Source organism: Neopsephotus bourkii, unplaced genomic scaffold (assembly GCF_033783945.1).
Source record: "Neopsephotus bourkii isolate Nb327-2 ecotype Australia unplaced genomic scaffold, CSIRO-AGI_Nbou_v1 NB_1183, whole genome shotgun sequence".
Classification (NCBI taxonomy): Eukaryota; Metazoa; Chordata; class Aves; order Psittaciformes; family Psittacidae; genus Neopsephotus; species Neopsephotus bourkii.
The window spans coordinates 103,039-174,833 of NW_026901668.1; the positions used below are offsets into that span (position 1 = coordinate 103,039).

General features: G+C 38.2%; 3 protein-coding genes across 4 annotated transcripts in view; 2 read left to right on the forward strand and 1 right to left on the reverse strand.

The window, feature by feature from the left end:
- Window positions 1–12,541: 12,541 nt before the first annotated feature.
- IAPP (islet amyloid polypeptide) lies at window positions 12,542–16,585 on the reverse strand. The gene is made up of 4 exons (XM_061363851.1): window positions 16,300–16,585; window positions 15,811–15,907; window positions 15,530–15,664; window positions 12,542–13,011 (listed from the first exon to the last, which is right to left on the reverse strand). Exons 2-4 carry the CDS (start codon window positions 15,888–15,890, stop codon window positions 12,819–12,821), a joined length of 408 nt encoding a protein of 135 aa, XP_061219835.1. The 5' UTR covers window positions 15,891–15,907; window positions 16,300–16,585; the 3' UTR covers window positions 12,542–12,818.
- An 18,632-nt stretch (window positions 16,586–35,217) lies between these two features.
- LOC133217959 (solute carrier organic anion transporter family member 1A2-like) lies at window positions 35,218–51,213 on the forward strand. The gene is made up of 14 exons (XM_061363852.1): window positions 35,218–35,304; window positions 36,361–36,502; window positions 38,421–38,553; window positions 39,331–39,437; window positions 40,986–41,132; window positions 41,436–41,534; window positions 41,988–42,221; window positions 43,632–43,796; window positions 46,172–46,367; window positions 47,098–47,263; window positions 48,317–48,501; window positions 49,064–49,128; window positions 49,664–49,781; window positions 50,478–51,213. Exons 1-14 carry the CDS (start codon window positions 35,245–35,247, stop codon window positions 50,635–50,637), a joined length of 1,977 nt encoding a protein of 658 aa, XP_061219836.1. The 5' UTR covers window positions 35,218–35,244; the 3' UTR covers window positions 50,638–51,213.
- Window positions 51,214–63,005: 11,792 nt separating this feature from the next.
- LOC133217960 (solute carrier organic anion transporter family member 1C1-like) overlaps window positions 63,006–71,795 on the forward strand; it is a 20,506-nt gene continuing 11,716 nt past the window's right edge. The window contains exons 1-8 of one of the 2 annotated variants that reach the window (XR_009727019.1): window positions 63,006–63,181; window positions 65,427–65,572; window positions 66,187–66,328; window positions 66,455–66,587; window positions 68,008–68,138; window positions 68,354–68,500; window positions 70,889–70,987; window positions 71,792–71,795. The exon at window positions 71,792–71,795 is cut by the window's right edge and continues 233 nt beyond it. Coding sequence is in view for 1 of the 2 variants with exons in the window: in XM_061363853.1 (XP_061219837.1) it covers window positions 65,462–65,572; window positions 66,187–66,328; window positions 66,455–66,587; window positions 68,008–68,138; window positions 68,354–68,500; window positions 70,889–70,987; window positions 71,792–71,795 (767 nt within the window). In the remaining variant the exon portion in view is untranslated. The remainder of the gene's footprint in view (window positions 63,182–65,426; window positions 65,573–66,186; window positions 66,329–66,454; window positions 66,588–68,007; window positions 68,139–68,353; window positions 68,501–70,888; window positions 70,988–71,791) is intronic. The other variant, XM_061363853.1, reaches the window with a different exon arrangement.

Here is a 71,795-nt window from a genome sequence, read left to right on the forward strand (position 1 = left end):
AATATTTAACTAATTTTTCCCTCAAATGACCTGAGTTATCAAATATAACTCTGCTGGCATTCTTGTAATGTAAATCCCTTTTTGTAGAGGTATATACCTCAACATGTGGGATGTGAACATTTTAGATTTAAGGAATAGGTATTGGTTGCCTTGAACACTTTTGTGGAGGAGCTTTTTGCCTTTACGTATGCTCTTGGATGGTTTCTTTTGTTATTTTCACCAGTACAAGAGCCATCATATTCAGAACTCTATTCTTGATAGCATAGAACTCTTTAGCCCCCATCATTATTATTTTTGTTTGCAGAGGAATATGTAGTCTGTGGCATGGTAGAAATTATTTCATAACACTGTCTCTAGAGTTCTACTTGTCTGTTGGTTTTTTGTTTGTTTGTTTCCAGAGCTTAGCATGGTTCTGAATGAGTGCATTTCTTTGCCTTCGTTAACTGCTTATGAGCTTTATGATTAACACTTTCTACATCCTCTGAATGTTTCTTCCAGTCCAGATTTTCTTACCTTTCTCTTAGGTATTCAGGCTATAAACAGCCTATGGTGTATCTTTCTGATCTCCAGACTGTGCTGAAGAATTATATTACAATTCTCAATTTTAGTCTATTTTACTTTTAGTTTTCCCCCACTGCATTAATTTCTCTTTTGTCTAGCTCTTCTACTTTTCATATTATTTTTTTTATTAAGAACTATATATAACATCTATTAACATTTAATTGTCTGGTGCTTTTTTTTTTCTTCTTTGCTTCCCCCCCCCCCTTAATCTAATGTAAGCTATGAATGTAAGCAATATTAACAGTTATTTTCATTCTTCACATCTCCCCAGAATGATGTACACCACAGTATTGAGTTACAGGACTCTTCAGCTGTTTCAACTTGTAATTCACATAGACTTTTGGTTTTGTTTTGGTAGTGTTTTTCTACTTTTAATGTATTTTACAGAACAAAAGTGTGTCAGTGTAGTGATTGGATTACTTGATGGCTAAGGGCATTTTTATTATCATTTCCTACCCACTTTTCCACAGCTCAGCCTTTCCACTACTTGTACTGGTTCTCGTTCTTCTGAAACCTATAGCCATCAGATATGAACATCTGTAGAGTTATTGTTTGCCATGTATTTAATAAGCTTGACTGTTATTAATCAGTTATGTTGATGCTTGTTGCTGATATTTCATCTCGGGAGCAAATTTATTAATCTGTAGCAAATCTGTTATTAACTATATTCTTAATTCGCGTTATGTTATTGAGAGGGAACCTGTACTCATCAATAAAGTGTTTACTCCTTGTCAATATGTATGCCCTTTTGTTAGGGTTTCCTGTATTTATGTTGAAAAAGAGCAAAAATTTTACCTCAGGATTGTGAAAGTGGTATCTTGCTGCCCAACTTGTGGAGTTTTCAACTAATGTCTAGAGAAGGTACTAGGGTGAATATATTTCCTTAGTTGTCTACTCATTTTGTCTTTCACTGTGTGTGACCACCTCCTTTCAAGGGCAGACAAACTTTGCTGCCTTCCTGGCTCACAGATGTTTTTCTCTCTCTGCTAAGTTTTCTTTGGAAGAGAGAAGAGCAGCTTGAACACTGAACTTGGATGTTGCTACTCTGCCAGAAAGAATGGACTTGAGTATGTGAGGAGTGAAGTACTCTTTGGGCAGTGCTGGGGCTGTCAGAAATCAGTTTGGGGACGCAGCTATTAGCTGATTGGCACTAGCTCATCTATCAGGTGCAGCCTGGAGCAAGGGTGAGTATGGATGGTTGGGATGGTAATGAATGCCCCATAGCTTGCCAATGAGGAGCTGGCTGTGTGCTGATGATGTGCAGGTAGAAGGGAGGAGGGGATCCATTCTGGTAGTGGGAGTATGATGTGGGCACCAGGTCTATTCTGCTTTGCCATCACATTGTGCCTTTCACATTCTTCTTGTAGCATAGTCTCAGAGCAATCCTTCCTTGTCCAATTTATGACTAAGTTTCATTTGTGGAAATTAATGCAGTTCTGTGCTTCACTAGAAAAATGTTTTTGTGGGGCTTTTTCCCCCCCCCTTTGGGGCATAGCAGTTTTATTTGTATACGTCTTCAGCTGTGCAATTGTATTCAAGTGTCCAGCCAGTCTGGGCACTACTGTTTTCTTTTGATTCCTTGAACAGTAGCAACTGATCGCAGCAGAATCCTATTCCAGGTCACACTGGTTTATATTTTTCAAGTACCATATTTATGCTGAAATACAACATAGCAGGATAGCTGCCATCAGCCTCTAAAACAGCATTTGGGCCGAAAGGCTGGAGGGACAGGAAAGTGAGGCCATACCAGTACTGGGGAACCTAAGATTTGGAAGGATTGGGTACTGTGTAAATCTGGGCAAGCTGGGCAATGGGTGTGATAAGAGGCGGGAGGTGAGAGGGGCTAAGGATGTGGTGAAAGGGTCTTCTTAATAGGAATCCTGTATGCAAAGAAACAGTCCTGTGACCAGGCTGGATTTCATTTGCCACTGCCTTTTCCTCTCCCCCATGGAACTTCTCTTCTGGGTTGTGAATCATCACACTAACACTGGCTGGTGTCCTCTTGATAGGAAGCCTCCACTGCATTATGATTTGTGCTGCCCTTTTTGGTTCCTGCCCCTTTTATTGCCTTACAACTTACAGCTATGTCCTTTTTTTTGGTTACACTCAGATCTGGAGATAATATGTGCAGTGAAGCTCAGCTGGCACTACAATTGATTTAAGAACTACCTTCCCATGCTCTGTAACACTCAGGGGAAAAAAGGGGAGCTCAGAGGGAGTAGAGCTGGTGCTGTGACATACCTAGGTACCCAAGTACTCATCCTAAGTGTGCCAGTGTCCTGCAAGGGGTACTCCTGTTTATAACTTTCTTCTGCATGTTTCTGTTCAGAATGACACTGCTTAAAAAAAAAAAAAAAGGAGGGAGTGGAGGGAGGGAGAACTTGATGTTATTCCTTCTATCCTCATAGAATTCCTTCTCCTTTATTAATTTTAGTACCACAGGTTAAGGATGTGTCAGGTTATATAGTATAAGATGTTCTGTCTGTGTGCAGGGATGCTGCTGCGAGTAGCCTCTTCCTAGGCTGTTTTTTCTATTAAGAGAAAGGAGTGAGAGCACTCGTTAAAAGCAGTTGAGCAGAGGAGGACAGATTGCAGCAAACTTGAGAGATCAAATTTTCTGGAAGGCAATGTTTAGAGAAAGAGTTGTGTGCAGGTGGGCAAGAGAAGGCTGTCTTAATACTGTATTTTTGCATACTGGAGAAAGATAAGTGCAGTAGGAGTGTTCTGTGGCTGCAACAATACCCTTTAATGCATTGAAAAGTAAAAGTATTACATAAGAAAAGTAAAAAAATGACACAGAAGGTGGGGGAAAGGTACACAGGCTTTAAGAGTGTATATATAAAGTGACATAAGTAGATGCAATAAAAGGTTAAACAGAAAATGATACTGGGTGGTAATGAGTTACTTATCCTTAGGAAAAAATATTTGTGCTTTATCTTATGCTTGTGAACTTGGGCTTTATTAGGACCTGCTTAATATTTAAGCTTCACTTGGTATGTGATATATGTGATTTTGTTAATCAGTTTTGGTTTGAGTTGATCTGGCCAAATGGCATCTTTAAAGTCTTTCATGGATCTGAGTATCAAGTTTACCTATTTTCGAAGGAGAATCCCACAGTACCCTGACCATTGAAGCTTCTAGTGATACCAAAACATGTTGCCCAAAGTAAATGGCTTTATCAACAGATTAGCAGATCACCATTGTAATTTGTGTGTCTGCATCCTTCTCTGCTTGCAGCTGCAGTGAAATAGTTAACAGTGTTCATTTATGAGCAGTGTTTATTAGGCTTTAGAGTGAAACACAGTGGAAAACAACTAGGCAGGAATGCAATTTCTTTAGGTCTGGTCTCAGCTTATCTTTGTTTGTTTGAAACAGGCATTTTTCAGAGAGAGATTCTGAGGCACAGAGTGGCACCCAGCATGCAAAATAATAAGTTCACAGTCTGTGCCAGCTTATTTTATGGATATTTTGATCTCAGTTATAAGATATTATACAAACTTTAACAGGGAAATTAAGATTCTATAGCATATGGAAAACACAAGTAAAGCTTTTGTCACAGTGGTCTGTGCTAGTTCTGTAGTTCCTTAATTCTCTAGTAATACAACTTAACAAACTCAAGAACCTTTTATTTTTTTGTCAGTGTATGCACTGGATACAGATGTCTGGATTAAAAAAAAAAAGTTCAGATCAGTTTTGATTAGAACTGTGCTTCATATTATTAGAATGTGATGGATGTCTTTGAATGAGGAGGAAGTTCGCTGTTATGTTTAGATTTCTTCTCTGAGCAATTTATAACCTTAGCATTAGTCACATACCCAATCTCCAGTCCCTTTCAGAATATATAAATAAATATAGTGTAATATGTGATCAGTACAATTTATGACCATTGGTTGATCTCATTGGAGTCTCTTGCTTGTGTTTCTGAAGAGAGGGTGCAGAAAAGAATTTCTCAAAACATGCATCATCTTGATTCTTTCCACAGACATGTTATAGCAATAGGTTAAATCCTGCAGTCTTTACTCAGGCAAAACCAATACTTAATATGATAAGTGAAGAAACAGATTTTCACTTCTAGGATGAAGCTAGCTTTTGTGTAGCAGACCTATCTAAAGGTTATGATCTTTGAATCCTGAGAGTTAGGCAAAAGTTCTTGTGCTGGTGTGAATCCCTGAGGTGCATGTTGGTCTCAAAAGATGAAAAATTTAGGTCTGCCGCCCATAGTGTCCCCTTTACCTTAGCTATTCTCTATCTTTACTTATGTTTCTGATTTTTTTTTTCCAGGCTGCTGATTAGGTGCCTCCTGAGTTTCATCATGCTATCCTTATTTTTTCCTACTTAATCTACAAGGCCACAAACTTACTAATAAATTAAGCTTCTTAACTCATTCTTCCCCATTTCCCAGGCTATGTAATAATACACTGTGTTAATTTCAGACTCTTTTGATGTTCTTATCTTTTTGGAATTCACAAAAAAAAAAAAAAAGACAAAGAGTTTGTCATAAAAAAGAAAATAATTTTTGATACTACTGCTGGCAATACTATTATAAATAATAAACAGATTAATCAGTTGAAGCTCAGTAGAAACTGGGAGCTTCAGTGTGTTATCCCATGAATGAAGACCAAAGAGGAAGTTCCTATTTACCTAAAGTTGCAGAATTTTTCCTTGTGCTGTGTTTGCACATGTGCATGCATGCACACACATACAGAGTGTCAGTGAAATGGTCTGTATGCTGAGGCTTGTTGCTGCTGCCTTGCTGCAGAAATGTCAGTTTAGCTCTTTTTAGTAATGTACACGATCTGAAACCCCACTGTTCTGGGGTTTTGAAGTCAACTCAGGAGTTATTTCCTAGTTTACTACTGTTTCTTAATCTAGCCACATTTTGTGCTGTCTGACTTGATAATGATATTAAAATAGATGTTACTCAGCTAAAAAAAATCACATCAGAGATGTGCCTTCTCATTTGCTACATGTATTATCAAATAGTTACCTGAATATGTAGTGAAATGTTTTGAAGGAGAGTACACATTTGTTAAGGTTAAAGACTTTGATATAGGTCTCTGGAGGTTTCTGTGACTTTGAGCCAAGATTTTTTTTAAGCAAAAAAAACGTATCCACCATTTCATTTCAAGTTGTTTTTTGTTGTTGTTTTTTTTTTAACCTTAGTGTTGTAAAATTCTTCTCTCGTCCCTTGCTACCTTGTGTGTTCATTAGACAGATCTATGTTATTTCTGTATAGTTTGTAAATTCAAATCATCCTCTCCTTGTGACTGAGAGTCACAAGTTGTTTGTTGGAAGCTGTGTCTGTCTGCAGCCTTGAAAAACATTCAGTTATCTTTTCCTCTGGTTATGGTGATTGTGCTGTGGTGTTTTCAAAGCAATGTTTAGTTATTTCCTACAAAAGCCAGGCTGGAAAGTAACAGTGTCTAACAAAGCAAGAGGATTGCCTGTGATAAAACTGCCAGTCCAAGCAGCAATTCCTAGAGTCTGTGACCTCCAACAGGATGAAGACATTTGCAGTCCAGGTTCTCCTATCTTGTGCTCTGTAGTGAGAAAAATATCCCTTCTCTGGTGGGGATGGTTTTTGCCTTACTGGAAAAACTTGGGAAGTTCTGTAGTACAAATCCTGGTTATGATGATCTGTAAGGCAGTGTCTTTGCTGAGGGTTCTGGGGTGCAAAAAAATGGTGAAATTAAAAAAGTGCAAGATGACAGCTGGGACCCAGCATTTAGTTGTGCACTCATAAGGGACAGGAACAATATAGTAAAATTATTGTGTGTGCCGGACTAAGAGCTGAACACATGTATGCTCTTCTAGAGAGAGTGATTTCTCCCTTTTTTTTTTTTTTTTTAATGAAATCAGTTTTTCAACATACTGTTCTGGAAAAAAACATTCTTAACTATCCTCCAGATTATTCTTGAACTGGGCAATGGTTAGTTGTGTGCATAGCCCCCTTTCAGAAATAAAGGCTTATCCAGCTGATAGCAATGCTGAGGGCATCATAGTGTAGAGTCATTCATCTCCAATGCCAATTGTTTAATGTCAAAATATAAAAGGAGTCGGGGTTTTAATTACTTTTGCTCATAGCTGTGAGTGGTGATGTACAGAAGTTATATTACTAAGGTGTGTAATAAAGAGGAGGAGTATTAGGATGAAGCAGACTTCTGCAGTCATTCAGTTCCAGATATCATGGTCTAGTAGTTTTGTGCTACATTAGGCTCACTCAGTGTGTTCATGCTTACAGAACTTGTATTGATGTTGTCAGTGCTGTGCTTCATTTGTCTGTGTTTGAGCTGGGAAAACACAGAATGAGTAAGGAGAAAATCACAACCTTTTTCTCTTCCAGAAATAAATTGTAGCACCATGCTAGGTTTCTTTACTGTTTCTGTTCTTTGGGTTCATCTAAGAACACTTTCATTAGGTCTTTTCCAAACATACTGATATCTAACTTTATCCTCAGTGCGTAAGCTGCATATTAGCAGTGGAGTGCATGCAAAGGGTCCTGGTAATGTCCTACTGTAATGCCAGGAAAAAACTTGTAAGAAAAAGCAATGAAATTTGTTTTTTGATTTGGGAAAACTTTCCTGAAAAAAAAAAAAACAACCTGAACAACCCAAATTAGTTAACAGAAAGTAACTAAGAACTCAAGAATGGTGTTTTTAGAAAGTCCTTGTTTAGTAAGTCTTGCTCAAGAAGGTAAAGATGTGCAGGGGTGGCCTCAGAAAACCAAGGGAGAAACTAGGAAAAGCACAGACGACTCATGCTCTGACCAGAGGCTCTAGCCTATGCAGCTGTGAGCAGCATGGATGCCTCCTCTGGAAGTTTTCACGATGTCAGTTTAACGAAAAGACAGGGGAAGTACTTCATTCAGATAGATGCCTGAAGCACCAGTAACTGAGGAGCCAGCCTGAGTTTTGAGGTTGGTTAAGGATTCAGCAGCTCCCAAGAAGTACAGGAGAGTAATAGTCTGAGGGAACTGGGGTTGTTTAGTCTGGAGGAGGCTAGGTTAGTGTTTGGACTTTATGGTCTTAAAGGTCTTTTCCAGTGTGAACGATTCTGTGATTCTATGGGTTACCCTGAATTCTGAAGTGGTGCTTGGAGCAGTGAGGCAGTGTTTGCTCCTAAGATCCACCCCGTTTTCTCAGCGTGCTTCTTATCTATATTTTCTCTGGAAGAAGTAATGTATTGTCCCATGATCTTAGTTTTTGCTCTCTCCTTCCTGTATTGTAACACAGCAAATAATTTAGGAATAAATAAAATAGCTACCATTTGCTTACTGATCCTGGAAAAAGTATTGAAATAATTTGCAAACTTGACATTATTTCTCTCTTCTGCCAGTTTTTATGACCCCCTTCTCCATCTCCCTGTTAAGAAAAAAAAGCTAAACCCCCAAAACCCAGCTTCTTCAGTGCTTGACTGACAGTCACAGGCTGATTAGATTTTTACAATCCCCTTAGTGGAGGTAAGTCCCACTTTGATCCCTTCCAAAGGAACTCCTTAATGAGAAAGGGCTGATTCTGTTTGAATAAAGCTATCTGACTCTGTTGACAGGGTAAATAATAAGCAGGTTCTGATTTTAGTCAGATTTTAATCATATTGAGTAGTATTTCATACCTAAATGATTCTATTTCACTTTACACATGTAATGAGATATTTAATACAACTCTAATTATTTTAATACATCCCAGTATTTTAATTCCTTTTTAAAAGCAAAACACCCCTCTACTGCCCCCCCCCCCCCCCCCAAACCCCACCATAAGTGAAGAAATTCAGTTCAATAAGTTTCTATCATCCCTGGTGTCAGTAGTTGTTCCACAGCGATCTCAGGTTACCTTTGCAGTAATAATTTATATTAAGAATATTGTCAAGTAGCCTATAAGAAACAGTTTCTCTGTCTCCAATGCGGAATCAAAAAGAATCTTTAAGGTGAAGGAAAAATGTTATTAAAGCAGGGCAGGGCTAAGAGTCTCAATTTGAATAATTAAACTTATTTTGTATTTATAAAAGCATTTCTAGGGAATAGTGACTTTATAGCATGATTGCTACTCAAATCAGCCCTATTGTTAGGTTTAAAATGCATATGGATGTGTTCTTTTTGTTCAGATAGTTTAGCATTCAAGGAGAAAATTTGTTGCATAATGAAAGCAGTTTTAACTATTGTCTTATCACCATCGTCTCATTCTTTAGTGAACTTCTGGTGTCATGACTTTCAACATTTGATGGCATATATGATTCCTCTCTTGAAAATTTTTTTAACGCTTTATATGAAGATAGGTTTTAGTTAGAGGAACACTTCTCAACTGTATCTAGGTAAGGATATGTAGTTTTCATGGCAGTCAAATCTGGAAACAAATTTGTCTAATGTTTTCAGAGAAAAACTAATGAGTAGAGAATCCAGATTTTGGGGGGCCTTGTTCCTAAATTGTATCTTAGTTTAAATGGTGGGTTTCATGTCTGAATCCAGGTTATTGAAACTTACACAGCTCCACAAAAATACTTTATTTTTCAGTGTAGGTTTCTTCCTGAGTGTGGAAAGAAAGAAGTAACAGTAAGATGATTCAAGCAGAAGTTGGCACATCCCGTAGAATGGTTCTGTTTCATGTTACTTCAACCATCATTTTTATATTCTGTATAGAGCAAAGAGATGTGTCATACCTAACCACAGCTTTTTGCTAGTTCCATTGCAAAACCAGTGTAGAGCAGTCTGTTTCCTATATGATAATGAAGCTAGACAACAAAATTACTTAACCTTATAACTGAACAAAAAGAGTCTAGCATACTTGTCAAACTGTATTTGTAAGCTAATTGTCTCAAACCGAGTGTAATTCTAGAAAGTGAAGATGGCAGGTACTGAAGATATTCAACAGTGCATTACAGGAAATGGATTTTATTCACAGTATCAATGTATTAGCTTTCAAATAGTTTTAGAAAGCCATCTAGTAAAATCCAGACTTGCTAATAACACTATCCTGTTGAAAGTGAATGGAAGCTTTGCCAACCTAGTATTTAAAGCTCTGACCATGAATCTTTTTTATTTGAAAAATATTTATATTTTTCTTAATAGAAATTGAAAGTCTTAGTTAAAAATATACTATTCAATAAAAGTACACTTTATGTTCCACAAATATTGTGTGCTTTCTTAGTTTTAGCCCAAGCTTTCACAAGTGAAATCAATTTCTTACCTCGACTCTATTCATCATGAAAAAAACATAAATTCTGTCTTTTATGAAGCTGTCATAGTTTCTGAGACATATTAGACCCTAGGGCCCAGTACTCCATTTAAAATATTCTTCATGTCATCTTTTTTTTTTTATTAATATTCCTTTTGCTTGTTTGATGACTTTTATTCTTCTCACTCTCATTTAGTGAAATTCAATATTGTGTCCCTATTCTATTCCTTTTAAAGACAACATAATAGAAGATACTAAAAAGCAGAGATTTAGTATTTTTATTTTTAAAGGGAATATAGCCATGTTTATCACATTGTCTACATTCTCCTCTGCACTTTACTCTTTTGTATTTTTTTTTCTTGCATAATCTCTGAAAGATGTAGGGCATCCAGATGAAGAAGAACAAAAGCTATGACAGACTTGATTCTTAAAAAATATTTATGTCCGTAAAGCTGCAAATAAGTAAATATTGGGAATATTAAAAATGCATAGAGGCACTTGATTTTTGTTATTTAACTAGGTTTCAACTGGCAGTCTTCATACTGTGAAGCATCTGGAATTATGCTGCTTGGGGTCTGACGAAGTAATGATGTTTAATTTGTCTCTTTATTTTTTTTTCCTTCTTGTTTTTAAGTAAGTTCGCTTTTCCGGGCTCATACTCTCAACACTGTGCTTGTATCCAGGCCTACCATGGGTAGACCCTTCTCTAAGAGGTTTAAGTGCAGCTAGTGGCAACTACACAGCAGGAGGAAGGGTAGCAGAGTTGTGTTCTTGAGGGTATATATGGGAAAACAGTGTAGGCGATTTCTAAAGATTCTCTGACTAATGGATTAACTACTGTAGTTCAGAATATGAGAGATGATTTGGAGTCTGAGGTGTGGTTTTCTTTTTGTTTTGGTTTTATTTTGGGCTTTTTCTTTTTGAAACTTTTTTTGTTTAGGTTGCACAGTTCATACTGACTGCAGGTGGGATTGGTGCCACCTAACTAGTTATTTTAAGTGCCCATTTTCAGCTAATTGTCTAGACACTGTTTATTGTCAATGAAAAAATAGAGGTACTTCAAGAGTGTGATTCATCCCATTCTAAAATAGACTTCTAAGCTGGGATGAGTTGGAAGTAGTTGTCTTTCTCCACCGAAGAGCAGGAAGGCACTGACAACTGGTTAGACAAAAAGCAGCTGAAGATACGTGAGATGATCACCCTCTGAGCTATCGATATATCTTTTAACCCTCTTTGTTTCACTGATTTGGGAGATGAATAACATTTTTTAGTATTTGCTAAATAGGACAACCATGCATCCATCTGGTTCAGGAGTACACAAGGCAGAAAATGATGTAGACAGTTCCACTGAACCCGTGGATAGACAGACCACGCTTCATTTTGATTTGTCAGATGGTAACTTAATGAACAAAAGCTGATGCATAAAGCACTGTATGTATTTCAGGTTGGGATCAGCCTAGAATCGTCATCCACCCACAGTGAAGACTCCACTTGGTTACTGTTCTGTACAAACGTCACAGTGACACTCCAGAGCTATCCTGTCACATTCTCATTTATCTTCTGAAAAGTAAATATTCTAGCTGAAAAACAAATTAAGCACAAAATGGGTGTATAATATATCTCAAAAATAGCTTCAATGGAAACCGCTTCAAGCTGGCAGAAATATTAGCAAGTTTAATACCATATGAATGGCTTTCTCAATGAAATTCAGAATAAATATCCATTAAAGCATTAATGACATTTGAAACTTTTTTGCAATAATCATTAACATTTTTACAGCAGAAATACTGTGCAGTAGTTTTTATTCGCATGTATTATTTGTGAAATGAAGATGCCATTTAACATTAAACTTTACAAAAATGTTTGTGTTTTGAGGAATACTTTATAATAGAAACAAATCAATTAAAGGCTGTTATTAAGATTTCATTTTCTTCTCCAGAACTAAGTTTCTGCTGAATTTTTTTCATAATTGGAAAATAATATTTTTCAGATGATAGTGAACTCTTCACTGAGAAAATGATGAACAGAACAGCCGTTGCTGTGATCTAGGATGTCATCTCTATGAGTTTGCTTGGCAATTTAAAGGAACAAACATGTTTATTAAATCTGCACTGATACTGGGCTGAGGTAGGAGAAAATAACACTGTTGAATTTCCTAAGATCCACCCATCTCTAAAATAGTTTCCTCGGATTTTGGTAGCAATGTAAGTACACCAGTGGGCAAATTTACCCTGTTTCTATCATGTTTTGGTGCTTGAACTGTTCGTTGTTGTTTTTTTTTCCTCTTCCCTTTGTAACTCTGATTCAAGGAAAGGAATACCAAGGGCAGGTGTTTCTGCCAGCTTGTTAACTGAGTTTTCTTTTGTTCACATTTGAAAACACCCCCATTCTGCTTACATTTTACTGGATATCATCTTAAAAGTAATAAGTGTAAATTCTTTAAATCTCATGCTCAGAATGTATGGAGATCTGTGCTGATTCTAAGCACTTCTACTTGCTTAATGCATGTTAAGGTGGAAAGAGACCAGTCAGTTAACTGGTGTGATCATATGCACAATGCAGCTTTCTTGTCTCATGTAGTTGTTCCTTCCATGGTGCAAAAGAAGATGCTGTACATGTTTCAAACCTAGAAGATTCTTCTGTTTCATTTTCATTAGGCCATAACTTCTGTCAGCATTCTGACTTTTTTTGGTCTTAATTAAGATAATTTCTTCCTCTTACCAAACTGACCATAAAGACATAGACATCATGGTTATCTTTTTCATCCTTTTAATAATAATAATAATTAATAATAATAATAATAAAAAGCCCTGTTGCAATTCCTTGTCTATTTATTATTGTGATATACATTTATCTTTTTATTATTTTTTTTTACAAAGGAATTTGACAAGCAGATTTCTGGAGTTCTTAATGGAGTTGAAACAATAGCCTATGCATGTCATTGTACATGCATAGTGAAAGGATGAACGTAAATCACACACACACAGGCATACACAGAAAACAAGGCACTGTTAAGACTGTACAAGTAATAACTGAGGGGTTATTGATACATTAAAAATCGAAAACTATATCAGTAGTAGATTTAACACACTAAAGCTGTGCATTGTTTTGGGATTCTCTGCTTGAAAGCCCAACTGTGTCCCTCTTTCCGTATGTGTTTGATCCCACATTTGTAGGTGAATAAATTGCTCCAATGTTGTTGCCAGAACGAACTAAAAAGTCAGCCAAACGTTGTGTCACACATGTGGCAGTGTTGCATTTCCGTTTCTCCAGATGGTGACTACTAAGGTGAAAAAAAAAAGAGCCAAAATTAAGTCAAATGGTGAGCAATCGAGTGTGCCACTTCTAATAGGCATTTGATCAGTGCTAATGTGGGAGTTTTTTTTAATATGTGCACAAATACAGGAACATTACAATCTTCCTACCACCTACTTTGTTCCTGAAAAAATCTTGCGCTGCATGCTATTACCAGTTTTAATGATGGGGTTTATTTAAATGCAAAAGCCTTAACAGTCATATGTCTTTTGTATTGATATTCCACATAGCAGTTTATGACATGTAGAAAACCTGTAATGATAGTATAGTTAAGACAGTAAGTGAAAACAATGACTAAATGTTTAGCTTTAAGCTGAACTTCTATTTTAGAGCTCTTGCTGATATCATGAGGATTAGTAACATAATGACAATCACTAATATTTATTTAGTTCTCACAGAATCATATCCTGCTCTTACTGAAGTCAACAGTAATATTCCAGCCCACATCAAGTGGACTGAGTCCAAAGATACTTTCTCTCAACTCTGCCATACATCGTGAGAGGTGGCAGGCATTGCCACCTTCTTCCAACCTCTGTACCACTTAATATTTAGCTCTGGGTAAAGAGAGATTTATTCACTATTGAAAAACTGCCATTTCTTTCTTGAAACACCAACAACTTCAAAATGCTGTTGTCGTAGGAGATAATACTTTGCTGGATGAGACTCTAAAGAGTGTCCACAGAAGAAGCCATATCTAAAATCACTTTATGGTCTGAACCAACAGACCATTTTCAGAACTCCATTTGGAACTTATGTAGCATGAGATTTACTTCTTTTTTTTCTCTCTCTTTTTTTTTTTTTAATTACTATAAAACTGTTAGCTTTAGAGAGCTTGGGTTTTCAGTTTTGTTTCTTTGACCACTATGTTTTCCCTTCAGATAGAAATGTTTGCTTGCTGAAACTGCTTACTGACTTAACTGTTAATTTTCTTGGGCTTCTTCATGTTGATGTGGCATCAGGTAGACAACAGTTTGCAGCAAAAATTTACTGTGAGGAATAACAATTTCCCAGTTTCAAACTCTGGGCAATCACCAATGAGTTCCTTTTCCTACTGAGTGGTTAAATCTGGTACCTGAAATGTCATCTATTCTTTAGGAGTTATTTGTATTGATCTAAGTATCCAAATGGAATAGCAACTGTGAGAGGAATATTTGTATTATACTGGTTTATACTGGCAAACAGGAGCAATTTCTAAGCAATTACTATTTTAAATATGTAATTGTTTTTAAAGGAAATGGTTGGATAAGGCTTGATACAGATTCCTTTAGATTTTCATGGGTATTTCTGTTGATTTAAAAAGAATTTACTCGAGGCTTTAACATATGAGGTTCAAACAGTGAGTGGTTCTCAAGGAAATCCTCATTTGTTTGTGGAAGCAAAATTCTTTTTCATCCAAGGTACAAAATCAGGCCCTGAAACTCCAAGTTTAAAAGCCCAGTCCTGACAGGAAACTGCTGGATTTCTAGCTGATATCTAGCCTGACTGAGCCCAGTACACCTGTTAGCTTTCTAATCTGTAGCCTTTAGTTGAACATGTGCTTGAACGAGACAGTTCACCCAGTAAGGTATACCAGGGCCCCAGAAAAGCAAATAGGGCATGCAACACTCATAAAGGTGATGCTTTGTGTTTGAGTACTACAATTATTGTTTTTTTTTAGTAATACCATAAAAATGTGGGAACCTAGTCTCCATTATCAAAATATTTTGGAAGATAACCAAATTGTCATACAATAATGATATTTTTTTTAATGTACTCAAAGAGAAAGCAGCAGGCAACTATATAGACACTTGTATTTACTGAATCTGCTCATAACAGAATTGTCATTCAAAGAAACTCACTCAAAAGCCTGATGAACATAGGATAGTTCAGTGCTGTTTATCTTCTAGTACAAACTGCAGATACTTTTTGAAATGTTATTTTATTCATTAATAAGTTACCTGAACTTTGATTTATGCATTTATAAACATGAATGCATTTCAGACTAGTTAAATTCTATCAGAGCCGATTTCTTCTTTCCTTTTTTCCCATGATTAAATTGATATTTAACTCTGTAATGAAATATTACGTAAATCCAGGAAACAATTATGCTATAAAATAATTCCATTCTGGCAGAGCATTAGTGTTATTAAGAAAGGTGTATTTTCTTTTTTTTCCCTTCAGGCTTGGAAATGCGACAAATTTAATAAAGAAGGACCTTTCAAAATACGCCTTTCTTCTCTAGGTAGTGTAGTATTTGTAACCTTTTTAATTTATGAAAGCATTATAATTGTAAAGTGATTTAATCATCTGCAACTTTTGTCTCTGGATTTCACTTTCTACCACGAATGCTTTTATTATTATGCTTACAGAATGGCTCTATTTGTAAGAAGGATATTTTAAGCTTTTTTTTAAGAATGAACAACAGACAGATTGTCTCAAGTAACAGAATATCACTGTATAATTTAATCCTAGCTGATATAACTAGAAGAAACAAGGAAAATCAATACCTTTTTGTCTTTGCTGCTGGTTGTTCTGGCATTTCCTCACTAAGTCCTGAGGGTGTATTCTGTGACATTACCGGCAATACCCATCCTTGTCTCTTGGAAGTACCATCAGATAGATCATCAGCCACAGATAATAATCTTTAAACAACAATAAAATATCCTATGAAATTGAATACCTCTATTTCTTTCTCATGTTATTTGATATATGAAAGCAAAAGCAATTAATGCAATAAAGTGAACAAGTTTTCTTCTAAAAGAAATGAATATGATTACTTATTACTCACTTCTCGATAGGTGTAGCTTCCAAACAGCTCAGAGTGACAGAAAGTGCAATGAAGAAAACTGACAGCTTCAGGTTGCACATCTTTGCTTCCAAACTTTCTGAAAAGAATAATGATTCAAACCTGAAAGCTAACTCAAATACTCTTCAGCGTATTATATTACTGATACCCATTGTGTCCTAAATCAACAACAGCTAGTCTTTTTCACAGGCTAGAGTAAGTTTAGTGGCACAACACAGTTTCAGACAGGTAGGACTCAACAATAAATTTTCATTTTCCACCTAGAAATTCCAGTCCTTTCCCTTATCTATGATTTGTAGTTTTTAACAAGTCCCAGTCTCAAATTCTGGTCCCAGGTGCAATTTACCTTGAAGCTATCATAGCCTTTTCCTGAAAAAATGCTGTTGATTAATAGTGAGAAACATTGTGCTTTCCTGAAAGCACATCTGTTGCACTGCATCTCAAGTAAGAAAAAAAAGGGAAATTGTTTACCTTGTGATGGTCAGGGAGCTAACTGAAGACCCACGCCTGTGTTAGCAAGTAGGGTGCATACAACAGTTCCACGCTTGCATCTAGCTCTGGAGTATCCCTTTTCGCCTTTCCTTGCTGACAAGTAATACGGCTCTTATATACCCTTCACACCTTTCTCAGCTCTGACATCAGGCAGCACAGAGAGACTGTCATTAATTCCCATCCCTATAGACAGAAAGTACCCCAGAGAGGAGCAGAGGAAGATAGGTCATTACTACATTAGCACATCAGTAGATATTAACCTGGTACATGCAGGATGCCCTTGTGAAGATACTGTAATAGCATATTGCACATCAGAACTGTAGGTTCAATTTTACGGTTCTGATAAGATGCTGAGGTAATATTCCCTGTGGGTGTTTTCAAGGGCTAAATAAGGTAACAAAAGTTATACAGAAAGACAGAGTAAATGAAACACTAGATCACCAGTTACTGAAATATAAGAAAACAGGTATTTTAGAAAAGATAGATTAGTTAAAGTTGTGGAGGTTTGTTGTAGAAGGATATAGTAACCAAAACAGAAATAATGTTTGAAGGAATGAAGGTATGAAGAGTAAGAAAAGTGAAAATTATTTAAACTGACAGATAGGGTGATCATTCAGGGTAACAAGGTAGAGCTCATATACATTTGTCAGTGAATTAGAAATACAAACGAAAATTTTGTCATTATGAATGCAAAATCTGATGTTTTACTAACACTGGCAGATTCTTTGTCATGCATGAAAACTGTGTGAATTAATATCCTTAGGAAGGCAAACCCTAAGAATAAAAAGCTAGAAAATATCAGAATAAAGACTGCTTGTGCAAATTTATTTCTCTAGTGTGCACAGAATATGGTTCAGGGAAAAATATACAGCTTTTAATAGGCAAAAGCCAATGTTAATAAATTACCTGACTGCAGATTTCCAAGGATAAGGATGAGAACCATTTTTTCCCAATTTTGGTGGGAATTTTTTTCTTTTCCTGTTCATTAGTTGCCTTTAGGTTCCCAAATGGAAAGCAGGTCTTTCAATTATTTATGGAGGTTAAGACGCTGCCATAAAAGCTCAGGCAAAATTTTCTGTGGTAAGAAGTTATCATATGCATCTTCCATATTCTGGACATGAGTTAATTCCATAACTGCTTCAATGAGCACCATTGCCATAACTAGAAGTCCATTTCTTTGTTGGCCTACTCTGTAATACCAGATTTTCCCTTAAATGGCCGAAGTTCCAGTGCTGGCTGTCTTCAGGAGTCTATGCTGAATTGACTAGAGAAGGAAAAGCTGGCATGGTAGCCTCTTAACCTGCTAAAACAGCTATTCTGCAAATAAGATTCTAGCAAGTGACAATTTTTTTCTCTTTTTTCTTAAGAATTGCTGCTTCTAGATGTTTTTATTTCTGTTTTTAACATGACCATATATATTTTTTTCCCCACAGGTTCCTGTCATCCTCCTATGGATGGATGGTCCCAGTGTAATAAAAGTAAGTAAAGAGTTTTATCTTCACCATGGCAACGTGTTCTGTGTGACATCTGAAACAAGTTTATCTCTCCAAAGAGTCTTCTGTTGTTATTTTCACTGTAGTGCTTGACTACAACAAAATAGCATTTTGGTGGTGTTATTTTCACTGTAGCAATTTTATTCCTCTGAAATGAAGGCACGATTAAACCCATTGTACAGAGGTAGAATTACACTAAAAAAAATTATGCAAATAATCTGGTAGATGGTTTACACTAGCCAATATTCAATTCTTGAATATTGAACTCGAAGATGCTGTGGTGCACTTCTCTGGGGATGGGAAGAGACCTGGGTCCCACTGACACACAGTAACAGTATGTATGCTCAGCTCTTGTGATAAGGCAAGCTCATGTTGTTTTAACTCCTGAAAAGCAAGATGCAGTTTGCATCTGAGATCTTAAAATATTGGACTGAATATTCAGAATCTGTTATTTTTCAAGGCATCTAAGTGATTTTAGCTTGTTGTGTCAAGCTTGAATCAAACTATGGGTTTATGTAAGAGAAGTGAAACAGGCTTCGCATAGAAATATCGGTCCTAATTTCAGCTGTCCTGCAGCTGGCCCTGGGAAGCCTCTAAAGATTTGAGGGAAGAATCAAAAGGCTGATATTGAGTGCATTGTAGAAATTAAACTAGGCTCGTGATATCCCAGGACCATTGCCTGCCTCCTGGGCAACATAGCAGAATGAGAAGCATATCCAGCAGTAAGTCAGATGTAATGTTAGCAAAATTAAGGTATTACGGCTCCTGTTGCAAGCTCTCTTAAGCAGTAGTGTTTTCCCACACAAACAAGACTTGAATATGAAATTGTGGAATTTCTTTGACAGCAGAACTATTCATAACTCAAATTTCAAGAAGCTGGCACTAAGTACTGTGCACTTAGTACCATTCAATTAAGTGGTTAGAAAGTTATTTTTATTACTGACAAAATTCTTTAACCTTGATCTTAAAAAAAACCTTTATTATTGTGCATAGTAAATGTTATCAGGCCAAGGAAAAAAATCACGTATTCTCAGTAAAGAAACCCATGACGAATTCCATCCTTAGTAGTCTTCCGGTAATTTTACATATTTATGCTGGTGTTTAAGTCTGTATGAAAAGATTTGTCCAAAGTTTTCTTTGTGAATGATGGTTGGAGGACACCAGAGCTGAGGTTTACAAAGAATCCAGAAGATATGTTATACCAATGCCCTGGTTCCTTCTGGAAACTACCTGCATAAATGTCTTGAGTTGCAAGATGATGATGCAACTGTAATGTAATGCTCTTCACAGTAATGTGTTGGCAGCAGAGATACAGGGAACCAGCCTCGTCTCAAAAGTCTGCTGCTTTTATGTAATGGGGGGTGGGATTTATCTGACTAAATGTGAGATGAATTTTTGACTATAAAAACAGCCTTAGGTGACTTGCTCAAATACAGATATTTATACTGCAGGTGTCTAAATGCATGTGAAATGACTTCCATCAGGGGTGTTTTAACTCTCTTATGTTCTCAGTTCGTAACATTTAAGGTTGTCTCCCTCTCTTATATTTACCCTTTTCTTAGGCTATTCCTGTCTCCTGCTGGACAGCTGTTTCCCACCCTTAGTGGCTGCTTTTCAATTTCTGAGTTCCACATTTGCTTAATGACATTAATAGCACACATTAAGACTTTTGGTAATGGATGTCTCTTTCCCATTTGTGAGAGAGACAAAAAGCTATATTACCTGTTGCATGTGCTTTACCAGATGCCGTACTGTTTTGTAAGGTAGATGTCTCCAGTAAATTACATTGTTGCTCAGTTACCAGGAATTAGAAGTGTGTGAATAACATTTAATTTGCCTGTTGTATCAAAACAAAAAAGGAAAAGCTGTAGACATTAATATGAAATGGGCTTATTTCAATTTTTTGAACAAATCAGAAATCATAACAGCAGCATTAATATTCGTCAGTATAAATATTATCAGTAATGAAACAGAGTGGTGCATGTGTCATTGCTTGTAGCTGTTATATAAGTTGAGCACGATGTTTCATGTGATCTGACAAAATTGTTTCATTTTTATAACAATTTTATTAGCGTTTGATTCCTTTTAAATAAGTCTTTATCAAGCTTCAAAACAAAAGTAAACTATAGAAAAAAAGGTTTCATTGATAATTTCAGCACCTCTGAAAATGTCTAAGTAAGTGACTTGTGTTCAAATGGCCAAATCTGAACGTAGAGAAGTAGATCATGTGCCTAAGCATAGTTTTATGCTATCATTTTATATATCCTAGAATATCCAGGACTGACATTCATGAACCCAACCCGCAGGACACTGTTTTAGCAACTGCAAACTAAGTGTAATGTCAGAGGGAGTCTAAAGTTAAACTAGATACTATGATTAAAAACCTTGATTGTTCCCTGAATGCTTACGGTTTGATGCCAAAGTCTGAAAAAAATTGGCTATAATGCTCTATTCCTAGTATTTCTTGCTTGTTACTATGCTGATGAATACTACAATGTTTGTACTATTGGTGGTGTAATTTTCTACTGTTAGCAGTTAAGCTACATGTATCTGCTATCTTTTTATCAAATACACTTTTACTAGCACAATTTTCTTTGTTACTCCTATTTGGTGTGGGCTGTGTCAGCACGGATAAAAACTTGAAAAGCTCTTCTTGTTGATCCCAAAACCGATGTTAAACCTGTGGAAGAATTATGGAAGAAACAGCAGGAGAGGTAGTAGGAGCAAAGTTAATAATTTCTCCTGCAGGGAAAAAAAAACAGGTAGTATAGGAACTAAGTGTGGCCATCCATGGAACTCACCAGCAAATGGAAATAAGTCATTTGGACAGTGAACAATGTCTTAAATCTATTTTTTGTGATGTATTCTGCTACTTGGCTCACACCATTGACAGAACAATCATGTAGGCTCAAAGGGCTATTGCTAATGATTCCTCAGAGAATGACCTCAGCAGAGTTTGTGCTGAATCAATTCCTATACCTGGAAATCTCCCAAGAGGAATAAACCCCATGTTTAGATCAGGAAAGTCAGAATTGACATCACAGTGGCTGATAAATTATAGTTCTGAATGTCATTCCTACTTACATTTTATATGCATGGCTTATACTGGCCTGCATCCAACAATGTACGTTTGAATACAACAGAATGTTTAAAATCTTAATTTTCTTTTCTTTTGTCTCTTCTGCAACCTGCTTCCAGAAGTATAAGCAAAAGGAGACCTCTCCTTCAGTTATCAATGTCACTTTCAAGGGCTCTAAACAGTGCTAATGGTAGATAAGTAGTATGAAATAGTACTACTATTCTTCTGAAAGTTCTTCCTTGCTGGTAACTTAAGCCATTCATTGCTTCCTGCTATGACAATTCTAAAGTCATTGTCTATAAGAATTAATCCATAAAATGGTATTCAGCTTTCAAGTATATTGCTGTAATGTACACATACCACTGCTACAATAGTTTATGGAATCCTGCAACATGTGTGGAGTCGTGAGTGACTATATTGCTACTGAATGTGCAGAACAAGGTCTCCTTGAAAGCTCCTGTAAGGGACAAAAACAGATTAAGGAATTAGGTATGTGTAGAAGAGCCATTTCTGATTTACTAAGTGTAACTGTGAGAACTCCCCACCACCTCTTCACCACCCCAGCATCTCCTAAAAAGTATAGATATCTGTAGAAAATACAGTGGGACCAGACAACATCCTCCATGCTCCCCAGACTTATTTCAGTGGAGGTGAATTGCTAGTAAGTACAAAGCATGCTGAACCATTCACCAGTAAGAGAAACTGCTGGTTTTCAAAATAAATCTACACAGAAACATGTCAGCACTTCCTACCTGATCCAGTGCATAAGTTTTAACTAAGTTTTCTTTTAAGCTATCTCACTTTCAATAATCAGACTTTTTTTTCTTTTCTTCTTCCTTTTCATTTTTTTTTTTCTCTTTCCCCTCTGCAAACTGCAGCAAGAGAATGACAATCTGGCTTTGTCTTGAAACACTCTGGGTCTTTTAGATGATGCTGTCTTGACAGCTTTGCTATTAATAGTGACATTTTCTCTGCTGTTTAAAAAGGAGAGTTGTGCTGAACTGAGGTTCAGTCATGTTCATAATAAATTTTCACTAAGGGCAAATGCAGTGTACTAGCTTGTGTAGGAGGGTTTACGTTGGCAATAGCATGAAACATAAATTAAGTTATTTATGGTATGTCAGCCCATGTGGCTTCAAAACAAGATAGCTCTTCTTCAAAGAGAAATGCAGTAGGGCTGCATTTACTGTATGCTTGGATAATTACACGTGTGAGTGCAAGACCTCACCTTTTTGTTCTACTTGGAAATGAGAAAAGATTTTGATAAGCACAGGGAACATGAATCAGTACATGAAATTATCTCTCTACTGTAAGAAGTCATTAAAAATTCATTAGGAGTTCAGCATATGCATCTGGAAAAAATTTAGGATTTTTACTGTTATGGTAGTATCTTTTACACCAAATACTGCTGTTTCTGTCTGCTTAGCAACCACTCCACTTTTGGCAGAAGTTGTCCCTGATAACAAAACAAAACAAAAAAAAAAGGCGTGGAAAAGTCCGTATTTAAAAGTATTTGTGAGAGTTCACATTTAGAAGCTATAAGTGATGTGGCTGATTCATAAGGTGATGTTATTTGTAACAAACTTTTACTGAACCAAATACCTAGTGGAAAGTTGAGGGCACTGTACTATTGCAAGGCAAAAACCACCTGAGGCTCTGTAAACTTTCAGTCATTAACATATTGAAATAATTTCATATTAACACACTGTGCTAATGAATGCTACAGTTTCAATGTAGCAAAGCTGAAAAGTAATGTTATCATAGATTTGATTCAGAAAAAAAGCCCACCCTTGTGCAGGGAAGCTCATACTTCAGGTCAGGTGTCTTTAAAACCTGTGGGTGTCAAGTACATACTCTTTATTTAGAATGGGTATCTTAAGCTCTGCTTTTGGATTCAGAGTTTTCTCTATGGTATAAACTATTGTCTAGATTGGTAGTCTTTTTTTTTTTTCTTTCTTGATATGCAGGATTCCTGCACATTCCCTTGTGAAGAGGTACACCTCTGGCTAGTGACTACAGTTCTACTGACTGTAGGCTTGATTTTGTGACTCTTTACAGAGGCCCTGTACACCTTTATGATGCATTCCTACAGAATGTAAAGGGTTAGTTTTGTTTTAGAGAACCATCTCATTGCTACAGTGGTCATACTTATTGATCTTGTGTTTAAAACCTCAAGAATGTTGTATATATACCTATATAATTTCACATCAGCATAACATTTCATACAATTTCATGTCAGTGAAGGGTTAACACATTCTTAAATTATTTTATAAGCAGTTGACATAAACAGTCATAATCTTCTCTGTGGTGTTATGGATCATTACAGCCCCTGTAGGTCATATATCATTCTTTTGTAATACACATAATAGTCTGCAGCAGTTGAATAAACAGCTGTTAAGAGAACCATAAAAATTGTCACCATAAGGGTATGGTATTTTTTAATAGAAAGTCTTACATGGACACTCTTATCTGAAGTCAGTTCTTAAATTTCCATTGTCAAATGAGGGTATATATTTTATGCAACTTAACCTTTCGGAGCAAGAATACCTGTTTTGGGGGATCCTATGTTTAAAAAAATTTCCGGTGTTTTAAAAATGGGGTATTTGTAGCTAGAAAGCCATGGTCACAGGTAGGTGCATAGATTCCAAAAAGTTCATCCATGTTCCTTTAGCTTCCATTTGGATATTTCACACCCTTTAGGACTGAGCTGTCTTAGAAGAGATCCCTATTTAAATAGTACCTTGAAAGGCCAAGCATTTTCTAGTAAGCAGTACTGGTGTAGTAGCCTGGTAGTAAGTAGCCTGGTGTTATCTCTGCACACAAAGGATATTATCACACACCAAAAAACCGGGGGACTTGATGGATAGCGAAAGTGAAATGCTATCAGGTTACATAAACTACTGATTGATGAATCATAGTTAATGTCATTTTTTTTAGAGGAAAAGACTCCAGAGAGACTTCGAAGCCTTTGTACTGCCAGTCAAGCTACAGTACATTTGTTCTTTTAACTTTTCTTAGAGTATATTCATGAGACAATATGCCTCATTAGTGAGAATGCTGACGATGTGAGCATACAGCAAATCCTTTTGTACTTAAAAAAGGAGGCACTGCCAAAAAATAAATCACTAGGTTTTCAACTTTTGGTTTTTGTTGGTGTTTTTTTTTTTTTTTTTTACATAGGTGATTTATTCTGAAAAGCTGCTTTGACAAATGGAGCATTTATGTTTTCTAACATTTAAAAATAGAAGTTTGTGTAACAGAATGTCTTCCAGCCTTGTGGCAAATTTTACAAAGAATGAAGAATTTCTTGTCTTCATGAATTTTGTCACAAGGCTGGAAGACATGAACCTGTTTTGCTAAAACAAAAGCAACCCCCCCCAAATCCATACAGGTTGAAATCAGTGTGTTAAACTGCTTTCTTCTGAGAGAAACAGTTATGACGGTGTCACCAATTTAAATAAATAGTTATGAAAGCACAACAATTAATGTTTTGTACATAGACAATATTATCTTCAATGTATGGATCTGAATGCTTGCTATAAATGACTTTTGTTCTTGAGTTACAGGGAAAAATACTTGAGACAAAGGTGAGTTAAAAGGGATGCACAGAGTTGATGGCAGAGTTGAGGATGGAAGACAGATCTGAATCTTTATTTAGTCTGTAGCTGATATGCACTCTGTTGAGGTGAGAGAAAAGGAAATCTTACTGGATAGTCAAACTAAATCTGAATTCAGCTTCAAAATGGGCAGAAAGTCTGGTACCCAAGTCTCTGTGTCTCTGCATGTACACCAATAAACATCACCCCACTTTCTTTGTTAAATGCAGATGAGTGCTTCCCTATGTGGCTTGAATAGATCAAGCTCTTACTTGTTAGTCTCTTCACTTTCCAGCACAATGAGGACTTGTGACTCCCCATGATTTACCTCAGTCTAGTATAACCACTGCAGAATAAATAGTTTTGATTAAAGGTGGATCAGTTTAATTATTATATCCTTCTTTTTGCATCCTTCCCCTCTGTCTTCTGAGAGGGTAGGTTCCCAAAATATCTTGAGAAGGGCTTTTTGCTTTGTGCATATGTTGTGACTTCTATAAGCAGCTGAAAGGAGAGAAAATGTGAAAGAGCCTTTCTTGTAAGGTTTCTAGCCTCAGTTTTGCTGGTCTGTTCAAAACCTTAACTTTGCAGCTTTTTGGAGTGCCCAGACCAAAGCACAACCCTAAGAAGAAAATTCTGTGTTGTCCTTGATAGAAATGCACTCTGTTATCCTCCATTTGACTGGAAGCTACTCAGCTACTCAACTATCACAGCTCTGCACTGACACTCTCCCTGTTGGTACAAGTGAGGGGTGAAATTTTATGTTCCCTTGTATCTCCTGATAAACCTGCAGTAGAGAAGCAGATCTCAGGAGATACAACTGAGGAAGCAAATGGTTTTAAACGTTGCTTGTATTTTGGCCCAGCTCTGAACTGGTGGGGGAAATGACAGTGAACTTAATCTGTGTCACAATGTTTTTATTGGGTTGCCATGCTATATCCTACGGGATGTGCAACCCACAATTGCTTTAGTGCTCAAATTAGCTACATTCATGGTTGTTTACAACTGCTACTTAGTCCTCAGCATTTCCAAAATCATGTATTGTGAGTGGGGCCAGCAGTGACTTCTGTGGTTTTGGTAGGTAAAATCATTACATCTAACATTTAGAGTAGGACCAATAGATGTACATCAACTCTGCATTTTTTTTTACTGAGATCTTCTGCTGATTTCCATAAACATGCCATTTATCCATTTGAGTTTCCTCTGAGCTTCCATAAAGCAATTGCATGAGTGTCCTGACCTTAGGCTGGGAGCTGCTGGCTGGCTCATGAGTAGACCTAGGACAACATAAGGAGAGATGACGAGGTGTCATCTGACCTGATTTTTATGTGTTTAAAAGTTAGTTATCTAGACTAAGCTAGCTCTCCTGTCTTTCAAAGGAAAGGGAAGAAAGAAGCACCTCCAGAGACAGTTTCCTCCCACTTATTTCAGACAGCTGCCTTAAGATGGGATGAATTACACTCTGGAAATACCTGATTCTCTCTAATGCCTATTGTGAGAGCCTAGATGAGGATCTTCAACAAAAGTACCTGCTAAGAATAGGGTCTGCCTACTTCTATAAGCCAAATACTTGACTCTTTCAAGGTATTTTCCTTGAATTATAATGATCAGAGTGCCCCAGACAGAAAAATTTAGTTGTAGTCTCAGTTTCTCAGGTCTGAGCTGGTAATGCAGGAAGCAGTGAACTTGGTGAAAATATGGCCTTTAGGAGAAATCCCATGGAGAAGATGGGAATTCAATATACTAAGACATCAAAGATTCTCTATAATGCTATGTTATCCATGAATTAATCACAATAGAGATTCTGAATTCTATATGCACAGAATGTTGCATTAATTTGCTGAATATTAAACTGTGCATTAGTGAACATATGTTAATTTCATATTTCTACTGCTGGTTTTTGTTAGGTTTTTTTGAGAGGTACTTAATTTGTACATGTTGCTGATCACTGGCAAATTGCTGGGGAGACACCTTACCTTCATTCAGTACCCCACCGCTGAAGGATCTGTGCTGAAATGAAAGCAAGTTATGAAGGTCAAAATCTGCCTGGTAGGTGCTTCCCAGTGTCACTTCACAGAATCACAGAATCACAGAATCCCAAGGGTTGGAAGGGACCTCAAGAGATCATCTGGTCCAACCCCCCTGCAAGAGCAGGGTAACCTAGAGTACATCACACAGGAACTTGCCCAGGTGGGCCTTGAATATCTCCAAAGTGGGAGACTCCACAACCCCCCTGGGCAACCTGTTCCAGTGCTCTGTCACTCTCACAGTAAAGAAGTTCTTCCTGATGTTAACGTGGAACCTTCTATGCTCCAGTTTACACCCATTACCCCTTGTCCTATCACTGGATATCACTGAAAAAAGCCTAGCTCCATCATCCTGACACCCACTCATTACATATTTGTAAACACTGATGAGGTCACCCCTCAGTCTCCTCAAAGCTGAAGAGACCCAGCTCCTTCAGCCTCTCCTCATAAGGGAGATGCTCCACTCCCTTAATCATCTTCGTGGCTCTGTGCTGGACTCTTTCAAGCAGTTCCCTGTCCTTCTTGAACTGAGGGGCCCAGAACTGGATTCAATATTCCAGATGTGGCCTAACCAGGGCAGAATAGAGGGGGAGGAGAACCTCTCTTGACCTACTAACCACACCCTTTCTAATGCACCCCAGGATGCCATTTGCCTTCTTGGCCACAAGGGCACATTGATGGCTCATGGTCATCCTCCTATCCACCAGGACCCCCAGGTCCCTTTCCCCTTTGCTACTTTCCAGCAGGTCAGTCCCCAACCTGTACTGGTACATGGGGTTGTTCTTCCCCAGATGCAAGACTCTACACTCGCCCTTGTTGAATTTCATCAAATTTCTCCCAGCCCAACTCTCCAGCCTGTCCAGGTCTGGCTGAATGGCAGCACAGCCTTCTGGTGTGTTAGCCACTCCTCCCAGTTTAGTGTCATCAGCGAACTTGCTGAGAGTACACTCGGTTCCCTCATCCAGCTCGTTGATGAAAATATTAAATAGCACTGGTCCCAGCACCAACCCCTGAGGCACTCCACTAGTCACAGACCTCCAGCTAGATTCTGCACCATTGACCACCACTCTCTGCCTTCTTCCTTCCAACCAGTTCTTGATCCACCTCACTACCTGATCGTCAAGCCCACACTTCCTTAGCTTATCTATGAGAATGCTGTGGGAGACAGTATCAAATGCCTTACTGAAATCAAGAAAAAACACATCTACTGCTCTACCATCATCCCTCCACCTAGTCACTTCCTCATAGAAGGCTATAAGGTTGGTCAAACATGACTTCCCCCTCATAAAACCATGTTGGCTGTTCTTAATAACCCCCTCATTCTTGATATGCCTAGAAATGGAGTCAAGAATAAGTTGTTCCATCACCTTTCCAGGGACGGAGGTAAGGCTGACCGGTCTATAATTACCCGGGTCCTCCTTCTTGCCCTTCTTATAGACTGGTGTGACATTTGCCATCCTCCAATCCTCAGGCACCTCTCCCGTTTCCCACGACTTACCAAAGATGATGGAGAGTGGCCTAGCAATGACCTCCGCCAGCTCCCTCAGCACCCGTGGGTGCATTCCATCCGGACCCATCGATTTATAGATGTCCAGATTGCATAGCTGATCCCTAACCCAATCCTCATCTACCAAAGCAAACTCCTCGTTTGTCCTGACTCCTTCTGGGGCAATAGGAATCTGGGGCCCCTGGGGAGAGTCTGCAGGAGTAAAGACAGAGGCAAAGAAGGCATTCAGCACCTTTGCCTTCTTTATATCCTCTGTCTCCAGGGCACCCACCTCGTTCAGCAGTGGGCCTATATTGCCTCTTGTGTTAGTTTTATTTGCTATGTATTTGAAGAAACCCTTTCTATTGTCCTTAACCCGACTAGCAAGATTAAGTTCCAAGGAGGCCTTAGCTGTCCTAATTGCCTCCCTACATCCTCTAACAACTGTCCTATATTCCTCCCAAGTGGCCAGCCCCTCTTTCCATAATCCATAGATTCTCCTTTTCCCCTTGAGTTTGCCCAGCAGCTCCTTGTTTAACCACGCTGGTCTCCTAGCTCCCTTACTTGATTTCCTGACCATTGGGAAGCTCAGATCCTGAGCTTGGAAGAAGCAGTCCTTGAATGCTGACCAAATATCTTGAGCCCCTTTACCGCCTAGTACCCTTTCCCATGAGACTTCTCTTAGCAGTTGAGTGAACAGGCCAAAGTTGGCCCTTCGGAAATCTAGAACTGTGGCCTTGCTAGGTGTTCTATTCCTCCCACACAGGATCCTAAACTCCACCATCTCATGGTCACTGCAGCCAAGGCTGCCATTGATCACCACCCCTTCAACCAAACCCTCCTTGTTGGCGAGTACTAAATCTAGCAGTGCTCCTCTCCTAGTTGCTTTGTCCACCATCTGCATTAAGAAGTTAGCATCAATGCACTGGATGAACCTCCTAGACTGTGAATGATTGGCTGTGTGAGTCTTCCAGCAAATATCGGGATAGTTAAAATCCCCCGTGACTACTAAGGCATGTAGTCGCGAGGCTACTTCCAGTTGCCTGTAGAAAGCCTCATCAACTCCTTCATCCTGATCAGGGGATCTATAATAGACCCCCACAGCTGTATCACCCGTACCAGTCTGTCCCTTAATTCGTACCCACAGACATTCCACTTGCTCCTCATCTGGCCCCGGACAGAACTCAATACAATCTAGTTGCTCTCTCACATAAAGAGCAACTCCACCACCTCGCTTTGCTGACCTATCTTTCCTAAAAAGGACATAGCCATCCGTGACCACATTCCAGTCATGTGAGCTGCCCCACCATGTCTCTGTAATTGCCACTAGATCATAGCCTTTAGACTTCACACAGACTTCTAACTCCTCCTGTTTATTCTCCATGCTGCCTGAATTGGTGTACAGGCATTTCAGGGAGCGAGCAGAGCATGCTGATGGCTCCCTCGGGAGGCAGGAAGCCTTCTGGTCTTCATTAATACTAGAACAATAGTCCTCCCTAGTCCGCCATCCTTTAAGCCCTAGCATGTTTCTCATGGGCTTGTCCCTAACAGGCCCAGATAAATCCCCTCCCCCCTTCATATCTAGTTTAAAGCCCTGTCAATAAGCCCTGCTAACTCCTGCCCCAAAACTCTTTTCCCTCTCTGGGACTGGTGTATCCCACCTGCCACCAGCAAAGCAGGTGTCTCATACAGCAGCCCGTGGTTGAAAAACCCAAACCCCTGCCTTTGGCACCAGTCACGTAGCCATACATTCATCTGCAGACTCTTCCTATTTATCTCTTCACCCTTGCTTGTACCAGGTATAGAGGCAAACACCACTTGCGCACCAGACCCTCTAACCAGCTGTCCCAGGGCTCTGAAGTCTCTCTTCAATGCCCTTGCCCTCCTTGTAATAATTTCATCATCACCAAGCTGAAAAACCAGCAGTGGATAGTAGTCAGAGGGCTGCACCAGATCAGAGAGTTTCTTTTTAACATCTCTAATCTGAGCCCCAGGTAGGCAGCAGACTTCCCTATGGGATGGATCCGGTTGACAAATAGGCCCTTCTGTTCCCCTCAGAAGGGAGTCACCCACCACAATTACTCTTCTTTTCTTCTTGGTTGGTGAAGTTCTAAGGCATGGGGGTGAGTGGCAAGCCCCAGGTGACTCACTAGATAGATTTACCTCTCCATCTCCATTTACCTGGCCCTGTAGTTCCAAGACCTCATACCTGTTATTCAAGGGCAGCTGGGAGGGAGGAAGGGATTGCGAGGGTTTTCGCTTACCTCTCCGAGGAGGGACCACCCTCCATACATCCTTGTCCCTTAAGTTCTCTCCTTCTGTCTGATGGTAGGAGGGAAGGGGATCCATCACTTGTTCAACCACTTCCCTCTGCCCTTGCCTTAGGGTGTGGCTCCCCCAATCTATTTCCGTTTCGCATTCTCCGATGGCTCTCAACCTGTCTACCTCCTCCCTCAGTTCAACCACCTGCCTGAGCACTTAAACACATCCAAACTCTGAAAATTCACAGAAGTCACTAAAGTGCCCACGTATGGGCACAATAGGACTATTCCTTCAGGTACTTTTTTATGCACACAGACCATGTAAGCGGGCTACAGTCAACTACTTTAAGACTGAGAATTCACACTTACGCTAAAAATGTTCTCCCAACATCCTTCAGATTTCAAAAGGCCTGAAAAAATGGAAAAGCTTTCCAGCACTCTCAGGCAGCTAAATATGAAAATAAATGTATTTCCAGTATTTTCATAGGAATTATTTCTTTTTTATCCCTGTAAACGGCCTTTTTCTTTCCTCCAGGCCTGGGAATCCAAATATATAGATACTAGTCTTTATTGTTTGCAAGCAGGAGTCTCTAAGACACTTTCTTCATGAAGCAAATATTGATATAATTCCAATAGTACTTTCTTTCTCATGGTGCTACAGAAAAACAGAATACCAGAGAGGTTTGAATGTAGACAGTCCTTGGGAAAACTCTTGTTAGTGTCCATATGTTTGTCTGTGTTTGTATGTATGTGTCCAAAGGAACATGCCCTTGTAGCATCCATTCCTTCATTTTGTTTTTAAAGCTAAACTCAGTTCATACTTAAGCACATCAGTAAGTGAACTTATTTTGACTTCCATCAGTGTTCAGCACATAGGTTCCTACTGTAAGACACTTTGCAAATATGCTAATATGAAGTGACCAAAATTAAGTGTGATGAATGAGAGTAAATCTTTTATAATGGGCTATGTGAATTTTAGGAAAAAGGCATTTAAACCTCAAAAGTCAGTTGAGATAAGCCGGTGCATGTAGCTTGTCCATCATCCTGAAGAGGTTCTCCAGCTTTTAAAAAGATGACCTGTATTTTCCTATTCTTCCCCTTTATTATTTTTTCTTTTCAATGTCATAAGTTTCTAAAATGCAAATTATTGATGAATTCTAGGGGAAATCTTAAAAACAAAGTTATCTGAAGTGGAGCTAGAAAATTTTATTATAGTAGGCACATGCTATAGATCACTTAAACTAAAGTAACCACCTGGGTAATTTTTTTCCCTGAATCGGAGATAAGTATTTAAAGCAAATTGTTAAGTGGCTTTCTTATTGCACAGTCTTCTGTGAACGCAATGCAGGATGTGGCAGAACTCAGACCACTATATTTATATAGTCTGACTTTGTCAGAGGATTTTTAATTTTCCGGAAGTGGCAATGGGTAAGTGAAGAAAATATAAAATGCAAGAAAACCTTCAAAATATCTTAGTGGGAAATAAGACTTTACCTCAGATTTTAGTTAAAAGAAATCAAAGGTTGAAACAGGACTTATATTTCTAGTTAAACTGTATAAGCAAAATCCCAGTACAGATAGCCATCAGGTATGATTTGGAGATCATCATGAAGTGAGAACAGAAAGCAGCACTATAGCTCTTAAGAAATGCATATTTTATGGGGGAGAGGCATGCTAATAGGTTTTTACTTGAGAACTTTTCTAATGTTCTGAGATTTCTAATGAGAACTGAGTACATATGCTCCCCAAAATTTACAATCTTGAACATTTTTATAAGAAATGAGGGAAATGCCTTGCCTCATGGTATGGTGTGTCACTGAAGCAGGCCAAGATCCTCAGCCATTAGTGGTCTGAAGGCATCAGCTGAGAGTCTGCAAAACATTTTTCAGTACAGCAGTAAAGTTGTAAGTTTGTGAGACAAAAACATATTGTGTAATAAAAATGCCAAGTATCTTATCAGTGTGTTATTTCCCCACCCCAAAGCATAACCACACAGGGTATGTGGTAGTCCAGGGACGATTTTCAGGAAGGCTGGGTGCTCCCTGAGAAAGCTGAGAAATACTCTATGGAAGCTGTGCTCAAAAGCCAGGCTTTCATTAAACACAATCCCACCTTCACCACACTTTTTAGACTTTGCATGTAGGCTTTCCATGTGCATTAGTAGTTATTACGTGAAGGGAGACAAACACAAGTGTCAACAAGAGGCTTAAGGTCATGCATGAAACCTGCTTCTGCACCAGTATTTGGCATATCTACTGATTCATAGATGTGATGTCTACTCAGTTTGTTCAAAGGTACGTAATCTTTTTCTTGTCTCATTAGCTAGAAATACTGATGCTTGGTCAAACTATTCTGTATTTGTAACATCCAGGAATCAGTAATTAGCAGCACCTACCCTGGAGATCGATCATAGCATCTATATTGCTATGGGTGGCTTTTTTGTCTTCCACTTTTTCAAGGTGAACTATCATCAAGCAACAAAAGTCCCAAAGGAAAGAGTGCTCCTAATGATTGTTGCAGTGGCTAATTATTAGGATCTTGCCCCCTTTTAGAATTAACACCCCAGTATATGTAGTTAAACTTGTATATTTCAAAAATAGACCCAGAAAGACTGGTAACAGTGAGAAGAAACACTGAAGACCAGGAGCTGGGATTGCTGACAAGAGTGATTTTATGCCTCTCTGCTTCAGGGTCTGAAGTAATTTTCTCCGTTTTTGATTCAGGCGCAGTCCTGCCTCACAGCTGAGCTACCAAGTGCTTTATATCAACAGGGAAGGGCTACACTTTCTTTCAGACTGTTCCGAGACACCAAGAAGAGGCCAATGATTGTAGTGTGCCAGGGCTGCTTTTTGTACATTAACTTAAGTCCTGGGCACCCTCTCAAGACACAAATTCAGTCCCCTCCTCCAGTCTGATCCTGTGTCACCCTTTGCTAGGACACCGCCTAGCCTGTAAATCTACAGTTATGTGCACTTTTAAAGTTCCTTTCTTGCTTGTGAGTACTCTCTAATGCCTTCAGTGGGCAAGAGTGTCATCGCTTCATGCTCAGGGACCTGACACAGCTGTAGCTCTTGGCCTTTTTGGTGAGGAAGAAGAAGAGATGGGCATAATTTTTTTCTTAAGAAGTCAACTGGTGTCTTTCACATCTGAGTGAGTACTCTAAAATGCACAACTGAAACCATTTGGCAAAATGACAAATTCTGCAGTAAATATACTTGGGTTAATTTTCAACAATTTGGACTAAAAGTCAAAGTTTAAGGGTACGATATCGGTCATTTCTTCTGCAGACTTAAACAACTGTAAGTACTTAATTGTTTTGCCCTGAGAATATTTTCCTTTATCTAACAGTAGTGTAATTGCATTTGAGTAACAATTTGAACTGTACCTGCTAAAACAGGGTGGGCTGCTGTTGAATAAAATAGTATTAAGATAAATGATTCACTGGGATATAAACTATCATGCCAAATTGCAGAGAAGGTGCAAACCTGTATAAGCAATTTTTGTGCTGTGATTGAGCACAGTTTGTGTAAACATCTTCAAGCAAAGCATACTGTTTATATATCATTGATAATTGTCCGAGTTGCTCACCACCTTAATTGTAAAGTGTTTCTGGGAATGCTATACACTTTTGAAACTCCAAGTAAGGAGTTACCTGTAGAAGGAGTTAATGCTCATGAATTTGCTAGGATTTGAGAGGATTAACATTGTTGTAGAAATTAGTATTTGAAGAGATTGATTGAGAGGGTGTTGGGTTAAAGAATGTGAAAGACAATTCAATTCTGTTGGCAGTCTTGTTAAAGACAGCTTGCTTCCCAGACGTGACTTAATGAAGTGGAAAATATAGGGAAGAGCAGGAGCTGCAAGATTGTACTTGGAAAGTATATCTGAGACAAAAAAAGAGGAAATTAACCTATATCCATCCCAACTATAAGGTAGGGGTCTGACTTGCCCTGTTTTTCTGCAGCTTACCCCATAACGCAGCAAGGAACTGTATTGAATAACTTGGTTTAATGAAGCCTTGTGACAGTCCTTAGAGATAAATCTTTAAAATGATGTTCTCCCTGTTTAACTCATTGTGCTAACCCTCAGATGTATAGGGGCTTTTACAGGTAAGTGTTTTCCAAGTCCATGGAATATACTGTTCCTTCTGTGAGCACAATTTTGGGAAATATGTAAGACGTGTAAGAAAGCAGGTGACTTAGCACTACCAGAAGCTCTAGCCATGAAGTCGAGATGGAGATGACTAAAAGGAGACAGACAAATTTTTGCAGATCTTGAGTGGGGAAGGAGAGCAGAGTCTGGTTTGTTTCCATTTAGAACTTAAGTTGGTCTAGTGGTTTTTGTTTAATTTTTATTTCTAATTTTAATGCTAAGAGATTGGTCTCCAATACAGTTTATATTAAAATTAACAAATTTATATTGATGCCAGTGGAAGGGGGAGGGCTCAACTGAACATGCAGAGAAGAACTAAATGTTTGTTTTATGACTAGCACGGACAGGCGCAGTAAATATAGACCACGGAGACAGGTATACACCAGTCAAATGTATATGCCTTCATAGTTCTGTCTCCCATGTGGTAGTACTCAATGCTTGTGAAAAGGACTAAAAAACTGTGTCACAGACAAACCAGCTTGCCCTCAGAACATTTCTTTCCTCTGTTCTTTGCTTAATGGTTGTATAGTACTGAAATCATTCAGTATCTGATGAAGGCTGAGGGCTAGCTGTTATGCTGTTGACATTCATGTCAAATTTTCTTGATTAGAATGAAGTGTATAGGCTTGTAGCATTTTTTGGAATCCAGTTCACAATTATTTAAGGAAGACACTCAAGTATGAAATACCTTAGAATGAATCTGATGTTTTGCAAACGTGGAACAAAAATGTTTGTTTGTTTATTTTGTTTGTTTGTTTGTGTTTTGTTTTTTTTAACACTGTAGTGGGATCATTGGACAGACTTAGACATCAGGACCAATTATAAAAAGCAACATGACCGAAGCTGAGAAGCAAGGTGCAGGGGACAAATTTTGCTGCATTTCCAAGCTGAAGGTACAAAAATATTTTATCATTTTGTAGGAACACACAACTGTAATTGCTTGCACTTGTAGTAGTTTGGTAGAAGTTTTTTTTTTCCCTTACCCTTAATGCCTTAACTGAGATCAAGCAAGTTTGTCAGCTATCATGTGTTGCTTTTTATCTCCCTGAACTTTACCCTTTGTAATGTGTTGGAGGTATGGTTGATTGCTCCTTCGAAGCTCCACCTCTGAATTTGTGTAATTTCCCTAGTCTGACGTGTTTACCATTCCTTCTAAAACCTGTGAAATGAGCCTTTTCTGATTGTGACATGGCAGTAAAAATTGGCTGTTGATGTACCGTAGACTACTCAAGTTGTCAAGAAGAGCTATAAAAAAATTGTAAAATAGCTTGGTTTGAATAGTAATTCAAAACCTGAACACATTACTTATTATTTTTAGCATTTGCAGATGTATTTAAAAATGCTATTGATTTCATTTTGTAAGTAATGTTTGAGAACCCTAAAATTATTTTAATGCTACTCGTTTTTACTGTCAATTGCTATTACATTCTTGTAAAAAGGACACTATTCCTATCTGCTATTTACTTCTTCTGTTTGAAATGTCTGTTCCGGGCTCATGACCGCTACTGAGATGGGAGAGCAGATACTTGATCAAGTAGTTCGATGAAAGGAAATGATATTATCTCTGCAAGTACTTTATCATTCAGATGAGCAAAGGGTGCAAAGATCTTTGCATCCTGGTCTGGCTGCAGGTGTTACTTAGTCCTGCAGATGGCAATCTTGCAGCAGACACAAGGTAGGAGAGGCTGTGCTGCGCCTGTCTTGGCTGGGGAGAATGAGTTTAAGGTTTCTGAAGACAGTCTTGGTCAATGGGAGTAGATGAAGAACAAAATCTTTGGTTTAATGAAGCCACAGCTGTGGACAAGGATAGGTGGTGGTATTTACCCACATATCAGTGGAACAGAACTGTTCACTTGTTTTACCTGGAAGACATATTTGGTGTGGAATATAACCATGGAATATTCCTAAATATGTATAATTCTTTAGGCATTCTCCTCTTTCCTTCCTAGGTATTTCTGTTGGCACTATCACTTGCATTTGTTGGTAAAACGATGTCTGGTGCTTACATGAACAGCTTGTTTACACAGCTAGAGAAACAATTTAATATTCCAGCTTCCTTAGTGGGGATCATTAATGGAAGCTTTGAAATTGGTAAGCATTCATTTTGATATTTCTTATTCTCTAAAAATATAATATGTTGGCTCAGCATATATATGTGACTCTCAAGTTCATAGCAACCTGTCAATTACTCTTACATGGCAATAGTGACCAACTATCCTACTGTTTCAGCTGGTACTTACACATGTAGTGTTTTGGAAACTAGGAGGAGAACATAAATGATGAAGTTTAGGATTAAAAATTGGTTCATCTAATTTCTGCACTATCATAAGATATGACAGAGCAACTAACAAAACCAGTTTTTTAAGAGATTTGTATTGAATCTTTCTGAACAAACCAGAAAGATTTTATAGTCTTTGTTTGAATTCAAGGTCATATTTACCATTTTATAGCTCTTCTGATCAGTGACCTCAAAGTTGTTTGGAGTAGATTGTCTCCTTACTGAAACTTGATAGTATTTCACGACTTTATACTTGAACAACTGTAAAGAAAGTTTTCAGTCCTACTTTTAGTGACACCTTGCCTATCTGTGAGTTTTGTTGCCTAGTGATAAGCTTATATTTTGTCATTGTGAAAAAAACTGAGCAGAAGTCTTGTTAGTTTCAAACACGTCTATATAGAGATCCCTAAAGAATGTGGTTTATACCCTTAAAGTTACAATGTGGATTTTTAGTATCCCTGGCTCAGCTGAGGAAGTGGTCTGTGCAGGTTCATATACACTGATGGGGAAGGGAGGTAAGGCTCTTTCCCCCTTTTCCTGGTCTCCTATGTCTGCATGTGCAAGAATAAGCATGTTTTAGCAACACTTTTCTGCTGCCTGTAAAGCAGTCTGATGGGGCAGCCCGAAGTTGCAATAAAGAAAGAATACCCAGAATATATTCTTGCTTTTGATAAAGTGGAGACTTTAAGAAATATGAAATGGCCAAGATTAATGAAATAGTATCTAAAAGGATTATTATTTTAAATAAATTATCTTCATATGCACTTTTCTGTAACAAATTTTGGCATTCTTATCTCCAAGGATGTCAAATAATGGTGGAAGAATCATAATAATATTTGAAATGGTTAAGAGTCAGTATATGCAGAAGACTTAAATAACTTACTAGGACCATGTAAGTATATATCTTTAAGTGTCATTCAAGCCACGGATTCAATAGAGTTTGTCTAACAATCACACATTAAAAAAAGTGTTACCTTCTTTCAGAGCATGATGTTCATCACTCAGAGATATTTTTGTTCTTTTTACAAAAAAGATCACAAAATTAGTAGGTATACAATTACAAAACTGCTATTTTTATGGGTCCTGATTCATAACTGAAGCTTGATTTTTAGTTGCATAGCAATAAATGAAAAGTAGAGAAAATCAGCTGATTCTCAAGTGAAAGTGGAGGAGAGCAAAGATTTTTAGCACATTCGTATTTTTAAATGATACTAGGTACAAAAATGTGTATTTTTTTATTCCTTTCAAACCATTATTGAAAATAATATTAATTTAGTTTTTTTTTTCTCTGTATGTGATCTTGTGTTCATTATTTTCAGTACAAAGAAACCTTGCAATATATGCTTCTGTATTTTCCCACACATTGCAAAATAGAGTATCCTAGGAGAATAGCTTCCTAAACCACCTATTATTCTGCAGCCTCTGAGCTTGGTCTTTATGTAAAGTAGTGGGAAAATTCTTTACATAGGTGCAGCCAAAAATCTCTCTCACAGTGATCTCTTTTCCATTCTGCCTTCTGTTCTCATGTTCTTTCTATGTGGTGTAAATCTAGAAAAATATCACAGATAGCAGGGAATTACTGCTTTAGGCAGTTCCCTGTCTAGTTACAGTTTTTACAAGGTAAGAGAAGTAACAGATGTTGAGATAATAAGGTATACTCAAATTCATGTTGCACTTTAGAAGATATGAGGATGCCTTGGTTTGTAAATATGAACCAGGTTCTTTTTGCAGGCAACTTGCTGCTGATAGCATTTGTGAGTTACTTTGGAGCAAAGCTTCACAGACCCAGAATAATTGCTTTGGGGTGCACAGTTATGTCGTTTGGATGTCTTTTAATATCAATTCCTCATTTCCTATTTGGAAGGTGAGTATTCTGCTTAGCTCAGAGCAGCTTCTATCATCCTTATGTGTCTTAATCTGTAACTTCTCCAGCTGAAATAGTACTGCTTATTGAGAGAGACATTGCTGAGCACCAGAATGAAGTGGTGACTGCAAAGCAGCTTGTTTTGTTTTGCTTCTGAGTTGGCTTCAGAAGTCAGTCATCACTTCCTGAAGACAGTCACCCCTCTCCAAGGGAAAGGAAGGCACTTTCCCTTGCCTACATGCTTGTGCTGCCTCTTGTATGGACTCCCTGAAGAAATAGTGGCCTGTGATAGTATTACATTGCACTACTAGCTCTTATCTGCTTGGATGGGCAGTACAATGATTTTTAAGGATGTCTTTGGTCTGGAGCCTGGATGACAGATCCTCTAATTTTGTTATGTCCAATGTGGTATTGCTCTGACAGCCTTGGTGGCCTGCTCTGCCTAGGGTGCAAATTGAATTAGAATGGAAGAATAATAGAAGAGAGGCTAATACAAGGGATTTCATTAGAGAGTTTCATCAGCTCCCCCTGTAGCATCTGTTACAAGATTATCTTAGAGGCTAGATAACAGCCTGGATAAAATGCTGTGTTGATTTCCTGTTACAGTTCCTTTGTTCCTAGCCTGATTTCTTATTGAGGCTCAGTAAATTTTTGATGTTTCCTTCTTACAGCTACACAGTCTTCTTATAGGTCACTTCATTATTGAAGTACAGATTTATGAGGTGGTTCTGAGGTACTTCTTCTTAACCTATACATGCTTTCCTTTGGTTCAAATAGGTATCGTATTGAAAGCAGCATTTCACAACAGGAGAATTTTTCAGTCATGCCTCTCTGCCTTGTTAATCAAAGTTTGTTCTCTTTACCTGCAGAGGAGCCATCAGAAGGTATGGGTCTTCCTATGTTTACTAATATTTTTTTTCCTCAGTTTTTCTAGTGTTTAAGTAAATAAGATTTATTTTTAATAGCAATTATGTCAGGGTTCTGCTTTTGATCAGTACTTTTTGCAGACATAAAAAACAGAGGTCAGGAAATTTCCTAGCCTTCTTATTTCTTTATTTTCTGACATGAGAGCTGTAGCACTTTTTTTCATGCAATTTTCACAGTATTCAAACCGCTCAGTTAACATCCCTGTCAGTCCACTTTGGGAAACACAACACAGGTTGTTCTTACAAATGTTCTCTTTTTTTTTTTTAAATACTGTGATGCTATGAGGAGGTGGGAAATATATCTGGGCAATGATTAATCTGGACCAGGATGCTTCTTCATGGTATCTCACAAGAACTAAAAGAACAAGGAAAAGAGATAGATCCCAATTCCATTTAGAGAAAAGCAAATAAACTGGGCTAAAACTTATATGGGAGACTGAACCATGTATGTTCTGTAGCAATATGCATATAAAGTAATTACTATAAAGTCAAAAGGCTAAGAGGCAACTATTAAATGATCATACACAAAATCCTCACACTGAGGATGGGGTTAATCTCCTGACCCTTTAGCTACCTCAAAGGGAAGCATTTAGTCTGATCTCTCTTTTTAGGATCTCTTGATAGCTGGTCAAAGGAGACTACAGAGCTCTTTAAGCTGTACATTTGCTGTAAGGACATTAACGCTCTGTACTTCAGAATGAGTCACACTACCTCCTGGATGCACCTGCTGACTGTTGAAAACTTAGATGATTGCTGGATGGCAAAAGTTAAGTGAGGTGAACCTCACAGTTACTTGTTATATTTTGTCATTGGTTACTTGTTATATTTTGTCATGGTGTTCCATCAATGTGTGTTAAAGCTTCACACTGCTGTAATATTATATGAACACAGTGACATCAAGCCACAGTGCTGTAATTTTCTGTCTCCATTTAGTAATGGATGTGATTCCAAGCTTTCCAAAACTGCATGTCACTAAAGGCATTAATTTTGCCATCTTCATAAGGGAAAGCTGGAACAAGTACATACTTAATAGCTTGGTATTAAATTTTCATTTAAACATTTCAGATACTGTTTTTCTTTTATAAATGCACAAATTAAGGTTTAAGTAGGTAAAGCATTTCTTCTAAATTGTGCAGCTTTGTTGTAGACAGTGATTAGGTTACTTAGGCATGACTTTTCATCCCTTCATCACTGAGTTTCAGATGCTGTCTTCTCTCCACTGACATGAAAATGGCAGTTTTGATGAGGGAAATGAGTTAAGGGAAGGGCCACGGTTATGCAGTGATTGGACAAGGTATGGCATGGAGAAGGAAGGGTTTTAAACGCTTCACCAGGAAGTGCTTCTTCCAGTTCTGGAGGCTTTTAAGTATTGTGACTACTTATTCTCCCGTTTTACAGGACAGACCTACCTACCAAAGTTCGATCTGTTAGTCAAATCTTTGTCTCTAGAATTTAATTAATGGTTAGAATTAAAACATTAATTATGTTTTTTTATATTATTCACAGAATGTGAAAAAGAGCCTGGGTCCTTGCTGTGGATATTTGTGATGGTTGGAAACATAGTACGTGGAATGGGTGAAACTCCCATCATGCCTTTAGGAATTTCATATTTGGAGGATTTTGCCAAAGCAGAGAATTCACCTTTCTATCTGGGTAAGTCTACCCTATTGTGATAACTCCTCTCCTCCAAACAAACGCATACGTAAACAAAAGCAAAAGAAAAGATTAGTATGATTCCCTTCAGTCTGATAAAGGAAGGGAGAAAACATATTATTGCCTGGTCAACATAATAACACTGTAGAACTTGTGTTTAACTACAGATGAACTTGTTGAAATGAGGCCATTTTTAGATGCAGAAGACTATTCAGTAGACTGTCCTAAACATACGTAATAATTCCAAGAAAATTATTATGTCTGGGTTCCAATTTAATATGTTTTCTCCTTTTCATACTTTAGGATGTCTACATACAGCAACTGTAATTGGCCCTTTCCTTGGTTTGTTGTTGGCATCATTCTGTGCAGAACTGTTTGTTGATCTGGGATCGGTAGATGCAGGTAATGGATGAATATATAAAATCTTACATATAAATCAGTAGGCATGCCGGTGTATTTTTCAGCACTGAAAGATATTTCTTTGCTAATACGGGATGTCTTAATTTTATCTGAGCTTGCTGGTGTTTCTTTTAGAATGGAAAATCTGTGTATAACATTCAATTCAATAAAAGGCCTGAATTCACACATACACAAATGAATCTGCATATAAGTTATTTGATGAACAATTATGTCATCTGGCTTAACATAGGAAAGGACTAGAATTAATTTAATACAAAACACTGAAATTTACCATTTTATAACATTAGAAAAGAAGGCTGGAGACTATTCTCTTTGATCAGCCTCATTTTAAGAATCTTTAAAATACTTCCATATATCACATGTCAGAGATGACTAGGAAAAAATGCAGTGAATATTTCTGAACATGTGTGGGTTTTGGTTTTTTTCTTTTTATAGAGAATATAACTATAACAGCTACTGATGCCCGCTGGGTTGGAGCTTGGTGGCTGGGCATTTTGATTTGTGCATCAGTGAATCTTCTTGCGGGAATACCTTTTTGGTTTTTGCCAAGGTCACTCTTGAGGGAAGGAGAAAGCAATGGATCTGTGGAGACGAGTAAAAAAAGTGTAGTACCATTGCAAGAAAATAATAAAAATGAAGCCAAACAGACCATGTATGAAATTGCCAAAGGCAAGTTATATTGTCTTTTTTTCCCCTTTTTAATTTAGAAACTTAAGATGTGAACTGTGTATTTTTGTGAGTAAAGATGGGTCCAAGGTATAAAATGCATGCTCTGTTTTTCATCCCTCTGCAGTTTAAAGGATTTAGAATGGTGTCTCACAGAGGAAGAAAGATAATTTCGTAGATCAAGGAACTGAATTCACTCATTTTCCTCTCCTGCTTTTCAGGTGTATGTAGAATCTGGATCTATTTTTCCTAGTAGAGGATTAATGCACTGAAATCTGGTAAAGAATATTACAACTCAGTGAGCTGTGAATAAGTTACAGATATTAGTTGTTGCTTGTACCCCACATTCAGCTCAAGTCTTCTGCATTTCTTGAGTCCAACATAAAGCCATAAAAAGGAATTTACAGGTGCTTAAGTGTCTCATAAACATTTGAGATCTATTTGATTTACATTTATTCACACTACCTCTAGCAACTTTCACATCTGTGGTCTTTCAGATCTATGTATCTGTAGGAAGCTGTTTTTTTCCTTCCATTTTTTGTACTAGTTGGAAACGTAAGTGAATAAAATATGTCAAAGGCTCTGATCGTCAGAGTAGTCTTATGATTCTGTATACCCAGCCCAGGCCCCCTTGACAGGATCTTAATTTTCAGAAAGTAAGTGCTAAGTGTCAGCTACCTCTCCTAAGTATTTCAAGCTGAGTTCTGCAAATTCACCATTTGTACTTGGTGTGAACACTCAGATCTCTGCTGATATTATAACTTAATTTTTATACAACATAGCGTCTTCCTCTGCTGCCATGTAGACTTAAATGAATCCATGAGTAATGTACTGGTCTGGTGAGGAAAGGCCTCTTCTGCCCCACCACTCACAATAGCAAATAATAAGTAATCGAAATCAGTGATCAAACCTGGGGGCAGGTTGTCACAGCTATCTAGTGGATTTATACCCCTTCCCCCTTGTATTCTCTTTGCATGCCAGGTTCAGGAAAGGGGTTTTGCTGAATAGTCTGAGGGCATGGGATGACAGAAAGAGCAGCAGGAAAGATGGGAGAAAAAGATTTGCAGCTGCAGATCTGTAAGTGCAAAGTTCAGTTACTGTACAGCTAAAAAGCTTCAGGAAACTTGTACCATAAGGTTATTACTGTGATTTTTTATTTTTTTTTAATGAGAAGCAGCATGCATTGGTGTGCATGTGTCTGTGTGTGAGGTTATGTATGTGTAGAAATGATATGTTGGGGTAGCCTGAGCTAAGCAAGTAATCTTTGGCCTGTGGTGTCTGGTAAAGCACAAAGTCTAGCCTGATCCAGTAAAGGACTGTTTCTGTTTCACTCTTCCTCCCTCAGCTACACTAAGCAATGTGTGATTCTTTTCATAAAACATCACACTAACTCATTACATTATTTCATTCCAGATTTCATCCCCTTCCTCAAGGCTCTGCTTCACAACCCAGTTTATATGTTATTTATATGCATAACTGTGTTACAGTTCAGTGCCTTCGATGGCATGTTATCATTCATGCCCAAATATGTGGAACAGCAGTTTGGAAAATCTGCATCAGATGCCATCTTTTTAATTGGTATGTCTTCATTTTTCTTTGCTCTGTGATGCCTCTGTGCAAATTCAGTTATTATTTTATATATATATATACACATTCATGTGTACATGTATACATATGCACACTAAGCTTCTACAGCTAAGAGTCCACACCACAAAATATTTCCAAGTAATCATGCATTTTCTGCTAAGCATCTCTGAATTTCCTATGTAGAATTTTATAATCAGCTTCCCATCTTTTGAATTGGCCCAGAAGTTTCATTTGATTGGTAGGAAACTTAACTCAGGGCTCATCTTCCACCATTTTCTTTAAAATCCGCTACACAGAATATGTCACATGAAAAACAACAAGGTGCTCGGTGACAGCCAGCATGGCTTCACTAAGGGGAAGTCCTGCCTGACCAACTTGGTGGCCTTTTATGATGGGGCTACAGAACTGATGGACAGTGGTAGAGCAGTTGTCATCTACCTGGATTTGTGTAAAGCGTTTGACACTGTCCCACACGACATTCTTGTCTCTAAATTGGAGAGACATCAATTTGATGACTGGACCACTCGGTGGATAAAGAACTGGCTGGAGGGCCGCACACAAAGAGTTGTGGTCAATGGCTCAATTTCCAGCTGGAGACCAGTAACGAGTGGTGTCCCTCAGGGATCGGTGTTGGGACCAATCCTGTTCAACATCTTTGTTGCTGACATGGACAGTGGAATTGAGTGCGCCCTCAGCAAGTTTGACGATGACACCAAGCTGTGTGGTTCGGTTGATACACTGGAGGGAAGGAATGCCATCCAGAGGGACCTTGACACGCTTGTGAGGTGGGCTGATGCCAACCTCATGAAGTTTAACCATGCCAAGTGCAAGGTCCTACACCTGGGTCGGAGCAATCCCAGGCACAGCTACAGGTTGGGCAGAGAAGAGATTCAGAGCAGCCCTATGGAGAAGGACTTGGGGGTGTTGTTCAATGAGAAAATGAACATGAGCCAGCAGTGTGCGCTTGCAGCCCAGAAAGCCAACCATATTCTGGGCTGCACCAAAAGGAGTTTGACCATCAGGTTGAAGGAGGTGATTCTGCTCCTTTATTCTGCTCTTGTGAGATCTCACTTGGAGTATCGTGTACAGTTGTGGTGTCCTCAACATAAAAAGGACATAGAACTGTTGGAACAAGTCCAGAGGAGGGCCACGAGAATGATCAGGGGACTGGAGCACCTCCCATATGAAGATAGGCTGAGAAAGTTAGGGCTGTTCAGCCTGGAGAAGAGAAGGCTGCGTGGAGACCTCATAGCAGCCTTCCAGTATCTGAAGGGGGCGTATAGGGATGCTGGGGATGGACTCTTCATTAGGGACTGTAATAGGACAAGGAGTAATGGGTTAAAACTTAAACAGGGGAAGTTTAGATTGGATATAAGGAGGAAATTCTTTCCTGTTAGGGTGGTGAGGCACTGGAATAGGTTGCCCAAGGAGGCTGTGAATGCTCCATCCCTGGCAGTGTTCAAGGCCAGGTTGGACGAGGCCTTGGGTAATATGCTTTAGAGCGAGGTGTCCCTGCCCATGGCAGGGGGGGTGGAACTAGGTGATCTTAAGGTCCTTTCCAACCCTAACTATTCTATGATTCTAATATCCCAGACCTGATGAGTATTATTACTGCCCTCTGTAACCAGTGTTTTGAAGGTGTGTATCCAAAGTCTTGTACCTATCTCATATCTCTGTTGCTTTGACACTACACGTCTGAGTTGTTTTTCAGATAGACTATTTTCTGTATCAAAATACAGAAGGTGCTAAGGTGCGAGGATCCAAATTCAGGTTTAATAGTCTTCCCTTTTCCCCTCATTCTCCATGCCCACCCACAGTCAGGTGTTGTCAGAGAACCAACATTGTCTTGGGCAAAGCCAACCATATGATGCATGTGTAAAACTACTTCCTAAATGTCTTTCAGTCAGTCTTCATTAAAGTATCAAACAGTGAAGAAGCATGAGAGCATGTTCAGTAATCCCATATAAAAACTGAAAGTCTGTTCCTCCTTTCTGTGATGCTCAGGGTGCACCAAAATGTGCTCCACCAGCTTGTCTTCCTGTTGAGTTTCTCTTTCAGCTAGGGAGGCTGTATTGAAACGCTTCTTTGTGTGTGTGTGTGTATTTGTATGCGTGTGTTGGAACTTGATTGCAATTCTAGATTGGAATTTTCCAGCGAATCATTTTAGTCCTACTCTCTAGCACCTCTCCAAGCTGTTCCCAACTGCTGTTGAATTTGGCAGATGTTTTGGATGTGCAAGGGAACTAGATAGAGACCCATTTCTCACTGTAGTTAAATTCAGTCACAGGCACTGTATGAGTCTTCCCTTATGAATGGCTTTGATGGTCTCCTTTATTCTAACATGGAATTTTCATTTGTTTAAATAGGAGTTTACAACTTACCAGTTATATGTGTTGGGTATTTTTTTGGAGGCTTATTCATGAAGAAATTCAAGATAAATATCTATCAGGCTGCGAAAATAGCATTTTGGGTATCTTTACTGGAATACCTTCTCTACTTTGGTGCTTATTGGACTATCTGTGATACTTCACCAGTCGCTGGCCTTACAATTTCCTATGAAGGGTAAGGCAAAAGAAGACTTAGGTCTTAAGACACCAGAATGATTTTTCTTGTCAAGAATCAGCCAGGGAATCCATACCTTTGCAACATTTTAATTTAGTGGTCTAAATTCTCCAGGATTTTTACTTGTATGAGACAGTAGGTTTGTCTTCTGTTATCCCTGTTTTGAACATTAAAGTGTATTAGAACAGATAACCACATCAAGAATCACACAAATACATGTCCGTATTAATTCTTTAATTTATGTAATTATACATTCAAGTCATGTAACTGAAGGTGGAAATAAAAAGTTGATCAAATTAGGCATACAGGAATACAACTTCAGAATTACAGAGGGATAAAAAACTATCTTATGCTGATTTATTGGAATTTGATTGCTATGAGTTATCAGAGGATATTGCATCTTGATTTGAAGCCTGCCATTAATCAATGGGCAGGGTTGTGTGTCTGTAAAATGCACAAGTAGGGAAATATATGATGCTTATAGACAACCAAGAACATACATGCATAGATAAAAAAAATGCTGAAGGGTATGCATACCTATCTATGATTTGATAATATAATATCATAAAATATCCTATGGAAAAATAGAAAGGCACAACTGTAGGATAGGATTATGTAGGATTGTGTCCTGGATCAATACGTGAGCTAGAACAGAGAGTTAAGCATTGCAAAAGGTTACTTTAGGTATTTCATTACCGAAATACTTATTCATTTTCTAAATGTATTTCAGAATAGAACAAGTTTCTTACACAGAAAGTACTCTACTTGCTGGCTGCAACAGGGACTGTGATTGCCCACTTAAAATATGGGACCCCGTTTGTGGGAACAACGGAATCACTTACGTGTCACCTTGTCTTGCTGGGTGCAAATCTTCAAGAGGAACTGGAAAGAGTATGGTAAAGCATACATTTTATTGTGCTATAGCTATAAAATGTAGTAGGTGAGAAATATCCATGTCAGTATAGGCTGGGAAATATCCACGCATGTACATTTAAGTGGACATACAAGGTGATACATAAGAGTTGGAAAAATTCCTTCAGTGGCAACAGAAATTCCAAAATGAATATGAAAATTAGTTTGTTTAAATTAAATAATACAGTGAAGAAGCCTTCTTTTCTTGTATAATCAAAGGAGTATTAAATGCTCAAAATGGAATAAGAAATTATTCTCAGGGTATTGCCAGCTAGAAACCTGAGTAGCAAAGAATATTTCAGCTAAAATTAAATTCTTTATCATGAACTTGATAATTTCTTTTACCCTGTAGAGTAAAACAAGTAACTGGGTATTACAGAACTTTAATTATCTTAATTAACCATACATTATCCACAAGAAAAATTTATAAGTTCTAATTAGATTGAAACCAAGAAAAAATAATGAGTTCAATAAACCCCAAATCATGCAGGAATTAGAAAGCCCCTATTTTACAAATATTTTAGGGAAGCATTAAATAATAGTAAGGGCCAGATACCGATGCCCTTGAACACTTCAGCTGACATTTGAGAACCCTTATTGTAGCAATAGGCTCAATGATTTCAGTAGAAGCAAGTGCTTGAGTGAGAATATTGCAACCCAGCCTCAATCAAACACCTCTGGTTTCTTCTGGTGTGTGAAAGAAGACTACATTATGAAAAAGAGAGTCAGACCTGTTCGAACTGGAAGGTCCACATAACTGTGCTGAAAAACGAGGGTGCTCTTAATCATGCCTACTTGAGGAATCACTCACCCAGCTGCATAAGAAGACCATATCTCGCTCTCATTCTCTATCCCAGTATGCTGCATACAGATGATGGTTGGACCTGTGCCTGGCAGACAGGGAGAGTGGCTGCAGTGCAGTGCTGCACGTGTGTAACACGCATTCGGGAGAGGAGGAGCTAGGTGCCAGCTGTGCAAGTTTCACATTTGGTGTGTGAGTTTTGACAATATGTGTGATCAAAATACTCTTTTGACAGGTATTTGAAAACTGCACCTGTGTTGCAGCCTCAGGGTTTTCATCTCAAAATATCTCTGCAACTCTGGGCCAGTGTGATGGAGAAGAAAACTGTGAGAAGATGCTTCATTATTTTTTAATATTGTCATTAGTCTGCAGCTTCATTTTTTCCTTAGCAGCCATGCCTGGATACATGGTCTTAATAAGGTACAGTAAAATGTGGTTATCATAAAAAAATTACTGGAGTTTTTATTCTGAGGTCAAACACCTTCAAGAATTAAAAGTATGTTAGTTTGTATTTGAAGGGAGGAAAAATATGACAATCTTACATCATTTCTGTGCTGTGTTAAACTTTAGTGTCAGCTTTATAACCTGTTGCTTCTGGCTATCAGCTGTATCCTTAATTAGTGTAGAGTCAGCGCACCAAGATATTGAGAGTTGTGTGTGATAACCATGTCTTGATTGATGATATCCACATGATGCTGGTTGGGGCATCTTACACTTTGCTCTGACTTCAGTCCAAGTGGATGATACCAGGACAACTGCTTTTCCTTTTGTAAATTTGGCAGTCCTAGCTAAGGAACTTCAGTGTCAACTAATGAAGATAATGAACTTTTTCAACCAATGCTCTAATTATAATGGTTTGGGCCTAATGTGATAGTTTGCTGGGAAAAAAAAATGGAAAAAGAAAAAGAAAACCAAGAGGTAAACATTTCTTATTAATGTCTCCTCCGCTAACTGGTGTAAAATGTAATTATCACATACATAGGTCTCTAACGCCCGAAGAAAAGTCATTTGGAGTGGGCATCCATGGACTAGCTTCAAGAGTATTTGGTAAGAAAAGCTTTAACACACTTTAGAAGCACAGTTAGGTCTGATCTAGAGTTCAAGGGACTTGACACAGGAGTCTATTATGGAGTCTACTATGTAGTGCCTTTGATCAGGAGGAATTTGGCTTTTTACACATCTAGGCAGCATGGCAAATTAAAACAGCTTTCAGTTTGCTTTTATTTATACTGGGAAATAGGCTGACTATATTGTCTGCTCATCTGAAAGCCATTTTACATTCCTTCACTCTTGTTATATGTTCATTGACCACAACATTGACTAATGAGAGAAAATGCTGAGTTTTGAATAGAAATCACAGTACATATTGCAGCATACATATATTGTAAACAACAGGAAAGAAAATCTGTGGTTGAGGGTAGGTGGATAAGGAAGAAGAGAGAATGTAAGAAATACAGAGAACATGGTTCATGATGCAAGAGGACAGGACAGACGGACTGGGTGAGAAACCGCATAGGTTCCATAGTGTATCTGCTAATCAGAAGAAATATGCTATTCAGAAAGGTGTTTTTATTCTTTTTAGCTGGAATCCCATCTCCCATTTATTTTGGAGCTTTGATAGATACAACTTGCTTAAAGTGGGGTACTATGACTTGTGGTGGAGAAGGAGCATGTAGGATATATGACATTGTCACATACAGGTATATTTTCTACTTTATTTTAATTTTTCCTGCTTACTGTATTATTACATGCATAGAGATATAATTTTACACTCTATATTTTCCCAGTAGACCAACTGCTCCTATGTTAGAGATTTGACACAACACTTTGGCATTAGCTTTATTTGTCAAGTACAGCCTTTGCCACAGATGCTGGAACACCCTCTGAACAGAAATGTTCTGGTGCCATAATTACTTCATTAATAGGCTTTCATGAGAACACATCTCATTCTGATCAAAAAAGTCCTTCAAGAAGCAATGTGGAAATTCTGAACAATAGTCTTGCTGAAGAGTGACCTCAGGGTGATTCCTTTCAGTATTGTGTTGAGTTTGATTAAAAAGAAAAATGCTAGTTCATGAATACTCAGTAATTTTACTCAGGTGGTCTGAGCTAGTCTTTTTAGGGCTCTCTCTTTTCCCTGTGGAGAGATCCATAGCGTACCAGATGGCTAACTTTGCTGCCTAAATTAGTTGCCTGAATATGGATCATCTAAGTAGCAGTTTTGTTGCTACTGACATAGTTTCTGTTCTTCTATTGATTTGTCTTCTGTGAGATCCGAAAGGCTGAGGGCACAAGCTTTTGAGTGGCTGGGCAATTGTTGCAAAACAACGTATGCTGAACACTTCTGCTGATTTTTACAAATGCATGTATTTAATGAGGTTTATCCTTTATTTCAGGTGGCTCTATCTCAGCCTGCCAGCAATATTACGTGGAGCGTCCTATATCCCAAGTGCAGTAATTCTCCTTATTTTAAAGAAGAGACTTAAAACTGAAAACCAAGTCTTAGTAAATGCACCAGTAGAAATGCAGGATAAAGAACAAGAAGCATTGAAATAATATTTCAAAGCAAAGCAAGATATACTGTGAAAATGCCTTGCAGTGTAAAATATTTGTGAAAGATTTCATACTTCAGTGAACTGGGGCAGAGGTTAATAGAATTATACATAGATGTATCCTAATTATGTTATTCAAAAAGTATCAGCTTATAAACAGAAGGTACTGTAAAAATGTGTTTAGTGCAAAAGAATGAGATGTAGAAATACGAAAACTTACAAAATGCTAGGTTTGAGTTGCGTGAGCAAAGGACTGTGAAATAAATAAAACTATTATGTTTTCAGTCCTGGTTTCACTGAAGATAGTGGGAGTTTTGCAGCTGACTCCAGTGATGCCAGATTTCATCTTGGAATTCTACAATGGCTGCTGCCAGAGCCGCTTTCATTGCCATTTTCATTGTACCTGCTTTGGGCCTGAGTTTTCCATAAATTTGTTCAATTACACTGTTGGTCCTTTCAGAGAGGGGCTGTTTGTTATTCTGCATAATGTAGGTGGTTAATATATTGGGAACATGGCTTATGACATAGTTTGGTGCTGTGGTAACAATAATAAATAAAAAAAGAAAAAGTTTATTTTTTTAACAGCAGTGTTAGGTGATGTTTTTGATTCCTGCCCTTGTGGAATCAATGACAAAATCAATTTCTTCCCATGGAGCAGGAAATCAGCACCAGAATTTAGAGATTCTTCAAATACAGGAGGTCCTTACGATGAACTCTTTTAAAAAGATTTCATACCCACTTCCTCCCTTTGCATTGGGTGATGGAGCTGAACAGATGGAAGGGTAATAGAAAAAAAGACAAGTGTGATGCAGTCTGTAACTGATCAGAGCAGAGAGTGCAGTTCTCTCTTCGTCTTCAGCAGCTCAGAAACTTTGCGCACATTTGAAGCACAGCTAATTTCCAGCATTGTTCTTGCTACCACGGGGCACTTGCTTAAAACCATCATTCTTTCTTGTGTATATTTATATTCCTCCAAAGCTAGAGTTAAAAATCTTTTTCAGGCATTTAGTCACAGTTTGGTGCCAAGGTAACCTGGGAAACATGAAAAGTTACAGTGTACTGAAGTTTCACAGCTGTAGGAAACAAAAGGGCTTTGTTAGGTAGGTAAATCTGTGCCCTTTAAATGGACAACTGCCAAAGAGTCAGGCCTCATTAACTCACTGTGCTCCAAAATGGAAGGAAGCAGATAGGAAAGTTTCCAAGTTTTAAATTTAGCAGTTTAGTAGATACATTAACTTTCTTTTTAGTTGTTCCAGTTTACCTGCTTAAGAATGTAGCAGTGAAATAGGCTACCTTTGTGGGATGCTTTGAAGTCATTACCTTGCTACTCAGACTTTTTATCGACTTTGATGGAGCTGACTGGGTGATGGCATGGTAGAGAAGCTTCTTAGCATAAGCGTGTGGTGGGAACATCACTTTCCCAGAGCAAAACCAGGAAACAGAGTGTGCAGGTCATTCCAAAGTAATAATCATAAATCCTTTATGATATGCCATGTCTGTTACCACAGACTAGGATTAGGTTGTGAGGCCAGAAAAATACTGTGAAAAATACTGTTAGAAAAATGTGGACCTATTCTTTCAAATGTAAAGCCAAACTTTAGACTTGATCCTTTTAAGTTTTGAGTATGCTGCCCTTGATTCAGCAAAGTATGTAAGCATGCACTTACCTTAAAAATGAGTGTCCTTATTGATGTGTATTGTTGAAGTAGGTGGTGTCGGACATTTCAAGACAGCCCCAAAACGACACTCATTTGAAAAGAGGCTATTTGCTGTGCGTTACAGTAGGTATTCAGATGATATTTGCTGTGCTTGAAACTTTGGGCCGATCCTAGCCTGATGTTTCAAACACCAAGACTTGTTTCAGCATTGTAGGTAGCACAAGCCACTAATGGGAATAATGGCCACAGAAGTAACAATAGATGTAATGTGTTTTATAAACCATGTGAGTATTTGGGTTTAAGTCCATTGTCAAATTAATAAAAATGAGTGCCTGGAAGCTGAGCAGATGGCTTTCACAGCAGAATCCACCATGTTTCATTGTCACTGAAGTTTCAACTCAGTAAAGGTTGCCTGTGAATCGAATGTTGATCTTTAAACCTGCTAAGTGGAAGGCTAGGTGCTGGTGCCTGGGTAGATGCTGCCAGACACTGAGAAACACACAGTTGATGTTTCAATGTGACCAATGCAACCTCCTTGGAGATATCTTAAAGACAATGGTACATAAACCATGCACAAATGTATTTTGACATGTATTTATCTAGCATTTTGTACCCAATGCCTTACATAATGGTCCCTGATGTTTCATTGGGGTTTTTTGACCATGATCAGGTGCTGAGCCACCATTTTCAAAGAAACAAAACCAGTCTTCAGAATCTTATTGAAAAATGTCAATGCATTATAAAAAGCACATCTCTGTCCATATGCGGGCTATGTTTGTTTTTTTTCCCTATTTGCATTATTATCTTTGTATCAACTTTTAATTTGATTAGCTACTTTATGGCCAAATTTCTTAGTCTTTTGCAAGCCATTATTAACAATTTTACATGTATCCTAAAAAATGCTGTGTCTGGTATGAACTTCATTGTCTTCCTGCTGCTTCTAAGAATCAAAACCTGTTCTTGTTGCACAATTAAAAAATTCTGATTATTCTTCAAGTTATGATTTTTTTTTTTAGGAAATTATTCATTTGGGAGCTAAAAATGTTACCTGGCAAGTTGATTTTAATCAGTGGACATAAGGGAGGTGTGGTAACCAAAACTGCATCATTACATAATAATTTGGCTGAGGGCATGACTAATATATGATATGAATGCTGGGTTTGTGTTTGTGATACAAACATGTTAACATGGTATAGCTTTTGAATACGTGAGCATTACAGTTTTGGACAAGTACTAGTAACAGTTCAAGCTTACTTTCTTTTTCAGTCATTTCAAATAAAGTGAAAAGCAGGCTATTTCTGTATTTTTATCTCATGCTGAGTTTTAGCAGATAAATACTTGCCACATACTCTGCATCCAAGCAAGCCTCATTGCACCAGGAGCTAACTCAACCTGCAGATTGTAGAGAGGAAAACCTTGAGCATGCCTGGATAGGATTTAAGACACAAAAAAGCCAAATCACTTTTCAATTTATGTAAGTCTGGTCATATGATAGAAACTGGATATATCCAGAAACAAGTTGGCTGCTGCTGCTTTTTTAACAGAATTGTTGTTAGTCTTCTCCTTTCTTAATAAGGCATAAAGTGTTCCCAGTTATGCTAGTTGAGATTTTGAACTTTCATTGTTTAGGACTTTGAGAATGTGGAAAATTACTAGGTAATTGTCCCTCTCACGCTTTGTTCAGAGAACCAAGGGCATAGATTTCTTATATCACAGGAGACTTAATATGCAGAACAAAAGTATCAGAACCCTTTAGAAGGTGAAATCTTGGGTATCACAACACCTAACATCCCTTCTAGAAGAGACCATTCTGGCATGAAGTTGCCAGTCATAGTAGCTCCCTGCCAGAAGCATGATATATGCCTGTTAACTTACAACAGAGGTGCTCAGGGGAATAGAACCACTGTTTGTTCAAGGGCAGACATGCATGTGACCATTGGTGGCAGCTTCCCGGATCCTTATATCCTGGCACTTTAAGAGGAATGTCTTCACTGGAAGGGCAGAAAGCCCGTTACAGGTGTGGAACAGTGGTGTGAAAGAAAAGGTTCATTACAAAGGTCTTGCTTTTTAAAAGGCCTTGACCCCCTGTGTTTGTGTAAAGGCTACCTACCTTTATAATGTTATCATTTGAATGGTTCCAAAACTGGCTTTGAAAAAAACAAACTTATCATTTTAGGTTAATTAAACACAGAGTGGTCCAGCTCATGCTGTACCTTTGCTGTTACTATTGTTTCAAGGCAGTTTTCTGGAAGGCCAGCGTGTAGCCAACTGCATGTTGTCTGGCACATGATGATTTTTCTTTCTTGTGTAGATAGTAAACCAATCTCAAGAAAACTTTCTGCTACAAAGACAGAATAAAACAAGCTTAAATTTCTGCAGAAATAGCCAGAATTTAAAAAAACTGCCAAGAGGGCATGAGCCCTGGTTTTTAGCTGTTGTTCTGTAGTTTTCTACAGAAAATACTCATTTCTGCATTTTAACCCTGGTGAATCTGAGTAATAGGATTTGCAGTATTGCTGCTGCTGCTTCCTGACTTTCTTCTACATATGATCAGGAGCTTGGAGGAATATTCCTTTCGAAGGTATATATATGCATACCCACAGACAAATAGACAACTTGTTTATGCACGTCTTCATTTTTCAGGCATTACAATTTAACAGACAGTCTACTAAAGGACTTCACTTACTAAGTAGAAGTTTGGCTCCTGAAATACTGTGCTGGGTGATAGAGAAGTGATTTCTAAGTTCAAATATACCAAACACAAAACTGTTCACTGTTTCCAACTTTCTCTGTTAATTTATCTTGCTCTGTTTTCAGTTCAGACAAGGCCCTGAGCAGTAGAGGCTGGATACAATTGAGTTTTCCTCACAGAGACCTTAAGGTCCAGTTTAGGTTCTCCCTGTATTAATTAGCAAAGGCACTGGTATGTAGGGAAGATCTTAGAGTTCTCCAAATCTTATTTCTGTATGAGCATTGTGAACTTGATACTACACCCCTCCATGGAAGCAGACTGATATTGTTAGAAAATGACAGCTTCTGTTAATATCAGGAGAGGCGAAGAATGGGGTAGGTGTGGGAGAGCTATTTTGCCTCAGCACTATGGGCTGATAAATCACACAGAAATCCATACCACACAGAAATCCTTTGGGCATATATTTAGTTGGCTTTAATACTGAAGGTAAGCTATTACAGTCATTCAGTGTTGTTGGCATAATTGTTACCTTTTTTCCCCACACACTTTTCAGATATGTGTGTTTTCACAGTGTGTGCAATACCAAGTAAAGAGGAGTTTACAAGCCTGCAGTTCAGTCAGTCTTCTAGGTGCAAAGATGACTAATAGGGAATTACTCTACAAAATTCAAAGGCCTGAATGCCCTAAAATGACAGTTGAGCCACCAGTGCTCAATGCATGCATAATGCATCAATGCATGTTTATTATCACAGACTGACAAAACAATGTCAGCTTTAAGTGAAGTGACAGGAAAAGAGAACACTATGGTTAAGGTTAGTCTGGTTTTGCCTTTAGTTTAAAAAATTAAACAGGCAGGAGAAGAGGTACCAAGAGGGCCTGTTTAGATGGTGTTTGCATGGACAAGAATCCAGATAACTCCAGGATGTGCAGTGATCCTTACTTACCATTTATTTATGTGTTACAGGATGACATGGAGAAGATTTGAGTTGCTGTGGGAATCAGAGTTTAGCCAGTCAGGCAACAGCCAAGGATTAATACCTGCATAACATTTAGCAAGTGCAATGTGTGCTGGAATAATCCTGTAATGCAGGCAACACTGTGGAAAAAAATGGTGCATTAGCCTAGACTATCATGTAAATTATAATAATGTAGTCATTAACCTTTTTCCTTTTGGATTTTATAACTAAGTATGTACCTCTGTCCCTCACTAGAAGCTTTGCCAGATGCCATTGTTTCTTTCAGTTGGCCTCAGTTGCCTCATACTTGCAGCACCAGTGGGATCCTCCATAGCTCCAGTACAATTCAGGATTTGTTTGAGAAGAAAAACTACTTCCCAAGTGTGTTGGGCTGGCAGGTAACTCTGTGCTAAAAGATGTTGCTGGCAGTAACTAGAAAGAGAGGGCAATAAGCAGGAGTCATGGCTGATGTCCCTGATACTGCTACCACAGCAGGGGAAGAGCATCTAGTGCATATGGCTTGGGTGTAACAATTGCACCACAAACTGCAAATGGGAACACCCCAGCTGTTAAAGGGGATTTAAATTACTGCCTATTCGTAAAGTGCTCATGCTGGAGAATATAGGCAGTGACAGTAATGAGCAGATGGAAACAATTTAGTGTCCTAGGCCTTTAATTCTAGTCCTAATCCAGTTGCTTTAGTGCTTCTGAGTTTATAAAATAAATTTTACTGAGTACAGTAAATAAACTACATTCTCTACTGCCAATAAAAGATTATTTCTTGGCACATATTTATAATGTTTGTCAAGTCTAATTTTAAAATATAGATGGCATGGCTTACATTACTTCTCCGGAGTTTGTTTTACAGTCTGTTAATTTTACTGTCTTGGAACTTTTCCCAGTATGTCACAGGCACTCTATTGTGTTCATTATTTATTTTAATATAGAGTTTCTCATTCAAATTAATACTAATTTTTTCCTCTTTGATAATTTTACATTCTTCAGATATTCTGTCAAGATCCCTAAAGTAAACCTGTACCTTCTATATGTACTGAGGACCTTACGATTAGTTCCAAGAATGCACTAAATTTGTGAGATGCTCATCTAATGGATAGGTTCTTGACTGGCATATTGCTTTACTGCCTTGAAAAAGGTCTTCCGGTAGTGCTTTAACCACAGTCCTCCTACGTTTTTATACTGTGTGATTTTTTTTGCCTATGAGATTTTTCTATAATTTGTGTCATTTACAAAATAAAAACAAGGAACGGTTTTGTAAACTGTGTTGTCATTGCTCCTGTGTAGCTGAGTGTCAGAAACTCATTTCAGGGACTCCTATTTTCACTTTTCAGAACCTCTGAAGCCATCAGTGAAAAAAAAGACATGGGTCACCATGATGCTGGGTCACCAAAATAGGGAGTATACTGCCTTTTTAGTGATGCTACCTATGATTTTTCTTACAGGTTGTAGAGGAAGATATCTTTACATTCCTTAGTAGAAGAAAGAAATTCCCCTTACCTGAGTTTATGCTGCACAATATTTTTAGTGATAGTTCACAGTATGCCTGCTTTAGATACTCCTTACATAAAAAAAAGCCCAACTACCTCAAAACCTATTGTTGCAACTAATACTTAAAAAAAAAATCTTAATTCATCATTTCATTAAAACCCAAAACTCTACCTAAAATATTATTTCAAAAAGTAGCTGTAAGGCAAGCAGACTTCCTTGTAACTGTAAAGAGAAATACTGACCTGGGGAGAACTAGGAAATGTTTCCCTTGAAGCTTCCCACATCTAGCATTTTATAAATGAAAGCATGAAGTTCGTTTTTCTTTAATAACATTTAAAACATAATTTAGTAGTAACCCCCCCCCCCTAAGGTGCATAAGTAGTAATAGTCTTGCATATAAAAGTACTTCAAGGTTTCTTCATTTTTAAAAGAGTGAAGGTAAGTTTATAACATACTACAAACACAGTATAAACAAACTACTATTGAGCCCCTCCTCCTATGTTTCCCACCAAGGACAGAGTGAAAACTATTTGGAAGTTATTATTGCACTTTTGAATGCAAGAGCTAGCTAGTATTTAAACGCCAACCACTTCAACAGGCAGAAATGGTGCAGGTCATAATGCTCACAAGAGCTGTCCCCATGACTTTGGTCAAATTTATTGAAATGCAGGGGCTTTGCACCAGTTTTGCCGGCAGAGGGTTTCTCTGTTTTTGTGTTACCACCCACAGGGAGATGAGATTGAAAACGCGCTACTTGTGCAGGCATGTTACTGGAAGTGCCAAGAGTTAACTATTTGCAAGTGGAGGGTGTCTCTCCGGTGGTGCTCTGCTCATGAAGGCACAATCGTACTTTGTGATCCAGCTCCCTGGTGCGTGGAGACTCACTCCTTTTTGTCCTCTAGCTCAGGTGTATTTTGCACTCCTGCAGAGCTGGCATGGGCATCAGGTTGCTTCCACTCTGAGCTGGAGCTTAGAGAGGTCAGCAGATATTGGCCTGAGAAATCCATGATTACTAACATATTTGAAGATGACTTCTTTTGGGTTATTTTCCATGGTAGAGTTGCTTGGCTTTTGGTTTTGTGGGTGTTTTTTTGTTTTAACAAGATTTCTGGGGTATAAAAGGCTGCAATTTTTAGAACCTAATTTTCCCCATCAGTTTATTAGGTTCATGTTTAATACAACTTGTACACAAGAGACTTCTAAAAGGTGATTTCCAATGACAAACATTGCAGGTGGACAGTGGGCACTCCTGGAAGTTGTCAGGAGTAGTTAGACTTCTCCTTTGCAGCTTTGAAAGAATCCCGGATATGTTTATTTGGACTATCCAAATCCCGTGATATTTTATTTGTAAGCATAGAGCGCATCTAAACAATTCCTTTATTCAGCTTAAAGCATTGATCCAGCATGTGTTAGAGATTCAGGCTGGAAGACATGAATTGACACTGACAAAAAACCTTCATTTTTTATTTGCTTGTTTTTGAGCTACCTTTTTCTTTTTCAGAAGACTAATTAATTCAAGCACAAATTATGTCTAAATTCAAAGGCACATGCATCCCATCTTACCAAGAAGTGATATGACTTAATTTATGTCTGTTCCTCCAAGGTTAATAGTATTGTTTCCCAGATGAGCATACATGTAATACCTGTCTTACATTTTGAAGAGATCAGTAACACTCCTCCTCTAATACTGTTACATTATTTGAGGCTTTATATATGAGTACCTAGTAGGTCCCATCCTTGAGGAGAAAATACCCTTACTGCAGAGTTAGATTGCAACAGTTTTGCAGGAGGCCTGTGAACAGCTGGCAATTTAAGTTTTGCAGGAGAAAATTCTCATAGAGGAGCACTCTGAAATGCTTTTATGTCTTGTATCTTTGTCTTATTAATTCTCTTTGGTACCTAAAGAAATTAGAATTACTACAATAAGATTGCATGATAGCTTAGCATAGCAACCCCAAATCCTCTGTACACCTTTCTGCAGGTGAAAAATTGGTGAAAAGAAAAAGACCTTATGTTCAGATCATGCTTATAAAAGCTTTTTTCTCTTTGAAGAAGAGGATTAACATTTATTCCTTCTTCTTTCCCATCTTGACCTTCCATGTTTTATCAGTAATAGGGAACAATCTATCAGAGTTCACGTTCCTCCTCCCTCCTGTTACTCCTGAGGAAACACATGATGTGTCTTGCAGACTGATCTCTGAGAGTCTTGGTCTTGCAGCCTCATAAGCCCTGACACAGCATTGCCGCGTCATCTTTTGGCACTGGCTGGCCCTTAGGATTGTGCTGCTTCAGGCTGGGGCTTTGTTTAGCAGGAAAGCTCAATCAGTGCAGCTGAGTGCGACTAAAGCGATGACAACTGTATTCCCCTTGTACAATGCTTCCTCTGCTGATGAACAAGATGCAGCTCTGAAAGGACAGCTTTCTGAGCAGGAACTGCCATGTGGTTTACCTCTGCATGGCAGGAGGCCAAACTTACAACTTCTGCAGTTTCATGACTGCCACACAAAACCTCCTGGAGAAATGAGCTGGTAAAGCATGGGAATGTACACTCAGAGTGAGTGTTGAATTCCTTTGTTGCCCTCAGCCTGAGAATATCTTGCACCTGTCTGATGCGGTTCATAACACAGCAAGGGCATTGATGTGCAGCCAGCCAGGTGCATCACATGAGGGACAACATGTCCTGCTTTGGGAACAAGGCTAGTGGTACTATGCAGAGTAGCACCTGGCCAGGCTCAGGAGGTAGATCCCTCCATGAGAGCTGTCCCTAGGCCTGTTTTTAGGGAGCTCTTGCATGACCTCTGAGTGCCTGTCCTCAACAGACAGTGTTGGATCACACAGGAAGCAGTAGAACTTGATCAGCAACAACAAACATTTCCTTGTTGGTTATCTACTCTCCTGTTTTTGAGTTTCCATGCTACCACAGGCCTTGCAGAACAGGTTCCCAGTGGGCAAGGCCATTGTATAGCCAGTTGTCAGGCTGGTGGCTGGCACAACATCCCACAGTGTGGCTTATGGAGGGGCACTGATGTATGCTGATGCTGCTGCTTTCTGCCAGCATGTGCCAGTGGGCTGGCCAGGATCTGGCACCTGCAGTTTGCCTTGCCAGGACTGCCCTTCCATAACAAGGGCCCTTTTCCTCATCTGTTGGCAGCTGCCGTATCACAACTGAGTTGGACATAGAAGCATGACAGCAAATGCTGTCAGATGCTGGAGCTCAGTTTGAAAAAGCTATTTTTAGGGGAGTACTGAAGGCATTTATGGTGGGATTCATCTCTCCTGACTTTCCGTTATCAATAGCTGATCTTGCTGTCTAGCCTTCTTTCACAGCTGTATCTGGATTTTTTTTCATCTGAAACCTAAAGTAAGTATTTAAACAGACCAAGCAACTCACACCTTTAGAAATGCTTCCTTTTCCTCCTCTGACTATAAAGAGAAACTGACTGAGTGGCTTATCTGGAAGTGTCTGCACTAGGTCCATTCGTTGCTACCTTGTAAATAGATCCTACCACTTGTGTGTGACAATCACGAGAAGTGTCATACCCTCTGTAGGTAAAATTCTTTATATTCAACTCTAAAATACATTTATCAAAGTGCTAATGGGATTTTTCTGGATGCTTCCTTTTGAGAACTATTTCTCCTCTGCTGGTAGACAATGGGCTTGCAGTTACTTTTCCAGCCTACTTCTGCCCTTTCACCTGGTTGCAGGCTGACAGCAATGATAAATAGGGGACCCGGGCTAATACTTATATATGTTATTCCTCAACATATAGAGGATAATATTTACAACATCACCATAGCTAAAAGCAGTCCAAATGCAGATTAGAGTATATGTAAACTTGAAATTATCAGATGAAGCAAATTCTTTATTCTAGTGATATTCCAGTGGATGGATCTAAGCATTTTAGAGATTTTAAAAAAGTAGCAATTAAGGCATTAAGAACTTGGCAAAGATAAAAGCATGAGAATGGATCGGTTTATCTGAAGAATAGCTTGAATCGCATCTCCTTTCTTCTGCATTCTTTTAAGGGGAAATTTCAATATGTACCTTCTTCCCTTGTGTTAAAACTTAATTAATTAAACCATAACTCAGCATTTAAAGACTAACGCAGGAATGGAGCAATTAAAACCATTATAGAAAATAGCATTTTTCTGTGTTGCATATATTCTTATTAAATGGTAGAAATGAGCTGTGTTTTGATTTGCTTACTGAGTAACAGCACAGAGTCCCTCTGGCTAAATAGAAAAATTGGATAGAAACCCACAATAAGTCAATAAATATACAATCATCACAGTAAAGTTTTAAAAATTCTATCAAGTAAAATTCAACAGGAAGTGTCATTATGGCAGATAAAAACACTGTCTGCAGTTAACTACCAAGCCTTAGGGAAAGTGAGAATTGATATATTTATGGACTTACTAAGTTTATTATTTCTTTTACCTTTTGCAACTAAATAATACATTTCCATTATTTCATTGAATTAATTCATCTTTAGCAAATATCTTTATGTATTTTTATATAGATAAAGCTAAGCAAGGCTTTACATATAAACTTTGTCAAAGTTTGTATTTCAGGAATTTACCTTTCTCTGGAAAGAAAGGGAATGGTGAGATAATGCTTTTTCCTTCCAGAGTTCCTGAAGGTATTGGAGTCATAAAACTCCTTTTCTCTATATTTAGAAATTGCTAGGATGGTCCTTTAACTAGATATGAATCTGATTTTGTAGTTCAGGTTACTGCAAAAGTGAGCACAGTGCTGTTACATGCAACTAGATGACCAAAGAATGCTTCTCGAGATTCTTGGTAATGCCTGGAATGACTTTTGTGTCTTTCCTTGCAATGGAGAATTCTGCTCTAGATTGAATTAGACGTGGATTAGGTGGGTATGCTCTCTGTGTGTGCCTTCTTAGATGTGAGAGACAATTTTCTACTTGTGAGCTGGGCTAGCTCTGGGTAGAATGCTTGCTCTTTTTGCTCGGTCAGTCTGTACTCGGCTTGGGGTGATAGCTGTGTTGGGCCATATCTCCTGTCAGCAATGAAGATACTGCCTGTGGTAGTGTTAAATACTCCTGATTTGTAACAGGCAGGAGGTCTGTGATTTCTTGAGGGAACCCACTTCTTAGATCTTCAGGAGAGTAGTCCTTTTACACTTCTGCACTGGGGTAGTGACACAGACCAAAACCTGACAGATGTTACTATGCAATTCATACACTTTGAGGAACTAAGCCATCCCTTAGTATATCTGCTGACCCTCATCAAAGGCACCAAGAAGTGCTAGTTACTGAGGTTTCAGGTAAGATGCTTGGCTTCCTCTCTCAAGGTTCCTGTGCATGAGCTCTGCTACTCCGTGGCTGTGAGGTGGATGGTAGGTAGGCCTCTTTGGAGAGGTGCTTAAAGCAGCTTTAGTGTCTAGACTTTAGGAATAAAAAAAGCAAACAGTGAAGAAAACAAGTTGTTCCTCCCAGGAGAGGCTGGTACCACTAGCACGCTGCACTGGCAGGTAGGCTGCCACAGTAATGACAACACAAGAAACCCGCCTTCTTTTGCAAACCTTTTGTATCAGTGATTGTGGGAAAGTTTTGCAATCACTGTAAGAAGGAAATCCAAGGTTTAAAAAAATGCGGTGGAGTGCTCCACTTCTTGGAGTGGGCAGCGCTTTTGCTGTGACGTTGTGCTGGCTTCAAGCCTGGAAACCCTAGGGCACAGGAAAGAAACAGCCTGACACCGCAGTGACACAAAGTAAGTTCTCTGTCTTTGCCTCTCACTGTCTCTCCCCACCCTCCCTTCCTGCTTCTTTCCGTTTGTTTATTAGTTTGCTTAATTGTTAGGTGCAGGACAGACTAGGCTTTTTGTACATCTCACTGTCACTAAACTTGGAAAAGATTATGTAACGTGCAAAGGTACAATTCTGCAAATTAGATATTTTTTAAAGAGTAAGCACTGTGGACAGTTGGATGTTTTATCCTTCCATATAAAAACAATTCATTACCATTAATTAATTAAAAAATCATTAATTAAGTCTTGTATTATTTTTCCTGCTTCGTTTAATTTTAAATACTACTAGGGTCAATGATTTGCTGCCAAGTGCAGATTTTTATAGAGTTGTTAATGCAAAATGTGCTGTTTCATTATGTGTAAGAGAAATGTTTATACAGTTTAACATTTTCTCTAAGTTTAAGGTAGTTTATTAGGCCAGGAACATAGAATTAAATAATTAAATACTGTGTATAGAAAACCATGTCACTGATTTAGAAACTGTTTATTTAACAAAGACAGAGGTTTCACGAAGTTAATCATCAGCAAAATGCAAATCAATGAAGAATGTATTTGCTTTAGATAACTGTCTTCCAGCTCCCATCCCGTAAAAATTGGCATAAATCTAAATTCATCATACTTTATTTATCTCTAACTTCTTTTTCTCAATGGTTTTTGATTTGTGAGCTGCTAAAGATGGTTTAAGGAAGGTTAGGTCAGGTCCCTTTACAAATTTCATATGTGCTTCACTCTGAAATATACATGTGACTTTTGCATAGTTACTTTTGATAGATCATACTGGAGTTGGATTCAGAACTAAAAATTGAAGTGAAAGTCTTTATGAGGCTTTATATCTCTTTATTAGACATCACTGTCTATTTGCAATCATTAAGGGTAACTTTTAGGTACCTGTTGGGTTGCTAAGAGAGTTTTGTCTTTTCTGGGCATGGGTGGACATTTCTCAGGGAGTCCAGCTTGCTCCTAGGCATCTTGCTTGAAAGAGCTGAGCTCTTTGAAGGAACAGAACAACCTTTGCACATTAGCATGGGACCCTGCCACAGCCTTAATGCCTCTGGTGTTAAAAATCATTCACAACACTTAAATGGCCTCTGCCCTTGGGTCAGCTGGCATCTGGGGCCTGCAAGAGGAGAACTTTGAAAAGTTCCCAGAGCAAGGTGCAGGAGGAGAGGGAGGAGAAGGAAGAGGGCAGAAATGCTACAGGCCAGTTTCTTGATCTATGTACCTCTATATTTCTCTAATACATATGCCAATTTATATCAGAGCTAAATAATTGATTTCTGTACTACTGCACCAGTTTTCCAACAGGAACTTGGCAATAGCTCTTTTTGACTTGTTAGCATTCCGGATCTCTCTGTATTAGCTGGTTTCCCCTGATCAGCTTAATCTACATCAACCAATGTATCTAAGATGACTATATGCCCATGGCAGGGGGGTTGGAATTAGATGATCTTAAGGTCCTTTCCAACCCTAACTATTCTATGACTCTATATCAGAGCCAGTTTTTAAATGGTAATCTTTGGCAGTCTCATTAAAGTAGCTACATTTATCATCTGTCTTGCCAGGAACTTCTAGAGACACATGGAATTAGATAGTCATTGTTTGTTTCTTTTAATCAGTGCCCCCTTTCCCTAATACATCTTTACTTACCATATCTCTTATCCTATTTTCTCCTCCATCATCATTTGTGGTCTGATTCTACAAACATTTATCCAGTAAATAACGTGACTTATAGAAATCTTGACAGAATGGTGCAGAGTAGTATTCAGTATTTCTGCAAATTCATAGATTATGCAGTTAGAGAAAATCCTTATAAATATAGCATAATATCATCAGCCTACGGGATCATACCAAAAGTTCATTTAGCCTGGAACAGTGATCAAAAGTGAATGTCTAAAAGAGAATATAAGAATTGGTTCAAGCATGGCAAAGATGTTTCTCTGACATAACTATCCTAGCCTCCACCTGCCTAGGGACTTTCCTCTTTACAAAGATTTCTAAAAACTGTCAGCAAGTTGCCTCTAAATTTTCAATCTATCCAAGAAGGTCCTGAAGTCTTTTAGAAAGCAGATTTCACAAAGCAGGTGCACCAATACTTAGCTCATTACAATGGCACTTTAAACACCCTTTAACTCACCATCTAGTATGTATGAAAATCATTGGAATCTTTATTCTTATGCAAATAATACTTAAATGTAGTGATATTTTCCAGGAAGACCTACATACCAGATCTGAAGGAGGAAAACCATGGACAGATCAATCACTGCTGGTCAGCTCAAAGACAAGTCACTCTTCCAGGACAGCGATGGCAGTGCAGCTCCTGCCAAGAACGTGTGCCATAACTGTTCAAAGCTAAAGGTATGATAGAGGAACCCTCACCATATATTTTCACTGGAATACTAAAAATGGCCATTTAAAATTCTATCAAAAATAAGATAGCTGTGTAGGACTTCGACACTATGTGTGTTGGAAACAATGCTCTAGGTTGTGAATCCAAGCACATAGAAGTCAATAAATGTGTTCTGAAGTTAAAAAGCAAGGCCATATTTTACTAAGGAAACATTTAGAGATGGGCTATAGTCATAATGGTAGTTGCAGTTACATCTTTTTAAAATTGCTTTTTAGAACACAAGAAGTAGGAGTAATAAGACATGCAGTAGCAATAGTAGCAGTAATGAACAACTTTATGCTGCAAGTTTTTCATAAGGAAAGAAACAGCTAAAACAATATGTGGCAGAAAGATGAAAAGTATGCACAGTCCATGTCAACTTTCTTCCTCTTTGCAATAGAAGAGGCTTTGAAGTCCATCCTGAAAGAAAATCTTCTGGTTTATTGAAAACAATAGGAAGAATCTCTTCACAGAGAATTAGAAAATGAACTATTTGATTTTTACATTTCTTGAGTAGGTAGCTCAGGCATGCAGCCATGAAGAAAAAAGTTTATTTGCAAACTCAATTATTTTCTCTCTTCAGATATTTCTTGGAGCTCTAGCTTTTTCCTTTTTTGCCAAAGGATTTTCTGGAAGCTACATGAAGAGCATGTCCAGTCAAATTGAAAGGAGATTTGAAATTTCATCATCAATTGTTGGCATTATTGATGGCAGCTTTGAGATAGGTATGAGTACTGTCTTTGAAAGTGGATAAATACTGCTTCTGAATATATTTTCCCTAAAAAAAAAGAATTAAAAAAATAAAATTTTTTTTTTCATAAACTTACTGAATCTTCTTCCTCTTAATGCAGGGAACTTACTGGTAATGGTACTGGTGAGCTACCTTGGACCAAGAGTTCATCGACCAAAAGTGATTGGTGTTGGATGCCTCATCATGTCTTTAGGAGCATTTTTATCAGTCATGCCTCAATTCCTAATGGGACGGTAAATATGGAGAGTTTTCACATTTTGCACTAATTGAACTTGACCATATAAGGTGTTATTTAGTCATACACTTGAGTTAAAAGCTTGATAAGAGTAGTCTCTTCCAGAAAATAGGAGTTTTTTAATAGGTGGGTTTTTAGTATCAACTTTCTAATTTTGTCTTTGGAAGCTTACTTCTTTCTACAGGTAAGTAAGACAGAAACCTCAGGTTTCTACAGAACTTATACATAATTAAAGTGGGTTGAATTTTTACCTAGGATGGATACCTACAGATATTATTTTTTTTTTAATAGATGTTCTCCTTCTTTTTACACTTAAATGAACTGTCATGAGATCTTCAAGGAAGAGGTTTCTTTCTCCATGGTAGCTATTCATGCTAAGCTCTTAAAATTATGAATATATTTATCTATCATCTCCACTAAATTGAGGGAGAGTTAAGTATGTAAATACCTTCACATCTAAGCTTTAGTGATTCCACAGTTGTCAGAAGCAGTTCATACATCTCCAATCCATTACCATCTTGCTGAATAGTAGTTGAAAATAAAATCCCTCTGTTCCTCAAAAATTAAAGTTTATTTGTGCATCTTCTTTGGTTCAAAGATCAATAACTGTGATAAGGAGTGTATTGAAAGGATCATATCTGGTGACCATGGTATGGAAAGTAGCTACAATCACCACTCTGCTTGGAAACTTACACTGCAGCATAGGCAGCAGGAGAGCTATGGAAATCTGATTTAACCCAAACTCTCAGCCAAGTTTGGAAGATTACCCCCTCTCCACAGCACTGAGCAAAACCCAATGGCCCCGGGGTCCTCACTGTCATCCGTCACAATATTAAAGGCTACCACTTGATTGCACAGTCAGAGGGAATATCTGCTCTCCATTTATGCCAATGCAGCATAAATGTACTCAAGTTGGCTTCAATTTTCTTAGCAGGTTTGCGGTTAGCAGCAAACTGGCACGTGTTTTGCAGCTGGTTTTAGTCTCCTTATAGACAAATATAGGTTACTAATAGATTCTTAGCTAACAAATTTTAAATTAGCACAGAAGTCTTTGTAACATGTCTGTCACATAGGTAAGAAACTGGTGCCACTATGGGAAAACACCAGTACTGTTGCATGTAGAATGATGTGAATAGACTCTGCTTCTATCCTTTGGTCTGAAGAATGATCTCTTAAACCCTGAAAGCAGCATTTCTGCTCTTCAGCTTAAGAAAATATGGGTTTAGTATGGTCAGAGTATTTTGAAAAAGATATAAAGAATCCTATATTTTTTTAAGAGAGAACACTAGAAATGGTTTGCCCCTCCATTTTGCTTATATGTAAAAGGAATGAACATGAATGAACACAAGGCTCATACGCACTTCCTGAAAAGCAGACTCTTTCATGTGTCAGTTGTATTTTACATAGTTGTTTTCCAGTTATAATTATGAAAGGATAACTGTTACTGTGCACAACTCCTCTATGAGTGTATCAGCTTGCTCCCTGGCATCATCTGAGGGCCATCCAGTCACAGATGCTACAGAAACACAAAGCGCAAAGAAAAATTTAGGTAAGCAAAAGCTCTAATGCTGGGTTCTCTTCTCCTTGTCCCCGTTTTATGCACCTTCTTGTACTGAAAAAATGCCAGCTCCTTGTTAGGAGCCATGATACATACATACCCACTTTGTAATGGTTGTAAACCCTTGTATTTTAGGTTATTTTTCTGTTGCAATAAAGTATTGTAAGAATTTTGCTCACAGAAATGTAAATGTTTATGGCCTGCAGGATGTGAGAAAACAACAAATTCCCATCTGTGGCTCTTTGTGTTGATGGGGAACCTTTTACGTGGAATTGGGGAAGCACCAGTTATGCCACTGGGTGTGTCATATATTGATGATTTTTCTAAAGAAGAAAACTCAGCATTTTACATAGGTAATATGCAAATCAGTGATTTTTATACTAAACATTTTTTTTCTTTAACATTTCTGTAGCCAAGCAAATACTCTCTAAGAATATCTGTCTGCTCTGCTTGGGATAATTTTAAGTTGTACAGAGACAAAAAAGCCATGCAAAAGAGATCTCATGTTTATTTTGAAGGAGATTCCCAGATGCTGCTTTTGCTTTTGCTGAGTGGCTTCTGCTACATGTGCCAGTGTTCTCTGTGATGAAGTGAAGCATAATCAAATACTCATTTCTCCGAAGTGAGAAGTCATATCTGTCTTATCTGGCAGTTTATCTTCAGTATCTCAGCTTCATTCTTCCTAATCACTTTTTCACAGGTAGGAGAATGATCCTTATTGTAATGATCAGTAATCACAGTGATGCAATTGCTTTTCAGAAGATTTTACCTGGCTTTTTGAATTTTACATGCAGCACACTTCCTGAAGAATGTTTTTTTTTAAAGTCACTAGTTACTGAATTAAAAACCAGCCCCTTGCCAGGGTGTTGCAATAAATCCCTTCTAAGTGGGATTTCGTTGTTGTTTTGACAGAAGATAGCCTGTTGCCCAACACAGAAAGTTTACACCCCAGGTAATTAATTTGTTGCCAAATTGATTTAACATCATGGAGTGTTTGTGTGGTTAAGGAAGGTCAAAACTGCTGACTGAAACAAACCTGGTGAAGTTGAGCTGCTCATAAAGATAGTATGACACAGTTTCAGGAAGAGCTCAGTCTGCAAATGCTACAAGGTAAGGCCATTGCAAATGTCTTAATTTGGGGATGAGAAAATTTGAAGGTTGAAGAAAATCGGAGTATAGTCAGAGGAGCTGACAAAAACAGAAGTTCCACTCAGCAGTGATAAAAATATTCGTAATCACCTCCAAGCTCTGACTAAAGGTATTTTGAAAAGTTCAGCTGAAATTTTTTCTTGTCAGAATCTGATCTTGAAGAGATTTGCAATGGGTTGGACTACAGGGAAAGTGAGATTAAAAACATAAAGTAGACACAAAGGAAGTATGGATTCAATCAAAATGAAAATTTGTTCAGCTCATGTAAGTGAAATAAAATATTTAGTTTACAGTGTATTCAATATTTCATTTTAGCATTCTGGATAGCAGTTTTCAGTCTCTTATTCCATTTTGATGGACTGACCAAATTTACGAAGGGTCAGTCTTCTGAAACAAGTCTCTTTCATAGAGCTGAAATTCCTTTAATTCTTTTCTATATCTGATTTTATTTATCAGTTGACTGAGTCAATTTATGATCAGTGCTTTTGTAAATAAATAAAAAACCTCCTGTAATGAAAACAGTCAAGCCTTGCTGATTGGTTTTGGCCATTTACCTCACTATTTAACCCTGAGCAAGAAGTTTCACCTTCCAGTCTCTCCTTTTCTTTCTGCCATTAGATGTTTTGTTGAGTAAGAGCATAAGTTATTTTGAGGCAGAGACACCTTATTCATTTGCTCCTAGGGGAATTCCACCATCTTCTTATCCCATGGTATCTCCTGTTGTAAGCAGAGACAGAGAGGGAGAAACAGAAGCTTCAGTGAGGCCAGTAACAAAACTGAAAGCTACTTTTAATGAAGTCATTACTTGATCACTATATTTCTTAATTTATTTTTTTTTCCATCCTCAGAAGTACCTGTTAACACACTAGTTAGCTGATTTGCTGTTCTGGTGCTGAATGAAACAAAGATTCTGTCTAATGAAGTTTGCTCACTCACATACTTACCTACAGAAAATCTTAGGATCCTTTACCTAATTCCATGTCCACACACTTCTATTGTCCCTATTATCCTAATGTGACTCCAGAATGCAATGCCTTCTTATATATACACCATCAGATCAATTACTGCTACTAAAAATTAAACTAGGGACCTGAACACACACTACAGGGAAATATCCTGACTTCTACAAATACAGAATGTCATGCAAACTGTGAATAGAGTTGCAGGTACACTCAGGATACTTCCAGCAGGTCTAGAGTTGTTCATTAGTTAACTGCCACAAGCTGAACAGTGTAACTACAAAAATATGAAGGAGGGAGGAAGAGGGATAAAAGCCACTGCAATGCTATTCCCTTTCTCCCTGTTCCTTCCAAAACACTAGTCTTGCCAATGAAATGCATGTGGGGATCCGCGTGAGACCATGCTCACTTTGGCAAAACCCTGTGTGGGTGAAGGAGCCTGCTTCCACATCATGGCTAGCAATTTGGCAGCTTGTGGCTTATTTTCTTACTGCTCAAAAGCTTCCCATTAGACATTCCCTAACACCCTGTGCCCCACTTCTGTATCCTTCCTCCTCTCTCCTCAGAGAAGAAGGCATGCTTGTCTGTGCAGTATTTTGCTCATTCTCCAGTGCTGCATCCTTTCTCTTACAGGCCTGGTGAGATCCTCAGGCATGTTTGGACCAACCCTAGGCTTCCTGCTTGGGTCTTTCTGTGCCAGCCTCTGGGTTGACATTGGAATTGTGGATATTGGTAAGAGACCATGGAGTGGTGCGTTAACTGAGAATATAGTGGTATATGATTCTATGATTTTATATTATGGCTGTTCTATGATTCTATATAGGAACCTGCATGGCAAGAAGCACCTTCCCAGTTTATTACTCCAAAAATGGGGACTCTAGAGAGTTTTTTCCTACTTGAAAGCTGGTGTTATTTACATTTTAATATATGGCCCCTGCTGCAAGACCCCTACCCCTGCTGCAGAAAAATTTTGTACCTCTCTTAATGCTTGTGCATGCACTTGTTACAAATGAGGAAATGAAAGGCCATTCCTACACTGAAGGAACAGTGAAAGGCCTTTTCTTGTGGACACTCTCAGCACTTGACAAAAATTATGTTCTCTTAAAAAGCATGCAGCAGAGATTCATATGAAAACTCATTTAATTATTCAAACAACTTTAAAGTCTCTCATTCCAGGGAAAATCTGAAGAACTTCAAAGAAAAATATGTTAAGTTTGGGAATGGAAGAAGGAGGGGACAGAGGGAAATTGAGAAATAAAAGATCTTTTTGGATGCTGAAGGGCCCTCTTGCTGTCACACATTCCCACAGAAAGTACTGGAAAATTGTGGCAGGGAAATCCTACTGTGGGTCTAAATAGAGATATCTATTTTTGACTGCTTGAGACTGGTTTGATTCAAGCTGCATTTTGATTCTTCATGTGGAACATAGATCACCTCTGTTCTGATCCTTAAACTATATATATATGGAAACCAATAGTAAGTTTAATTGCTCTGCATGATGCTTAATCTATTTTCTCGTGTTTCTGTATTTTATAGATGC

Excerpts from the sequence above, each read along its gene's own strand:
- IAPP (XM_061363851.1), bottom strand. The coding sequence starts at position 15,890 with ATGTGCAACCTGAAGCTGTCAGTTTTCTTCATTGCACTTTCTGTCACT. Across the intron at positions 15,665-15,810 it reads GAAGCTACACCTATCGAGAA|ATTATTATCTGTGGCTGATG; the intron begins GTGAGTAATAAG and ends TGTTGTTTAAAG. Across the intron at positions 13,012-15,529 it reads CCAGCAGCAAAGACAAAAAG|TAGTCACCATCTGGAGAAAC; the intron begins GTATTGATTTTC and ends TTTTCACCTTAG.
- LOC133217959 (XM_061363852.1), top strand. The coding sequence starts at position 35,245 with ATGACCGAAGCTGAGAAGCAAGGTGCAGGGGACAAATTTTGCTGCATT. Across the intron at positions 38,554-39,330 it reads CCTCATTTCCTATTTGGAAG|GTATCGTATTGAAAGCAGCA; the intron begins GTGAGTATTCTG and ends TGGTTCAAATAG. Across the intron at positions 46,368-47,097 it reads CTTACAATTTCCTATGAAGG|AATAGAACAAGTTTCTTACA; the intron begins GTAAGGCAAAAG and ends AATGTATTTCAG.